A 72,089-nucleotide genomic window follows, 5' to 3' on the forward strand; every position below is an offset into this window, starting at 1 on the left:
TGCAGGGAAACGGATGGCATTAGAGCAGATTATGCTAAGTGAAGCTAGCCAATCCCTAAAAAACAAATGCCAAATGTCTTCTTTGATATAATGAGAGCAACTAAGAACAGAACAGGGAGGAAGAGCAGGAGGAAAAGATTAACATTAAACAGAGACATGAGGTGGGAGGGAAAGGGAGAGAAAAGGGAAATTGCATGGAAATGGAAGGAGACCCTCACTGTTATACAAAATTATATATAAGAGGTTGTGAGGGGAATGGGAAAAAAAAACAAGGATAGAAATGAATTACAGTAGATGGGATACAGAGAGAAGATGGGAGGGGAGGGGAGGGGGGATAGTAGAGGATAGGAAAGGTAGCAGAATACAACAATTACTAATATGGCATTATGTAAAAATGTGGATGTGTAACCGATGTGATTCTGCAATCTGTATTTGGCGTAAAAATGGGAGTTCATAACCCACTTGAATTTAATGTATGAAATATGATATGTCAAGAGCTTTGTAATGTTTTGAACAACCAATTTAAAAAAAAGAGTAGATGGAGGGAAGTTGTGCTTGGGAAGATTTAAGTATGTTTCCTTTGCATTTTTGAAAGTTAAGAATATTGTTATGAAAACTTATTTTTTTGAGACTAGGGACAATTAAGACTTTTAAATAGATGATTAGATGTGTGAAACACTGTTTAGGAAATTCAAGATTTGCAAAGTGAAATACAAAATTACCATTCATAATGTAGATCAAACTGTCTAATTTCCCCACCAAAACCCCTGTGATACTTTCCCACTTCAACTATACTCAAATTGAAACTTCTCCCTAATATATAAGTTCTTACAGAGCTGGTTGTTCTGTATCACCAAATTCTTATTTTTTCTAAATATATTTTTAACTTTTAATTGACATAGTAGTTGCACATATTTAGGGCCACAGTGTGATATTATAATACTTGTTTTTACCATGTAATATGGTCAGGGTAATCAGTAAATTTATCACTTCAGAAATTACCATTTGTGTTGGGAACATTCAAAATCTTCTCTATTAGCTATTTTAAAATATACAATTAATTACTGTCAACCAAAATTATTGTACGTGATCTGGAACAGTAGCAGTTATTCCAACTATTCAACTGAACCCCTGTGACCATTAGCCATCCTATGTATATATTATCTAATTATCTAATTTTATCTGCCTTTAACATCAGTCACTCTCTGCAACATCACTTTGAGATTTTATATTGATTTATTTGTTTGTTTGGGGTCCACCTCCTCTTTGTAAGCTCCATAAGAAATGGGATTTCTATGTAGCTTTATTTGTGGTTTCATACCTAGTGCCTAAATAATGCCTTCCATACATGCTCAATAAATACTGGTTAAGTGAATAAATGAATTGGAATGGATTGAGTTTGGAATTCAACACCTAAAGTTTCCCACATTATAGACAAAGCAGTGCCCTAATATATAAATAAAGACTGGAAATTTACAAAATCCATATTGACAGTGTTTGTAGTACTATAACAAAATTATTTGATGACCCAGACAACCACCTGCCTATTGTGCATACAAATGAAAATAATGGATTTAGTGTGCACAGGCTCCTTTGAGAGAAAATGTATATACAATGAAGGCAGTAGTTTTTGTCATGGAATTATTCATAAACTTATTTACAAGTATTTGAAGTTGGATAAACTGTCTTAAATACTCCCTGATCTTTATAATTGGGGTAACTAAGTGTTTGAAAATCAAAGAGTACTTTGAAGTATAATGGAGGGAAAAGTACATTTTAGAAAAAAATTATAAAATCTTAAGAGGGAATTGGAATACTTTAATTTTTTATACTCTTTTCATTGCTGACACATGTAATTACATAGGTAAAGCCTATCTTTGTACTCTGTGTGAAATACAGTTTAGTGGGATACGAGTCTGAGACTCGATTTGCTGTTATAGCTGCTTTTACCAAACTTGAGAAACAAGACTGATATAATCTGGACTGGTGGTATTTCAAAGCCTATTTTAAGAACGCTTCAGGTAATTCAGAAACTGATTCAAACTCTATAGTAATTTTTGAGATTATCATGAGATTCCCTGGCATTAGAAGAGAAGAAAAAGAGAAGGAGCATTGTTTATTTTGAGTCACTAACCTTTGAGAACTCGCTAAGAATGACTCGTGGGCAGCTGTATGAACATAGACTGTTCTTGCTGCCACAAACACCAACTTGCATGAGATGTGACACAATTGGATCCCACCACGTCTTAGCTTTCAACAGCAGAAAGAAAGCCTACCCACAAGGACAAGCCAGACAGAAATAGGGAAGGGAACAAAACAAAACAAAAGAAAAACAGAAAATCTTACTAAAAAAGGCCACGTCTGGTGTTCTGGCTTTGCCTTTACTTCTCAAAATACCTACCAACAACTGAATGTGCACTCTTATTTCCATGCTGTAAGATTAAATGCAAAGATTGGCATTTTCAAGTGCTAAGGGTCAAATATCATAGTTCTGAATGAGCCATTCCATGAAAACATGTGGGAGTGGTTGTGGTCTTAGTTTTAGTCTTTGATGTGATTCAAAGGAAAACATGAAAAGTACTGATTTGATTTATATTAGTAATCTGTGACATGTGTAAATCAGAATTCATGTGATCTAAAATGAGTCTGGTATCCTCAGACACACTACCCTTCAACCTCAACTCCATTAATGACACTATGCCAGGTAATGCTCACTTGTTTGCAGTTCCTATTACCTTATTGCTTTTCCTCTGATTCTGCAAAGGATGACATTGATTAGAGCACCTCTTGTGTTCACTAGAAGCCTAGTTAAGTCAGGGAGGAGATGGATTCAAAGAACTCTCAGTGTCCCACATTGTGGTGCAACTGCTGGACCAAAGTTCTTGTGGTTGATCGGGTTTTATCATCAGATAGTCAGCTCTGGAGGGAAAAGTCTCAGAACTCTCCATAGTATATTTCAACAATTTATTTTTAAAGTAATTTTGAAATGAGAAATTAATCTATAGAAGTAGGAAATATCAGAAAGCATCTGACCAGGTTTTCTCTTTGTCCTATGCATAAGCAGCACAATTTACCTCATGATGTTTTTTTAGTTACTGGGGCCTGAAGTGTTGACACATCTCATGTGGTATATTTGACTCTAAAATATTAGTCTGACATTAAAAACAACAAAAACCAAAATAAAGTAATTCCATAAGGTACACTCAGGGAGAGACTTTATTATATAGGTGAGTGAAGACTTCAGCGTCCTTCAATGCTCTGATAACCAAATATATATAATTCAGAATTTCATTTAAGTCTTTGTCTTGATTGATAATATGTTAATAATTCCAGTAACCTCAAGAAAGAAAGGAAAACATTAATACTCTGTTATATCTCAACATTTTCACTGTATGTGATTACTAGTCCTGTTTTGTCACAAAATTCCATAAGTACAAATAAGATATCCTAAAATATCAGGGGGAGTGACACCCAATTTTTTTACCAGCATCTCAGTGTCACTTCAAATTGTTGCTGTGTTTCATGAAATAATAACTACTTAGTGTCTCATTAGTTCAATACCAATTACACTGAAATTTAAAATTAGAGCATGGAGAGTAAGTGAACGTGCTTATAAGTGTGAGAAAAGTTTTGTTGAACTGATGTACAAATTTATGCATATTGCACTTTGCACAAGAGCCCTGGACTGAACAGGGGGGTAGAAAATAAATCAGTCTTACTTCTCTGATCAGTCCATGTCTCTTGCATAGGGTTTCATTCAACAAAGATAAGATGGTTTGTTCCAATATATCCAGTACCTTTTGGCCAGTTGTGGTCCTGCATTTAGGTTGTGGTATTAGAATCATTTCTAAGAACAAGCATTCTGGAAGATTCAGGTCAAAAAATTTTTAAAATCTTTGTTTAAGTCAGTCATACGGATGATTTGAATTTGTCAGATAATAATAATGATTTTGAAAATTTCTTTTTAGATTATGAAATTAATTCCTTCCAAAGGATGCTGAGATGACAATTTATCACACTTTTTATAAAAAATAATAGCACCAGACATTTTTCACTTTTTATTCTAATAGCTTTTACAATAGTAGTACACAATGTATGTCAAAGTTTACTTCGTGATTTGCATATTTCTAATGTTCACCTAAATCTACAAGTATAAAAGATAATGTATTCTTTTATTCTTAAAATAGATAAAACTCTTGTTTTCAGGTTATAGAGATACATGAACAATGAATACTTTCAATTTACCATTGGAGATGCTTCATTCATAGTTTATGAGATATATAAAATAGAAAAAAATATTTCTATTTTACTTTGATATTATGAAATTTTGCAAGTAGTTTTTTATATATACATAGAATGAAATTAACTTTAACAAAACTATACCACTTCTATTACTAAATAATTTTAAACTTTTATAATTTCATCCTTATATTTATTTCAGAATTATTGAGTATACTTGTGTACTTGCAATGAATATTTTTGTTATAGCATGATAGAAGGTAAAAAAACACAAATGTGATAGACCTTTACAATGTATTTAACAAATCTCTAAATATGTCTTTGAGTTTGGACTTGCAAAGGAAAGGATATATAAACATTTAGACACACATACATAAATGCATAAATACAGGCATATAGAAATCATAATAACTTTATATGGCTTTTAATTGGAATTAATTTTGGAGTAGGAGAGTTGAATATGTAAAAACTTCCTGATTCCCAAAGCAATTAAAAAATATTTTCAAGTTTCATGGAGGCATCTTGTGTAGAAGAAATATTCTAAAAATCATCAATAAATTTTAAAAATTAGGTAGAAAATATTTTTGTATGAAACAAAAATCATGTCATAAAATTTAACAGCCAGATAAGCTTTGGCAGGACTTACTGTAGAATGGCACTGTAGGGAAATTGAACTGACACCACAAATATGTTTGCAGGGTATTATTTTGTTCCAGTGTTATGTAAATTCTGCAAATCTAAAACAGAAAGTTTATGTAACTGATGCCAAGTCAATCTCCATGTGCTCCATTCCTGTTACTTGGGAAATGATGTACTTTCTGCCTAATGATGCTGAAAATCGCTCCAAGGACACAAAGCCAAATATGCAAGAGACTGGTTGCTTGGTGTAATTTGGAAAGCATTAGTTACTTCTGATGTGTGGCATGAACTTTGTTTAAAGGGCTAGTAACTGTGTATGACTTGTGGAGTATAATCTTAAAATTTTTTAGCACAAGAATACAGCTCTCATCAGTGCTTTGGAATGTAAGCAACTTTTAAACAAACTCTAGTTGGTATGGTTGTGAAATAAGTACTACTTAAATAAGTCCTATAACAAGCATTTGACAGGTATAACAGGTGACTTAGGACGATAAACAAGCCAGTGTTATTTTTAATCTATGCACTGGAGAACTTGTTTTTAAGTTTTAACACAAAAAGAAACACTTCACAGTAGTAACTTAAGAGTGTTCTTTCAAATTTAATATATAGCTTCACTTCATAAGCCTTAATTTAATCCTTACATTGTATTTAAGAGTGTCATTTTTGCCTTAGAGTAGAAAAGCTGATTTAGAGATTTTAACCATGTTACTAATCAATATACACACTGCGTCAGAAATCATCCAAATCATCACACTGAAATTTTGGCAGATTTTCTAAGAGAATGGTTTTTCCTTTCTAGAAAGATGCAAAACTAAAAATTACTCAATAATCCTTTTAGCAATCCAAGCAACTTCTTAATGGTTTAGCCATTACTGTATATTATAGACATTGACTGAAGAATTTATGCAATTAAATTTATTGGTTATACTGATGATGGACTTGGTATTAGCATATTTATCCTGTCATTAGGTGTCTCTTAAGAAGGGAGAAATAACCAATTTTGTTAATCTTAACAATATTGGGTTTAATCTTTATGAGGTTTTTTACTTTCTAACAATAGGAAATTTGACTACCTGTTGTTATAAATATGGACATCTATCTTTTCCGGTAATTGTAGAATGAAAACACATATCAGATGTGTCGAATTGTAGACATTTTTAAGCAAAAGGAAGATTTTTTTTCTGTAGATTAATAAGAAACTGATGGAGAATGTATGCATACTTTTACATCTTATAGTTTAGTTTTCTATTAATTACTTCCATAAGGTAGTATATTTCTGTCTTTATTGTTTCTATTTTTCACATTTTGTATATGAAGGCCTAAGTCATTTTTATATTTACCAATTACAATGTTAGAATAATCCCAGATTATTTTCTGATGCAATTTATGTGGGTATACTTATTTAATATATTCTGTAGAGAATTAAATAGTGATTTGTTCAGGTGCAATCAATTTATCCTCTTAATTAAAAAGTAAACTCATGTCTTTTTATATCTTATCAAACTTCACATTAAACCTCAAGGACAGTAAATCTGTACTTAATTAAAACCATAAAAACTTTATGCTGCTGCAGAAATCTTAACAAAAGTTTGACAACACTTATGGAGTATTGCTTGTAAGATACAAAAATATCTTACAGGACATTTTAAAAATGTTAAATATTCTTGAATTAAACTTGTTCACCAGAGAACCAGAAAATCAAGCTCTTATACTAGTGCTTTGGCTCCTAATCAAGAAAGTTTTTTTTTCTTTTTAACACAAAATTTCACATTGCTATTGTACCACACAAAATTATTAAACAAGTGAAGATTTACAGAGATGGTAGAAGACCAATTAGAAAAGTTGGCAGAGATCAATATAAAAAAGAAATCTTTTGATTGGTATAACATACAAATGGTTACAAAATTCCCTAATAAAATATTGTTGAATCCATATCAGAAATTAAGATTAATGAAGTAAGATTTATTTTAAATTCCTTAAAAGTATAATTTTAGGGTGCCTAGTAATAGAAGCTAATAACTATGGAATAATTTTTTAAAGATACAGAATGAAAGGAGTCATTATTAAAGAGAAGGAAAAGATATACATTATTAAAGATATTAGAAAAAAAGGAGATAGGTCTTAGAATTAAGAAGATGTTCAGTAAAGAGGCTAGGTGCAAAATTTATATACCTAAATAAGCAGTTATTTTGAATTCCAGAAAATGATGAATTTTTTTTTCTCACTACAAAATATAAAATACATGAAAATTAAGTAATAAGTCTCTTAAATTTTAATATAAGCACCATTATTCTAGTTTATTGACTACACAGAATACTATAGTTCTTCATGAGAAAATTAAGTATTCAAAAGACATAAACTCCAATGAATCAAATGTATGAATTGCCAAGATCATTGTAATGTCATGGTTAGCTAATAAAAAAATAAAATAAAAAAGAAAAATAAAGTAAAAAAAAGACATAAACCCATAACCTTCTGATTTTATAGTATTAAACCATTAAATAAATTAATATGCATTAAAATGAAGACAAATATAATTCTGTTTTCTGAAGACACTACTGTTTTCTCAAATGAAGAGGGTTTAATTTTTTTTTTCCATTGAGACTTCATTTTATTGCCAATTGATCTTGGCCTAAAGAGTTACGTTCACATTTTCCTGGCTAGATTGTGAAGATTTAATGTCAGTATTCTATTATCATTCCAGTTTCATGATCCCATTTTGTAAAGAAATAATTTTAATCATTTAACATTTAAATATTAACTCTTGGGGAAAATCTGCTATAACTTATATTATTCAAAAATGGAAGGTCTAATTTTTTCATCCATTTTTAATGTATTTGCATAGGAGGAATATGATAAGTATGTGTATGTGTGTGGGTGAGAGGTAGTTGTAGGATTTCAATTTTATAAATAATATCAGCATATAGAATATGATTTCTGCTAATGTTGTATTAGATTCTTTGTTTTTAGCACAATAAAACATTACCCCCAAATTTTGTCTATTCCTCTATCTACTAATATAATCTACACATACAAAAAAAAGGAAAAAACAATATAGAAGTAGCTGTTTCAAATTCTTCTTCCTGATATAAACCTTCTACTGACCTTGTGAAGTAAAGATATGTGCAAACAGGATGCAATATATGAATCTGTGGGGTAAGGATTTTTTTAGTAATTTTATCAATTAATATTTACTCATTATGGCTGATATGTGATTTTAAGAACTCACTAATTTGCTTAGGACTTCACTAAATTGCAGAGTATGTCTTTGAACTTGAAAACTTATAGCCTCAGCCCTCTGAGCCTCTAAGATTATAGGCATATGCTCCCATTTCTGGCTTGTTACTTTATTTTAATGCTGTTTATTTTCTTGAATTAGGATCAGCTTGTTATTCATGATACAAAATCATAAGTATATTGAACTATTTTATATTGAAACAGTTGTTACTAATACACAATCCATTGTACTGTATAGATAATAAATCATATTTAATCCTTGCACTGTAATTATTGAAAAATATATAGAAAATTTCAAGTGAGTAGAAGTCAAATAATGTATTTACTTAAGGTAGGAATTTCTCTCTTTTTTTTGCCAAAGTTTTGAAATTAACAGTGAATTCTAATTTTGAATTACTTTTCCTTTGTTCCTATAGGAATTACTTTATATAGTAATATTAATATGACATATATCTAAGATTTAAAACTTGAAAAATCCCATATGGGGGTTGTGGCACACATCTGTGAACCCAGCAACTCAGGAGACCTAGGGAGGAGGATCATAAGTCTGAGGTCAACCTTTGGAAACCCAGTGAGGAAGCAAGTTAGACCTTGGCTCAAAATAAAAGGGGGCTGGGTATGTGGTTCTATGCTTAACCATTCCTGGGTTCACTCACTGCTTTAAAAAAATGAAAAAATGCATTTCTGATGTCCTGATGTATATCTACATTATTACCAGAATGAAGAATATAATTTTATTCTGTTACATAATACAAACTTGCTTGTTACTTCTGGGTTTTGTTCATGATACTGAACTTTCCATGATAGTATATATCTGTATTTTCACTCTAGCTGGGTAAAAGTCTATGGAAATATTGATTAGTTGATTAATTAATCTACTAAGTAATTAATTTTGTAGTCCTGGAGATCAATTCAGGGCCTCATGCATACTAGACAAGTACTCTTCCACTGAACTATATCCTCAGTCCCTTATGTATGTTTTTTTAGAGATAACACTATCCTTCTTGCTTAATCCCCTCCACCAGTGGGGCAGACACCCGCCAGAGCCTAGCCTCTGGTGCAGGACTGCCCCTTCCAACCAGCAGATTACCACAAACCCAGTGGCCCAGATCCACCCACACCTGCCTGTGTGGGACGCAGGCTCACAGTAGGCCCAGATCCACCCCTCCACCAGCAGGCACCTGCCAGAGCCTGGCCTCCAGCACAGGACTGCCTCTTCTGACCAGCAGACTACCATGGGAGTCCAGGCCTGGCCCAGATCTGTCCAGACCAAAGTACAGAGGACCCAGGTCCAGGGTATGTCTGAGTTTGCCCTTCCCCTACCTGGGAGCCTAAGCCTAACCCACTTCCATCTTGGGACACTGCAGTCATGGTCATAGTCTTCCCCACACAGTAGCCCCTAACTTTTTGACAACAGACAGGACCTAGAACAGCTGCATCTCAGAGCAGGCAACCCAAAGGGAGTGTGAGGCCTACTCTTTTAGTCCCATCTCTGTAAGACATTGCTTCCATCTTGGGGAACCTTAACTATTATCTCAAGTTACCTCTGCTTTTGCCACTACCAACTTTAGATGCAGTAGCATACATTGAGGGACACGAGTAGGGCCTGGAAGCCCGACATCAAGGTGAGGGACAACATGGGTACTACAAGAATATAGGGAAGAAATTGTAATATCTCAGATGCACACTGCAAGAAAGGAAGACACATAGACAACATGAAAAAACAAGGAAGGAAAGTGCCCCAAACAAACCAGGATAGTATAATAGCAGAACCCATGGACAGCGAAGTTGAGGAAATATCAGAGAATGAGTTCAGAAGGTTCATAATTAAAATGATCTGTGAATTAAAGAATGACTTAAATGAACAAATACAGGCAAAATTTGATTGCTCCGACAAAGATAAGAGAGCAAATACAGGTAGCAAAAAATTACTTCAAAAGAGAGAGATTGAAAAAAAAGTCAGAAATCCTTGAAATGAAGGATACAATAAATCAAGTAAAAGTTCCACCAGAAAACTTCTAGGACTAGTAAATGAATTCAGCAAAGTAGCAGATATAAAACAAAACCCATAAATCAAAGGCATTTCTGTATATCAGTGACAAATCCTCAGAAAGGGAAATAAAGAAAACTACCCCATTTACAACAGCCTCAAAAAAAAAAAACAAAAACAAAACAAAACAAAAAAAACCTTGGGAATCAACAAAAGAGGTGAAAGATCTATATAATGAAAATAGCAGAACCCTAAAGAAAGAAGTCAAAAAAAGACCTTAGAAGATGGAAATACCTACCATGCTCTTGGATAGGCAGAATTAATATTATCAAAATGACCATACTACCAAAAGCACTATACAGATTCAATGCAATTTTGATCAAAATCCCAATGACATTCTCATAGAAATAGAAAAAGCACTCATGAAATTCATCTGGGAAACTAAGAGACCCAGAATAGCTAAAGCAATCCTTAGCAGGAAGAATGAAGCAGGTGGCATCAGTACACCAGAACTTAAACTATATTACAGAGCAAAAGTAACAAAAAACAGCATGGTATTGGCATCAAAACAGAAAGGTAGACCAGTGGTACAGAATAGAGGACACAGAGACTAACCCACAGAATTATAATTATCTTATGTTAGACAAAGGTACCAAAAATATGAATTGGAGAAAAGATATTTTTTTAAACAAATGATGCTGGGAAAACTGGAAATTTATATGCAACAAAGTTAAATTAAACTCCTATCTCTCACCATGCACAAATCCCAACTCAAAATGGATCAAGGACTTAGGAATACAACCAGATACTTTTTTGTCTGTTTTTAATGCCAGTGCCATTACATTTTTGTTGTTGTTATTATAGTGCTGTAGTATAATTTGAAGTCAGGTATTGTGATGCCTCCAGCCTTGCTTTTTTGGCTTAGAATTACTTTGGTTATCCTAGGTTTTTTATTGTTAAGAAATGAATTTTAGGACTCTTTTTTGTTGTTGTTGTCCAAACTATAACACAATTTGATATGAGTTTTGTGCAGAGAGAGAGAGATAGAGTTTAAATTTTATTCTACTACATATGGATTTCCAGTTTTCCCATAACATTTGTTGAAGAGGCTATGTTTCTCCAATGTATGTTTTTGGCACCTCTGTGGGTTTCTCTCTGTGTCCATTGGTCTTCATGGCAATACCATACTGGTTTTGTTACTATATCTCTATAATGGACTTTGAGAATTATACCAAATATGTACTTAGCTGTTCACAGTGGTCAAACACAAAATTCAAATGTTCACAATTAGAATAAGAGCAAAGTGATTTTCATTTCTATCAGTGAGTCATGCATTCTTCTTGCTAACATTGAATGACAATCACATAATATAAAGCCCTGGGCTAGACGAATTGATATGAGCAATGCAAAAGACATTCTATCTTTGGCTAGCTAAGCCTTGGCCTGTTTCTGTATAGGACACATAAAACTATTCCTTTAATGAGGCAGAGCCTAAGTTACTGCCTGGATGCAAATCTCTGCCTTCACAGTTGACTAGAAGGCTATTTGCAGGCCACTCTCTATTTTGTATACATTAATGAACAATTTAGATGCAATTCATTACTTAGCCACTGTTATGACAAAATTAAAAATCTGAAAGTTCAACTCAGAATATTTATGTGGATTAACCATACTATAGTATGTGGATGACCATATGACCATACTACCAATTTTAGTGCATTGCTATCACATAATACCTTTTATAGTCCATAATTTCCCTCTTGCTTATCCCAGTCCTTGAAACTAATATAAAGGGTGTTCTTAAAAATTTATTTACATGAATTTTTAAAAACTTAACTGATACATATATTATACACACATGTGTTACAACTGATACACATATATTAATGGGGTACCATGTGATGTCTTGATATATGTACATACTGTATAATATTTAAATAAGATTAAACTTATCTATATCCTCATTTATCATTTCTTTATGTTGAAAATACTTGAAGCCCTTTCTTCTATTTTTTTGAAATATATAAGACATAATTGTAATCTATAGTCACTTCTCTGTACAATAGAGCTTCTTATTTTTACCTAACTGTAACTTAGTACCTGTTGATACAAAATCATTTTTTTAAAACAAAAGGAAAGAAATAGTGTTTCGTAGTAGTTTGATAAATACATTCACGTTTCAATGTATCTTATTAGTTGTATAAATTGTTACTAATAGTGATACCTATATACTGTCCATTCTTTTAGCAATATTGAGTATTTTAAATTGTCATGTATTAATAGGTATTTCAATAGAGAATAGATAATGTCAGTTGGAAATGAAATAGAAGAACTGAGACTTAAGACAATCAGTCAAATAGGATGACTATATAAATTCTTAGGTTTTCTTCATTCTGTATATTTCATCTTTCAAAACAAATGCACATAAATATACACATTAAATATATAAAACTCAAAAACTAAATAATGAAAGTTTCCCAACTCCGTTGAAGACATAGAATCCTGAACATGGAGAAGAAACATGTAAAGTGCCAAAGTAAATCCTTATATAATTTTTGAGAATTAGCAATCATATTGTGTCACTTAAAAAAATCTATGGTCATTTTGCATGTTACAACAGTTGAGGTTGTAATAATTTTTACATGTATCAAGTAAAACATATATCAGATGTTTTAATTTTTGCTGATGTAGATATATCAAGATTTACATGTAAAATGTAATATGTAGTCAGCAACCTAATATGAAGAAAGGGAAGACCATGGAAGCATTTCACATTTTATTGATAATGTAGAGCAACAGGAGACATATTTTTGACAAGTTGGAGCTTGGGATATAAAAATTACATAATATTCATTTTTAAATAAAAACAAGTATTTGGCTCAAAAACTTTAAAATGAAATCTACATTGAGTTTAAACCTGACAAATAATGGATGAAGGCAAATTTTCTAAATTGGATAATCCAGCTTGTGTGTGTAAATAAATACACAATTCAAGTTAACATTTTCAGAAGTTAATGTCCTAATGTAAATATGTATCTTATTCTCTCTTTCCTAAGATATGTAATGATTACTTTTCCCAATCAGTTTTTCAAGTGGGTAGAATTAGTTCTGAGCAATGGTTCATAGGTTGAAGTAAATTGTAATATATCAAAGCTGTAGTATTTACCATTTCATACCTCATTCTCTGTCACCATTATCAGCAAAACATCAAGATAATCCCCCTATCATCTTATATTAGTAAATGGTCAAGATAAAGTAAACCCCTCTAATGACTCATGTTAGACATATATAATAAGAAATAAAAATAGGACTGTGTTATTTTAATCTAATAAGATTTGGTGGTGTCTTCTTAGCATAGCAAACCCTAGCCCGTACTGCCTGATCTAGCAAACGAAATTATGTACAGTACCTATTAATTTTAAATTGGTAATGTAAATACTTTTAGGAAAGAATATAAAAATACTTATCTTTTAGGAATATTTTCAATAATTTTGATCTATCAAGAGTAGGCAAATGTTAATAGATATCTAAATGCCTAAAATTAGATAGCTATGAGTTATTACTAAATTAGTAATTTATATTACATATTTTCTTATTGATGAGACTATAAATGTAGTCTTTGATAAGACTATCATATTACTTCCTTTTTATCTGCTGGGTGATAGCCATGACATTTATTAATGGATAATCAAAATGGATTATTTTGAAGAACTAAATGGAACCACCTATACTCACCATCCTTTAGAGGGCAGCATGTTAAGAACTGTCTCAGTTGCAGAATCACATAGGTTACACATCCACATTTTTACATAATACCATATTAGTGACTGTTGTATTCTGCTACCTTTCCTATCCCCTACTATCCCCCCTCCCCTTCCCTCTCATCTTCCCTCTCTACCCCATCTGCTGTTGTTTAATTCTCTCCCTTGTTTTGATTCTGCAACTTGTATTTGGGGTAAAAAATGGGAGTTCATAACCCACTTGAATCAAATGTATGGAAGATGATATGTCATGAGCTGTGTAATGTTTTGAACAACCAATAAAAAAAAAAAAAAAGAACTGTCTCAGAAGTAACATTACTAACTGCAGAAGAAATAACAACTGAAGAAAGTAAGGCAAGCACCTTAATAACTTATTATTACTAAAGCTCATGAAATAGAAAACCATATAGAATTAAATCATATTCAAATTTTCTTGTATTTACATATTAAACTTATTTTAATTTTCAAGTATGAATTTATTAATTTATACGCTTTTATTAAAACAAAGCAGCACAAAGTACTGTGCTAATTTGGGAACTATATGCCACATATAGCAAAGGTTATGAATTTAAGTAAAAATGTTTATTAAAAATAAGTATTCTTTTTTATTTGGGCTGAAATATGAAGTGATTATAATTATCTCTAAAAACCAACAAAGTCTAAGAGAATTGACTCAGGATGAAGTTTCTTTCATTTCATATTCTCCATATTTTAAACTCTTACTGATGGTTATTTTCCAAAAGCCCATTAGTATCCTAGAGAACATTTTGCAAATGGATTTTATAATTTAGGTCTGTGTTTCAGAAATGGACTATTTAATGGAGAAATGAAGTATTTAAGATCATTACATGAACTATGAGCTGTTGTCCTCCAGATTACTGAATATTAAAAGTTTTAGGTTAGAGGTGGACTCTGGTATTCACAACAGGGCATTTTTTGTTTGAATATTAAATTATACAGCTCCATTCAAATGAAAGGATAAGCCAGAAAAATTGGATAGATTATTATTATTATTATTATTATTATTATTATTATTATTCATTGTCTTTTATGTACCACAGAACTAATGAATTCATTCAGTGACAAGTTCACTCATACTTTCTTCTATTTATTATTATTTATTCAATAAGCAAGTATCACCTGACTAAGTAGTAAAAACCAGATAATATCCCAGGTACAAGTGATGCAGAAAAAATAATGCAGTTCTTGTCCTGAAGGCACTTACTCTTTGGAAAGTCTGTAAATAAATAGTAAATGTCAATGTGGATGAGAGCAAGGACTCTGGATTCATATGGACATGTGGCATTTAAATTCTTCTTTGATTGACCAACTACCAGTTATATGACTTTAGGGTAAAAATGTCCCTTGTCAATAAAATGTAGATTTCAAGATAGCCTTTTGTTTGTACTTATCATAATTGATGTTTATCAGAATTATTGAGTACTTGAATTTGATATGTAGTCATTATTATATTTGTACTTTGTAAAAGGGAATTGTTACAAAAAAGGGACTGATGAGGGACAATTGATGTAGCTTGAAGCTAGGGATACATACACCAGGTGCATACAAAACCAACAGCTGGGTGAAAGCTCAAAGCACAAGGAAAATTAAGATAACTAAGCTGTGAAGAGGAGCCAGAAGAAATGGCATATGCAAAGGTAAAGAATAGAAAGCTTGTGGGTGTTTAATGAGCTGAAAGTAATTGGTATGTTCAGTTGGATGTTCTTGGGAAACTAGTGGGAAATAAGGCTGGAGAAATGATAACCAGTTGGATTTTATTGTGAGTTCATTGGATTCCATGTGATTTATTATTTATTCTGAAGGTGAGAGCCTTTCAACTAATATAGGGAAGTAATTCAATGTGCAATCTTTGCTACATACTGCTAGTAGGATAAAACCCTCTTAGTGGACCACAGGTGTTGAAATAATTTAGTTTTTATTTAAATAGTACTTCAGTATCAGACAGGGTATTCACACATGGAGAACCTGTATTAATATATGCATAATTAAGAATATTCTATTTACTCTAGGAAAAAAGGAGTGTTTATAATATACTTTAAAATATGCACTATGTATTCAGTCAATATTTATTGAAGACTTGTTATATGGCAGGGGTTAGTCTCTTTCTTTTTTTGCAAAAACTTAGAATCTGAGGGGTAAAACAGAAGAATGTAATAAATGTTTCATGTTAGGTATGCTCTTATAAAAGTTTATGAAAAAATTTGTAGCTTAGGAGAAAGAGTGAGTAAAATCTCTTAGGAAAAACCAGTGACAGGAAGACTAATGTTATAGTTTGGATACAGTGTTCACCCAAGACTAATGTGTTGAATATTTGATCCCCAATGCAGCAATATTCAGAGGTTGAGATGTGAGGAAGTGAGATGGTGAGGGTTCAGATCTCATCTGTGGATTAATCCATTGACAGCCGAATGGACTACTAGGAGAATAGAAACTGTAGGTTTTGGGACCAGGTTGAAAAAAGTAGGTCCAAAGAGCATGACCTGAAAATATATTTCTTGTCCTTGGCCCCTTCTGTCTCTGTTTCCCAGCTGCCATGAACTGAACAACTTTCCTCTGTTATGCCCTTTTCACCATGATGTTTTGCTTCCCCTTAGGCCAAAAGCAATGAAACCAGCCAACTATGGACTGCAACCTCTGAAACCGTGAACAAAAATAAATGTTCCCTCCTTTAAGCTGTTTATTTTAGGTATTTTGGTTACATCCATAGAAAGCTCACTAACACAACCAGTAAGGAGTTAATAACAATAATTTGGGCTGGATGAGGACACTTGAATCGTAACAATGGTAATGTACATGTGGATAAGGTACAGATACAAGATATATTCAGGGTGGACCTGGTGACTTACTGGAGATGAGAACAGAAGAAGGACTCCAAAATTAATCAGAGGATTTCAGTATGAGCAACTGGAAATGAATATTTAAAACTAGAGAACTAAACAAAAAACTCATTTAATACTTCAAATGATTCAGTCACTTGGTGTCATACCCACCATTGATCCCTCTTTTCTCTTCATTCTAAATTATATAATTGGGCTTTACTTTGGAACCTGATGTACATATGAGAGGTTTTCACCTCAGCATCTGCATTACCCTTGATTTGAGAAATCTGTGTAGTCTGAAGACCACAATTCCCATAAGGGTTAATATAATAATATGTTAGGTGATTTAAGTATTTGTTCCCAAAGTTTTCTTTGTCATCTATAGGACATTTAATTACTATGAAACTCAATAAAATGTCAGATTTACTGAGCAACTTATCAAGGCCCTAAGCAATAAAATATAAATAAATAATTAATTAAAGTAAAATAAAATACCAGATTTATCTATAAAAATGGTATTGAATGCACACACAGAATACACACACACACACACACACACACACACGATCCACACAACTATTAGAAAGGACCAAAAGTGTTTTGATAGTTTAAGGGTCTAGGACCAGAGATGTAAGATAACTTTCTCTCATGAATGTGGAAAGTGCCTTCAAGTGGATGTTCTCCACTAGAGATTTTGATGATTCTGTCTGCCATCAGAGTTACCACTGTTGCTGCTGAATGGTCACTTTATATGGCAATTTCTCTTTTTATGTGGAAAGTTTATCCCAAAGATGAATGGGCAATGACATCTCTTCCCAACTGTAAGTGTATAAGCTCAGTGTGAACAGCTGTTAGAACATTGTGGGTGAAAATTTTGCTCTATAGAAAACAACCTTGATGAACATACATGGTCACATTGCTTTCAGGACTAATTCCCATCTGTTGGACTGGCTGAGTGCCTGGATGGTCAGATTTTAGGACATATAATGCCTCAGTCAACAAGTTCTACTTCCTTTCCCATGATGGCACTGCCCCCTGGATGTTGTATGTTCCTTTACCACAGATAAGCTGCAAATAGCTGCATGAGATTTAAATCCTATATGTCAAATTCATCCAAAAAAATTCAAAATTTTGTGGAATTTGTATATTGAAAGCCTGAGTATATTAAGTCTGCTATTGGTTTGTGTGTTTCTGTTTATTATCTCAATAGATAGAGGGTCAGCATAGAATGTCATGATCACATACATGAATTGCTGCATGTTGATGTATATTTGGTTTTCATAAAGAATACTTTCATTTCAGTTTTCCTTTCTGCACAAAGAAAACCAAGTAAAATGCAATATGAGTTTGAAAAAAATCTGATTTTAATTTATTTTATTTTTAATTTCTGTCTCTTTATTCCTTTATTTCTCCCTTTCCTCAGCCTTTCTTGGCTTTCTGATTGACTTTTTCATATTATTTTAGTTTACTTTTTCCCATACATGATGCTGAATTTGGCCATTCTTTGTAGGTCCCTGACCTTTTTCAATTTGCCCTCAAGTCTGAAATCTCTCCAAATAATATATTTATATAATTATTTCCTTCTTTCTTAGTTTAGCTTTCCAGTTTGCCCTGTCACCAATCCCCATTCATCTTCCAGATTTTGAATGCTTTACATTCTTTACCCCAAAGAAGTCTCTTTGTAGTTGATCACTTTCTACTAACTATGAGGCACCATGGTATATTATCCTCTAATTCTTTCTTTTACTCTTCCAAAGAGCAGGTTTTCATTTGACACTCAGAGAGAGAAAGGGGCTCAAAGGAAACATACTATTAAGCAGGTAAATTCCTTTTGAAGACATAGAAACACATCAAAATCCTTTCTATAAACCTGTGTAGCCGGGAGGGTAGTCTGTAAGTCATTGTCATCTAAGGACTGTGAACACTCACAGGAACCTCCAGGCCAGAGAAGCTCCTGCTTAAAAGATAATGTAACATGCATGACAGTGTGACTGTAGGTTGGGTTTTCTTCCTGTTCTTTCCTTCTTCCTGGTCTTCCTGCTCTTGAAGCCCATAACCAGAGCAATTAAATTAATACAGAGGGAGCATTCAAGGGACAGTGAAGGAAAATATGGACCAAAATATATTATCTTCCTACCTTGCCCAAGTAGTAGGTTTCAATCATTCTGGCTCCATGGGAGTGTTTGTAGGATGTATGATTCTTTATTTTGTGTGTGTGTGTGTGTGTTTATTTTAATTAAAGAAATAAGTATTAAATAGTTTATTATATTTTTTGTTTTAATAAGTATTTATTGAGTGATATACTTGTGACAGATAATGTTCCAACCATTGGGAAAATATGAATAAAATTAGAGAATAGGTAACAGAAAATGTGACTAAAGTTATACCTCTACTTATCCAGTATATTGGGTTTAATAAAACCCATAATCCCTAAGTATTGGACATGTTATTATATTCAGAAATAATCAAAGTCTTTTAAAAATAAAGATACTTGTCACATATAACAAATTAGAATAAAAAATTAGAAAAACATAAAATTCACACCTTTTAACCTCAAAAAAATATAGATACTTAATATTTGTGAGGATTATTGGTAATGCTCTGTGTTAAGTGATTTACAAAACTAATCTGAGAACAGCACAGTGAAATAGACTGCTATTTAAAAATGCCATTTTTAATGAAGCTGAAGCTCAGGAGCAAGTAGTGGCTTACTCAAAGCTAGGAAGAGGAAATGAGAGGTCAGTTGAGAAATCAGTCTTGACATTGCAGCCACATAAACACCTATACTTTTGTTTTGATAATAAGGAGAACATTTAGACTGTCAAACCAGGTACAGAAAAATACTAGTTCTTGCAATTGTGCATATATTGTGAAAAGTTCAGTGTCAATCATTATCACATTAGGGCTTGGGAATGTGATTGAATGGTAGAACATTCGCCTAGTATGCATGAGGCCCTGGGTTTAATCCCAGTACTGCTAAAAACAAACAAAAAATCAAATAAACCATTATTATTTTAATGTGGAATGGTCTTTTGAGTACACTCTTCAAAATGCTGACTTCTTTAATCCTTAACTTGGAAATTATTGCAGAGGTCTTTCCTCCCATTAGAAGTGCTCTCTCTGAAAACAATCTAAACCAAACCAAACCAAAACAAATCCTTATATTGTTTCTCCCATCAGCATTCTGTGATTATACATTTTATGGAAAAGTCAGAAGCATTTTATTTTATTATACTTTCTTTAATTTAGTCTAATTTAATTTAAAGTTGTAGTGCTAGGGATGGAACTCAAGGCCTTGTGCATGGTAGGCAAGTACTCTACCACTGAGCTACACCCCCAGCCTATTAGAATAATTTAAAACGTTTTTGGAGAAGAATTTCTTCAAGAAATCTTCAACTCAGAGCTGAGTTCCTACTAGCTAAGAAAGATTTAGAATTCTATCCAGAACCTACCAGCATAAAGCTGAACCCTGTGATAATTCTTGTAAAATTGCATTAAATGCTATATCTGAGATTTTTTTCTAGAATCTATTTCCTAAATTTCTTCTTCATTCCTTATTGTCTAACCTAATGACCTAATACCTTTTCATTGATTTAAAGCAATCCATACCTATACATTACCAAAGCAAATTCTTGCTTAAAATTCCCAAGATTTATGCTTTATTGATGAAAACTAAGACAAGTTAGACAAATTTGTTTTTAATCATCAGCAATTTGTCATTATTTTATTGACAATGAGCACACCAACTCGATCAAAGTTAAAAAAATATTAGATAGTATCATTAACTTGGCCCAGATAATACAAAACATTTTGTATTTTGTCCACACTTAAGAGAATTTATAGTTTTCCATTCAGGAGCATCATTTAGCCCATCTTGAAATTAATTTTAACTTAGCATTTGATTTTTATTTATTTTCATAAAATCTTGATGTATAGAATACTTAGAGTAATTCATTTAGTCATCATCACACATACCAATTTTATTAAATATATTAAAGAGAGACTTATTTCAAGGACTATGGATTATGTTTAGAATCCCAGAATTTGTTGAGAGGCCTATTGTAGAGGCTATAAGTTAGAGAACTTTGATCTACAGGGACCAATCTGCCTATATTATTTATTATTCAAAATAAGTCATATAAGTCTTACATCAACTATTTTATAGAACATGGTAAAACACAAATATATAGTTATTAATTTATATAGATTTACATAAAAGCCCAAACTTTCATATTTTTTAAAGTTAGTGTCAAAGAACTTAGGTCTAAATATTTTACATATAAGAGAATAACACATTACTTGAAATGCCTTGTAAAACTCTCTATATAAAGTGTACTCAAATGTAGAGCAATATCCTTCTGCTTCTATTATGAAGATCTCAAAATATGTTATAATTTTATTTTTATTAAAGGAAATCTAATAATTTCCTTTATTATAATTATATAAATTTTAACATGAGCATATGTGTGCATTCACAATATATGATAATAAATGCATATAATATATGTGCAATAAGTATGAAATTATGTTATTTTCATTCTGTGTCTTAATATTGATGTGAATTCACTGGTCTTTGATAATTCTGAAAGTTATAATAACTGGAAAAACTATTTTCAGAGTATTAGTACTTGTAAAGTGGTATAAAATTTGATGTATGTTAATTTACTCTTCTCAGAGGTCTAATGATTTAAATAACATCTCTTTAGCTTTCAAATAAAGTTAACTTTTAAAACAATATTTTTTTACCTTATGACCCCCATCCCTTCAAATTTACAATGTTTATATAGTGTTTTCTCTATTTTTGATAAATCAGAAGTTAGTTGGTTTGCTTTAACATATGCCACATAAAACTGGTTAGCCCCATGTACACAGGCTATAAGTTTCTTAGACAGTAGCTTATAAAAAGAACAAAATTAGTTTGAAAGGAGGGGTCACTTAGAGAATATGAGAATATTAAAAAGCCCCTCTTAAAGGGTGAATGATGGATTATATTGTTACTATGTGGGTGACAGCTGGGGGAGGTTGACAATGTGAAGATGAGAAGTAGGATCAAGCCAAGAGGTAATGTTGTTTATTTGGAATGTAAAATTGGAAGCTGTCTCTAAACACCTGATAGATAAATCAACATGGAAAGTTTCTTTCTAAGAATATAAAAGTTAGAGCAAGGAACTTTAATGAGAGGAAATGCCAGTGGTTTTTCCAGATAATAAAACCTTCTGTTAAATTTCACTACACTTACTTTAGTCTAATTACAGAATTTAGGACACAAGATACACTCTCATTCTGAGTTACTTCTGAAAACAGATTTATGAAAGTGTTCTAAAAAACTATTAAGCATAAGTTGATATAAAAATGTAACAGTCTTCTATCAAACTTGATATTAAAGAAATTTGTAATATAGTAGGTAATGCTATTATTAAAAAATATTTAAAAGCATTATATCATTGTTGTCTGCACTTTAAAATCAGCTTAAGAGGTAGTAAGCAAAAGAAATTCCATCTTTCACATGCTTTTATGACTAAAGCTTTATTTTGGAGAATTTATTTATCATATCAGAGGTTTCTAGACAAGGTACATTTTTAAAAATTTCAAAACATTGTTGTGAAAATAGGTAGATTATTAAGGTATTTGATATTTATAAACTTTTAAGCAAACATCAACTGGACCTTTTAAGTTTTTTTTTTACTTCCAAGAGCTCAAACCAAAATAACAACAATAATAATCTAGAGAAGGGCTGGGGATGTGGCTCAAGTGGTAGCGCGCTTGCCTGGCATGCATCCGGGTTCGATCCTCAGCACCACATACAAACAAAGATGTTGTGTCTGCTGAAAACTAAAAAATAAATATTAAAAAATTCTCTCTCTAGCTCGCTCTCTCTCTTTAAAAAAATAATAATCTAGAGAAATAATCCACCATTACCACCATGAGAAAGTAGGATGTATCTAACCTGTTGTTATGGTTTAGATAATGAGGTGTCCCTGAAGAGCTTGTGTGTAAGACAATGAGAGGTGAAATGATTGGGCTATATGCCTTAACCTAATCATTACATTAATTCCTTCCTAGGAATTAAAAGAGTGGTGACTGCAGGCAGGTAGGGTGTGGCTGGAGGAGGTGGGTCAATGGGGCATACCCTTGGGATTTATGTTTTTTCCATGAAGGGCTCTCTCTCCACCCCCTTCCCCTACACCGTCCCAGTGCCATGTTCTCAGTTGCTTGCCTCCAGCACGCTTTTTAACCATGACTTTCTGCCTCACCTCAAGCCCCAAGGAATATCTATGGACCGAGACTTCTGAAACCATAAGACCCCATAATAAATTTCCTCCTCTGATTGTTCTTGTCAGGTTTTTTGGTCACAACAGAAAAAAAAATCTGTATAAAACACCTGGGCATAAGCTCAGTAAGTTACAAAGTTAGTTTGTGAAATGTTTCAACATCTGTGTTAATATTTTGGAGATTGCCTCATTCTGCCCCTAAATCATTTGTTTCAAATGTGTGATACACTCAGAGGAGCTTTGTGATGTCCATGGAATTTTGAGTGTATTTTATTATACAATTTAGCATTGGGGGAATTAAGGAATATCTCATGTATGTGCCTTACCAATTGTTTTAATAAGAAAATATTTTCCTCTATAATTTTTATTTGAGGTCTTATTTATTTGTTTTATAAGCAATAATAGGTTGGCAGAAGTCTATAAAATATCCTGTAAATAAATCCAATTAAATTATCCATGTTATCTCTAACACATTGCTTCCATAAGTAGAGGAAGAGTGTGGCATTGAGGAAAGTGTACGGACTTTGCTTTGGATTTAGAAAATTCTCAGCTTGAAAGCAGACAAATTAATGTGTATAGAGGTTCAATGTTTTCAAATGTAAAATGTGTATATGAGTACTTTCTTCATGGTTTGTTTTACATGAATTAAGTGAGATAACATATTATAATCCTTAGCATACAAAATGTGCTTAAAAATTAGTAGTGAACACTATTACTTTTTAAACCTATATCATTCAAGATAAAGCAGAGCTTGATTTTTGATTATATATTGCTGCCTGTCTTTGTAATCCTGGAGGCTAAGCATTTTTGTAAAATATTAACTATCCCCAAAACCTAAGCCATAAAATCTGGATTTATTTTATGTAGGAGTCTTTTATGTACTCAAGCATGAAAGTGAAAAGTGCTTTGATGGCCTTTTTCCATTTAATGCCTTAGATGTAGAAAACCAAAAAGATTCACAACTGTATTATGTTAATGATCATAGTTTCAAAATGCCCTAGACCCGCGATAAATATCCTGTGATGTCCATAACCATTTTGTGATTCATTATTCATAACCAAAGGACTTCCCTGGCATTTATGTACTCTGTTAAACCACCCATATCTGTGCCAAAATATATTTAAAATTTTTTTAAAAGCATTGACAGGTATGATTTAAACCAATCAGAACAAAGCCTTTCAAACTTACGACCCAAAGCATGTCAGAAAACTCAGTTCTCAGCACAGGCTGTTATTCAATAATGCAGAAACTAACCTCTTATTGCACATTAATTAGGTCTAAAATTATGAACCAAGCCTCCATGTATATCTTTATCTTAACAATGCAAAGTAATGTTAGTTGAAAAATTATTTTAATATGCGTAACAGTTCAATATATTTAAGCATGGCATAAATGTCCCTTAGCTGTCTTTTATTCTGATAGACATTATCATATAGTTACATGTAGCAGGTGATGAACTGTAATAACCTGATGCTTTAACCTGGAAAGGATTGCATTGTAAGCATCTATAAAGGGAAACATACCTTACTTTAGGTTTCTGGAGAGGCAGGAGATTTTGATGCTCTCTGTCAAGGCCTTCTTTTGAAGGAGAGAGAAGAGGCCAGTGTACACAAGAGTTTTGGAAGGAAGCACACAAGGAGACATTTTTAGGATATTAGCCTTTTAGTTCTTGAAGTCATGTGATCCTTTGAATTATTAAAATACAAATAATACCAGAGGGCTAGCACATAAATCTATTTTCAGACTAAAAGTGGATATGACACTGAAGCAGCAAGCTGATCAGAAATGTGCATTGCCAAACAGTAAGAGTAAGACAGATGTATTACTAATTGACTTCTCAAATTTTTTATCTGCCCAATTTTGTCCCAACTCTCCCTCTGTTAGATAAAAGAAAAGGAAAAATTTCAGCTCATATATGATGACTGTATAGCAGCCTCACCACCACTGAAGTGGATTGAAAATAGTGTCAACATTGTGATATTATCAGAACTATGATTAATTTCTAATTTTTCTTGGAAAATATTGTAGAATCACTACACATGGGGCTATAAAAAGTTTGTGTATTATCAAAACTAAACTTGACTAGAATCTTATCCAGCTAAATATCTTAGATAAATCCTAACCATTTAATAACAACAGCCTGTCTCCTACAGAAGTACCTCTAGAAGTGTGAGAAACATTTCAAACTGAAAACAATGGACTGTCCTCCATATGATAAGGACAAACTACAATTAAGTATTAATTACCAGGATATGAAATATGCAGATATTAATATCTTACAAGCAAAATATATAAAAGCTTTAAACAGAATTAAAGTTTAAGGGACATATATCGTCATGACAGAACATTGCTGGTTCATAAAAGTATAAAGGAAGTGATGCCTGGAGAAGTTGTCTGAGATTATGAAATGAAACTGAGGAGGTTTTTGCAGGAAACATGCTTTCTTATCCTTTGTAACAGAGAATTGTCATGGCTTTAAACCAGTACAGGTACAATTTGTAAGATAATAGTTATGACTTCTGTTAACACGAGAGTCATAACAGAACTTCAGTATGCTTAAGTATACAAGCTTTTGGCATGTTCATATATACATTTACACCTTGAAAATTTGCTTTACTTACATCTCTGAAATATGCAGAAACTAAGAACTATTGAACCACAGGTCTATAAAGCTCAAGCTCCCAAATAGTAAGATAAGCCTAGCTACCTGCCAAAATTATCTAAAGAGTTTGTTAATGAAACATGATTATTTTGCAATTCAAAGAAAGGACCCACTAATTTGTTTCCCAAGAGTTTTGATGCAACCAGGATTTGGGACTACTAAATTGGTTTTTTCAAAAATGGCTGGCTAGAGTGAGCTTTAGGGGCAGTTAGGTCTCTACCATTCTCTGGCTGGTTTGCCCAATTTGGCAGATGAGTCTTGCCATCCTTTGAAGGTGTGTATTGAAATGCAGAAGTGACTCAGAAGCACCAAAGACCACCTCAAATTTTTCCCATTGAGTGTTCCTTTGGAAATTATTATGGTTTGGATATGAGGTGTACCCCAAAAGAACCTGTGTTTATGTTCAGAGATGAAATTATTAAATTAATAAAGAAAGGATTAATGCATTTAATAAATTAATAATTTGAAATGCTAGTATTGTGGGTGGAAACTGTAGGCAGGTGTGGTAAGATTGTTGGAGGTGGTCTCTGGGTATACCCTTGAGGATTATACCTTCTCCTTCCTGGCCACCATGAGGTGAGTGGTTTGCCTCTGCAGCTGCCCTTGTGCCATGATGTTCTGCCTCACCTTGGGTCAATGGAATTGAGTGACCACAGACTGAAGCTTCTGAAACCATGAGCACAAAATAAATTTTCTTCCTATGAGATGTTCTTGTCAGCTATTATGGTCACAGTGATGAAAAGCTAACACAGAAATTGTTACCAGATAAATGGGATAGTTGCTGTGCCTAAGCTGATCATATGGTTCAGAAGATTTTAGAATTTCTTTTCAGGATAAGTTTGGAAAAGTTTGTAAATATAGGATAGTTAAGGCTTAGAAAATTTTAAGCAGAGTTTTATGAGTAATTCTTGTGGGAGATCAGTAGGCCAGAATGCCAGCAAAAATGTTGACAGTAAAGAAGGTGTTCATGAAGCCTCTGTTAGAAATTGGACTATAGGCCACTCATGTTACATTCTGGCAAAGAATTGTCTACATTTTCCCAAGTCCTGAGACTTTCTGTGAGGTTGAATTTTAAAATGATGGACTAATTAATCCTGTAGAAATAATTTCAAGGCATCATAGCATTCAGGCAGTGGCATGGATATTTCAAGAAGCTGTTAGCCAAATCAGGAAAAGATAGCAGAGAATAAGGGTTTTAAAACCTTGTAGTTTAGCCAGAAATGTAAAACTGGGGCCAAGGAAGGTATGATTGTTGAAGAGAACGTAGCCACTAACAAGATGTTATGGACTTCATAGACAGTAGAAAAGATGATTTAAGGACATCTCCGTAATCAGCAAGACCACATTCATCACAGACTCAGGGTATAGAAGTGAAAACTTATTTAAAAGACTTTGAGGTACACACTGTTTGCACAAGGGTATTCTAGAAAGCATTATATATTTGTTTAAGAATGCTCAGCTATCCTGGCACTTAGGACACTGCATCCATGGCCCAAGTGGTCCCTGATACTGCTCAGGCTGGTACAGTCTTTGATGTCATCTATATGGTGCTGGTTTTGCAGAAATGCAGGATGCTGGAATTAAGGGTTCATGGGGGTTTCCACCACAATTTCAAAGAAAGGCCTGGGAAGCTAGGCAAAGTGTGGCAGAGTTGGAAGCAGGCAGCTCCTAAGAGGGTGTTGTGTGAAGTTGTGAGAAGGAAGCCAAAACTGCAGTGGAGATCCCTAAAATTAAGAGATAATTAGAACATAAGAATAATTGGACTGAAAGTAACATGAAACCTCTGCCAAGGAAAGATGCTGACCATGCATGGAGCAAGGTTGAGAGGCCATGTGAGCTATAACTGGCAAGGCCATAGGGCTGGGGCTGCCCAAGCCCTTTGGAGAACACATTACTTCACGTTATGTCCAAGATGCTGGAAGTAGAGATATAGGACTTGTTTGCCCAAATTTTTTGTCTTGCTTTGTTTCCATCCTTCTTTCCTTCTGTGCTGCTATTTTTCCCCTCTGGAATGTGAATGTAAACAGTATATACATATAGTGTTTGCTTCTAATTTTACTTGAACTCATGACCAAGAGTTTGCCTTGAGTCAGAAAAGACTTTGGGGTTGGACTTTTGGGCGATGCTGAAACTTTTTAGACTATTGGGAATTCTAAAAATGGACTAAATGCATTTTGCATTGTGAGATGGGCATGGAATTTGAGGGGACAGGAAAGAATGCTATTGTTTAGATATAATTTTGAGGTACCCCTAAAAGCTCCTGTGTTAGTGACCAAAGATGAAATTATTAGATTATAGGAGGTGTAATCTAAGTAATGGCTTAATCCATTTGATGGACTAGTAATTTGAAAAGATTACTGTTCTAGGTAGTAACTGAAGGTAGTTGTGGTGAGGTTGTTGGAGGTTGGTCTCTGGGGCATGCTCTTGGGGATTTTACCTTCTTTCTCTCCTTCCTGGCCACCATGAGGTGAGCAGCTTTCTACTAAAGTCACTTTTGTGCTAAGATGTTCTGCCTCATCTTGGATTCAGAACAATGAAGTTGGCTGATCAGAGATTGAAATTTCTAAAACCATGAGCCCCAAATAAATTTTTCCTTTTCAAAGTTGTACTTGTTAGATGTTTTAGTCACGTGATGAAAAGGTGACTAACACAAATGCGCAGAAAACTTCACCCTGATACAATGTCTTTCATTTCCTGGTAGCTAAAGAAGTAGGAAAATCAAGTCCATGTTTGTTTGCTTTTTTTGTTTTGTTTTGTTTTTTTCATATAGTTCTAGGTTCTTTGCTCCTGTTTATAGTTATGTAATATTAACTGCTTGTAAAAATAAAGAAAAGAAGAGAGCTATTTTCAAAGGTACTCCAGGGCTTAGTCAGAGTATAATGATGATTATGAATAAAAGAAGAACCTGTAACTCTTCATTCTTGGTAATAAAATATGATACCATGATGATGGCTTTTCTTTTCTGTGCATTTTAATGGTGACTGAAGAAGTTCATGTGTAAGATAATCATTCTGCATGTTGTATTAATGTTGATAATTCTTAAATAGCTAATCTAAGAAACATGCATATAAAAACTGACTATGTGTACTCCCTCACAGAATTTCTAAGTCCAAGTTTGCATTTTACTATTTTAAAAATAAAAGACTTTTAGAAATATACTGATTGATGTCAATATTACCAGGGTGTAAAAGTTAAGTCAAAATTTTCAGATTGAGTAATACAAGTGATGAAATTATTAAAGGAGGTGATATTTGAAATAAGGAAAGATTGTACCTTCCAGGGTCCTCAATATCAAAAGAAAAGGTGATAATTTAAAAAGAGTGAAAAATTATGTGATGAATAGAAATAACAGATTTTCTCAAGTCTAGTAATCATTCCTTTTGAGTCAATAAATCAGAAAATGGTGGCTCAAAGAAATGATGATTTATTTCTCTTTCATACTACATTTTCATTCTGGGTGAGGTGACGCTCCCCTCAGTACTGTCCTTATTCAGATAATATACCATTTAATTCTATGCAACATTGCTGGTGATCCTGGCAGAGTGAAAGAGAAGGGAAAGCAACTCATGCATTGATTTGTAAAGATATTTATCTTGAAATGAGAAAGAATTCAGCTCATTTTTAATAAAGTAACTTCAAGAAGGTGTAATCTGATCTATGTGCCCCAAAGCAAGTGGTACTGAATATTTGATGACCATCAATAATGACTAGTCAGTCTACCCAAGTATTTGAGTCCCTCTCCCTCTCACAAAGACACAACCATCAATAAAACCTACATGATAGCTTCAATATCCATGCTATCCAAGTGGTGCCATGTGTCTGTTCGTCTAAACATTTCTTGATTTGGAGATCTACATACAAAACAGATTATCACTCAGACCAGCCCCAACATGCCACACCAGAATAGGAATGTGTAATCGTCACCATCAGCAAAGTGGACAAATGGAAACACTGAGCAGCAGATGGCCTTTACACCTTCTAAAATCATTCTAGACAATATGGAGTCTTTAATCTGGGAAAGTGGAGAATGATTCTTGTTCAGACAGAAATTCTAGTTCCTCGAAGTTTTCTCCTCTAACTTTTCTTCATGGCCCTTGGCTACTCTTGATTATTTAGTACTAGATTTTTAAAAATTATTTTCCTTCAATTCCATATCTGAATTGAAATTGAGACTATGATGCTGTGTTCTTACTGGAGGCAAACTTCATTTTTAGTCTGCTCCTTGCTGCCTGAAAGTCAGGGTCCAAGGGTAATTTTAATTCTTGAATAGGCATTTTTTTTTTTTTTTTGCCCATTCCCATGACTCTTTCACCAGTAAACTCTCTTAAAACCTTAGCAGATTTTAAAATGTCCATCTTAGTTATTACGTGTGCTAATAGCCACATCTAGTATTCTTTCTACAAAATATTTCTTAAATTTGCAATGTTTCTTTCCTCCTGTATCATGGTTTCTCTCTCAATTTATAGGACTGAGGCCAGTCAGGCTGAGGTGAGAGATCCACATCTTTAATCTCTTCTCCATGAGCCATTTTATCCAACTGAAAGAATTTGCTATTTGCTATTTTTATCTATTCAAAGGTTTTAATATTTTGGATAAACAGCCTTGATTTGATGTTTACCTCAAAGCTAAGTTTTAATCATCTCTTTTTGCATAAAATAAGTTTTCTTTCAAACCAACAAGGCTTCTCACAAGTCTCTCTGTATTTTGCTTATCACAGTTTTCTATTGACTTTTTAAAAAATATTTTATTTTTAATAAAATGGATGGTAGCATTTAAAAAATTCTATAAGGTTATTTTGAAAGTTTTTTTAAAATTTCTTCTTTTTAGTTATACATTACAGTAGAGTCTATTTTGACATATTTATAAAAACAGGGAGTATATCTTATTCTGATTAGGATCCCAGTCTTGTGGATATACATGATGTTGAAATTTACTGTGGTGTATTCACATGCTCATACAGGAAAGTTATGTTGATTCATTCCACTGTCTTTTCTATTCCAGGATACCCCTCCTTTTCCTTCATTCCCCTTTGTCTAATCCACTGAATTTCTATTCTTTCCCTTCACCCTCCTTGTGTGTTAGTGTTCATATATCAGAGAGACCACTTTTTTGGGATTGGCTTATTTCACTTAGCATGATAGGCTTCAGATCCTCCTATTTACTGGCAAATGCCAAAATTTCATTCTTCTTTATGGCTAATACTCCATTTTGTATATATAGCACATTTTCTTTATCCATTTATCTGTTGAAGGGAAGTTAGGTTTCCATGATCATTGTAATATTAGAAGTTATTTCAAAGTATACCCTGGATTCAAATATAAGACTCCTTACCCATATGGTGTAGTAGTAACCAGATTCCTATTATTAATAAGGATCAATATCTGCTCATTTGTTCAGTGGCAAGAAGAGTTGAAAATGGCCAAGGGCAACTCTTAGCTTCTATGGTAATAGAACTTTCACCTTATGATCTTATGGAAGGCTTTATTCATTAGGACTAGTACAGAGTTGGTTTTTAATATTATAAATTTATTGAGCAAGATGAAAATTGTGGTGCAATTGATGTAGATGCATTTGTGTTTACTATGTTGTCATTGGTCCAGTAGATAGTGTGGATTGTATATGTGTAAGTATGTGTTTTTGTGAGTTTGATCTCATTTTCCTAAGTGATACAATTATTCTGAATTTTATACTATGATTTGAGGACTAATTTTTTTAATATTATCTATCTCTGGTTTGTATTGCAAAATTTTAAAATCACTTTTAATTTATTTTGAAGAGCTTAAAGAAGCTTTTCTACAAGTATATTTTGATCCATTTTGTTGTTGTTTTGTTTTGTTGCTGAGGATTAAACCACAGCCCTTATGCACACTAAGCATATGCTCTACAGCTGAGCTACACCTCCAGCCCCATGACCAACATTTTAATTTGCAAAATCTGGTGATCTAATATAAGCTGTGCTTGAGTATAATTTCTTTTTGGTTATATTTAACTGCTAACTTTTTTGATTAAACTTTTCTTAAGTTTATTCTCTTATAGAAAAGAAAAAGTAACAGCAAAAGCAATAGCCCAGGAATGATTCTTATATTTTTGTCAAACTATCAAACTACTTATTTAATTTGTTTACTTTTTCATTATAGCTAGATATTTTTTCCTCTTAAATCTCTTTTTTTAATATTTCAACTATGCAAGAATAAACTTGAGGTTGCAACATTCTTAAAATAAGGAATATTTTTATTAATATACCCTAATATACATGCTATACTTTTCAGAGATGTTGATGTTTAAAAAGACTGGGAAGTGTGCTTTCTCAACAGATAAAGTATAAAGCAGAATTGTTAACAAATATTCCTATATATGTGAAAGTACTTCCAAGCAATTTATTTTAGCATTAAATCATGTAGGATAATCTTTACATTTTTTGTGAGTTATAAGGCAGGAAAAAGAGGATTATAATGATGTTTTTGGTCAAAGTCAATCTTTGGGATTCTATATCAAGCTGAAAATAAATGTGTTTCTAGCCAAGAAACCTCTTAAATCTATTATGCCATGGGACTCCTCATTCAAGAAATATCTTGAATAAAGATTGATTGGAATTAGAGCAACAGTTTTACTTTGGTCAAAGTGTGAGTCCCATGATACCCAAAAAATAAACTTGATAATGTCTACAGAGCATTTTAAAGAAGTCAGGTGGTTTACTGTGAAGAACTGAGAAAACATTCCAGGATTTTCCCTTGAGTTTGACCAAAGCTTTCTGGGGCATTAGAGAACTCAGCATGCCTTTATTTCTTAGTGAAAAACACATGGGGTAAGAATTTTGAGGAAAGCTTCTGGTGACAGAGTATGTAGCAAAGTGAAAATTGGATTTGAAATCAGAAGAGTCAAGTTTAAGTGAGGTTTTTGCCCTTACCAGCTGTTACTATGACTGTAAGATTTCTTTTCTTTTTTTTTTTTTGTCCTGTGAAAAATGACCTGACAATTTTCTCATCTTTGGTAATGATTAAAAATAGTAATGCATTTTAAAAATACACTATAATCTAAACACTAAATTCACATACTACATATTTTTGTTCATAACCTTTGAGAAATAAAGGGTCATATTTTAGGTAGGCAACACATAGGGTTTATAGATTAAAAAATGGAGATTTGTGGTGTTATAGAACATTGTTTAGGGATACATAGGTGCAAAGAAAATTCTAAAGTTCTCTGAATATCATATTTTAATAAAAACTTGGGAAGATAGGGAGAGGATTGTAGATCAGTGATTTTCAAAACATGGTCTGTGGAAGACCTGACTCAGACTATGTGGCTATTTGTTTAAAATGCAAATTCCTGGGCTTCACCCAAGCAACTAAGTCAGAGCCATTGGGAAAGGGCTCATTTTTTTAAACAAATTCCCAAGTGATTCATTTGCACTCTAAAAATCATGAGTTGCTTTTTTATAGGGAATGTTAAAATGAATGAGTCAGACCATCTGGCCCTGATGACTGAATATTTGTATGTCTTTGGATGTTGCATTGACATCTCAGATCTCATATCTTTAAAGGAAGTGTAAAGGTTTCTGCCATTGACCAATCTGTGATATTACTCAGGAAAAATGTGGAAATAAAGTATGCAAACAAGAACAAAAATAGCTTCTCTGATAAAAGCTTTGCATTGTGAGCAGTGCATTTATGCACACTGTTCAGCAGAGGGCAGTATGCATCCCTCTTACCGCTCCTGCTAAAGCAATGGGACAAAAGTATCCTGGATTGAATTCCCTTGAGATAGAGCTATGCACATTTGCTGCATAGCTCTTTTTATTGTATAAAAGAAATACTGGTTCTACAAAAATTATTTTATTTACTTTCCAGGAAAAAAAGTAAAGCTTTTTCAAGTCTTCTAATATAATAATACTGGTTGATACTTGTAAAAAGTGTGTGTGACTTGGTGTCTGTCAATCCTTCTATGAATTCTGGAGCTTTGTATTAAGATATATATATATATATATATATATATATATATATATATATATATATATATATATATATAAAATATGCTACTGTACACAACAAAACTTTTATGCAATTATGTAATTGTCTCTTTGCCCATCTAAGTGTTCTGTAAAATATGGTGAAAGGAAAAATAAAGAGTGGAAATAAAACACAAATAGTAGTCTGGTGACATCATTTTGGCTTTGCTGGTAATCAAAGTTCAATTCCTAACAAAGACTTACTGCTGTGTGGTTTTGAAAAGCTTCTTAATATTCCCGAATTTCAGTTTACTTATTAGTAAAATCTGAGATGATATCAAACACTTCACTGGGTTAGAGTAAAACTGAAATGAGATAATTTGTATAAATTTGCTTAGCACGAAGCAATTGATAAATGAATGTTTCCTTTCTTCTCCTTGCTAAAGACTGTCATTCTTTTATGCCCTTCACTGTATCCTCCTTATGATTAGATTAACTTAAATGTAACAAATATTTTATGGGGACCTACCATAAACAATCATATATGCACCAATGTCCAATTTATCAGTTCTCCAACAACTACTAAAGAATTTTACCTCGATCTCACAAAGATTTCACTGTCAAGTTAGTAATGACAGCAGCTTTAATTCAGTGAGGCCCTGTTAGGCATCTTGCAATATTGTTAGCAATATGATGCTCCAAGAAAGAAATTATGACCCTCTATTTACAAGTGGAATCATGACTTGGGGATATAAATGAGAATCCCTGGCCACAAATATGCTGTATGCAGAGCTGGGATTTGAACTCAATTCCATCTTCTTTCAATACATGTTTTCATTAGCCCATATCAAAGTCTAGTGTAAAGACAGATTAAAAATTTCTTCCTTGAATCTACTTTTCTTTCCTTCTACTTCCTGTTTTGGAGAATGAAATCATAATTCACCTGGTCACCCACAAAGGAAATTTGTAAATTGTCCTTGAAACTGCCTTTTCTCTTCACTAATCACTAATTTTTGTTTATTTATGCTCCTCATATTTTTAAAAATTTGCTCTCTCATTCTCAAACACGCAACTTCTACCTTAGGAAATTAAGTGTTGTGTTATAAACTTATTTGGCAAAAATAAAGCATTTCTTTGAATTCATCAAGTATATCCTATGATTGTATACATGCCAATGCTTCCAGAATGGTTTCTAAGACCCAGAATTACATTTGATTATATCACTGTTTCCAATATGTCCATGGTTCCTTATGCCAGCCTGAGATTCTTCTTTGTAGTTGTTTTGCAACTTCATGTACCATATTAGATTTCCTGCATATATCATTGCCTTGATGATCCTACTTGAATACTTCCCTTGTTCCCCTGGCAAATGCCAACAGTGACTCAAGACTTGCTCAAGTGCTCTCCTGTATGGACATGTTGCCACCTATCAGAGCTATGCCCCACTGCCCTGAAGAGGCCTGAATCACAGCATCATGATTGTGACTGTTTTTGTTAAGCATTCCTCCTCCTAGTGTGTTGCCTCTTCCTTGAAATCAGGGATGTCTTTGATTTCTAACAGCCAGAACAATGTTAACAATTAGTAGAAGCACTCCTTAAGTGTTTATTAAAAGAGTAAATAAAAGAGCTTATCACTTTGTGCTGGGATAAGATAGGTGAGGGACTAAGGCTTCAGGAAAGGTTTGTAATAAAACAAAGATAGGACAAGGATTCTGATTCAGATGGCCTCTTGAGGCAATGAATAATGTCCAGCTTAATTGATGAGTTAAGTCTTCCTTTCTGTTTTTCTGTGGAAATGAGAGTCTATTTCTGAATCAATTAAATTTACTTTGATTCTCTCTTTGTGTCTGTGAAAATTGTAAGTAGCTAGAAAGGAACCAGACATTCCTACCAATTCATTTGGAGATACATTATATCATCTTTGTAGAAGCCATTGAGGGTGTTACCCTGAATGTTTATCCCACAAAGCTCTGCTTAAAAAAGCCAGCTTAGAAGACTGAGGTGGATAACTTTTTTTTGTTTGTTTTGTTACTTTAAAGGACACTCATTTTACTAGTCAGTAAAAAAAAAAAAAGGAAAAGAAAAAAATAAAAGAAAGAAATAAAAAAGAAAACAGAAAGAAATACTAGAGGGCTTTGTTAAATGGCAAAGAAAGCTGCTGGTTTAGTTATGACTGCTTTCAGCTGAACTTAAAAGAAATGGACTGCTGAGGCTTAATCAAACAAAGGTTTGTTTTTCTCACACAATAGGAACCTCGACAGGGACAGGGAGGCAGACTGGGGCTAGTGTAGCAGTTCTATGGTTTATCAGTTACTTGGTTTCCTTTTATTTCCTTAAGCACTACCCTAAGCACCCATGTTTTGTTTGTTAGTTCCCATGGTCATAGGCAGCTCCTCTGCCTTTAGGTCACTGTCAACCAACACAGACAAGAAGGGATAAGAGCAGAGGAAACAAACCATGTGGCAGTTAAATCAGTCTATTTTTAACTTTTTTTTTTTTTTTAGCTTTACCTAGTAGACTTCACCTCTCACTGGCCACAGTGAGTGCAGGGCATATGCTAGAAATAGCTTTATAGGCACATGACTCCATGAAAATATTATCTTTCTTTTAGTGACAAAGAAGGGATAAAGAAGACTGATCACCAGAGATCTGTGTTCTAGTTGAGCAACTTATAAGATGAAAGGATGACTTAGCTATAATCCAGTGACAGTTTCCTGTGTCAGATGATCCAAGGTAGGGATGCTGAAAGAAAGTATATGGATCTTTATAAAGGTATTTGCAGAGTCTCTGAAGTAAATTTATTCATTGTGCTTTACTCCAATGGAGTCTCATTTTGGCCTCTACAGATTTCAGCCAGAGTTAATGTCTGCAAAATATTCTATACTTTCATTCCTCCTGCTTTTCCTCATTCCATTATCTTTTCTAATCTACTTTAAGAGTCAGCTTTTATAAATACATATTATGTTACTACCCTCCTTGAATCTCTCCTATTAAGTCAATATAATTAGTTTGGCTTGTAAAATTCTTCACTTTCTTTTTTATTTGGGTTTAACTTCCCTCAACAGTTTGATTTATTATGATTGCTAACTTTGCACTTCAGCTCTATGCGTACTGGATAACTTCAGACCCAATAGTTTTCCTGGATCGATCTCTGGTCCCTGGGTCTTTGGGAGTACAGTTCTATTTGCTCAAGCCATACTTTATATCTCCTCCACCTTCTTCACCTAAATATTTGTAGCCAAGATGTGACTTTCTATAGGAAATTTCCTGAACTTCTTTGGTTATATGGTCTGAGGTCTTTTTCAGGATTCTAAACTACTTTCCCTGCACTTACAACAACAAATCATAATTCCACGTTCCTGTGTCTTAATCTCCATTCAGAAGAACATGGTTTTTTTCTGAAACTGAGGAATCATTTGTTCTTTTTTGCAATCTCAATCTCATTTGCACAGCACTGTGACTGACACAGTAATTACTCAGCAAACATTTGTTTCATGAACAGGTAAATCTGGTGTTTTCATTCTCCTCTTTATTTCCTATTGGGAAAAAGGTTGAGGAAAGTTGTGATAACACGGGTCCTGGGGAAAGAGGTAACTCCATTTCGCTATTCATGCAATAATCCCCAAGTCCCTTTTTAATTTATTGGGCAAAGTAAAGACTTATGGATGCTTTTTCCATACCACTTACATCATTGTAGCTTCCTTTCTTTGTTTTTTCTTTTGTTGTTGTTGTTCATCAAGTCTGCCTTTGATATTTATTTAAATCAATTCAGCCTATAAACTAAGTGTTGAAAGATAGATGGAACATAGAATAATATCTTCCCTCGTCTTCACATATCCCTCATGTGGACAGAGTGCTTCTCACTAACGACCTACCTCAGGCTGAGTAATATATCACTGCTCAGAGATGATCTCTGGGAAATATTGATATTTTTGTGATCATATGTAATATTTTCATATACAGAAAGATAATGATTCAGTAATTTGAATGTTTATATGTTATTAGAAGACTTATACATGCAAAATATTTGTGCAAAACTCATTTGAGATACAACTGCTTGAAAGTTACTTGAGAAGTAACTTCATCTTCTTCTAGGCACATAGGTAAAATGTTATACCACATGAAAAAGTTACTCTTTCACTTAAGACATTTACTATCTAAGTGAAGCTTATTCTTTTTAAAAAGAGTATACTATAAACAAAAGTTTTATACTTAAATTTTCTAGAGCTTATCAAAGAAGGAAAGCAAAGGGAGTCAACAGACTGTCCTAAAACCAAATTTTCATTGTAGTTTTGGAATTTTTAATTAAAATAAGGAAATATTATGATTCAGCTCTCTTTTTCCTAGACTTTCATTAAGGATATAACCTGGATATCTTTATTCCCAAATAGACAAAGACTGCCTGAGTAAAACCATCATATCAAAGAAAAAAATCAGAATTGTGAAGATGCCCTTGTTTGAGCTCCTAAATCTCTCAACACCTGAAACTAAAAATATTCCTTCTTGATTTGGTGAGTTGAACTCAAATCAATGACCCAGTTGCCTCATTGACACTTTTTTTTAAAACTTATTCCAGCTTGAGTTAGTTTTATGTTAGTCATAATTAGTCTGGATTAAATGATGACAAAATATGAATTTCTTTCATGTATTTCTGAAAGGATTGTATATTGGTATATCATTTTAAAAGTTCAATTTAGTAATAACTACCAAGAGCTTTCACTATATTCTTATATTTATTTTTTCACATTTAGAAGTCCATCCAAAGTAATCATCCTGGATATGGAAAATTCTATGTGACAAAGAAGACAGTAAACACCTTGGAATCAATCATTATTACTTATCTGTCATTGTACATGCAGCACTTAGCACAGTGTTTAGCATAAATTATTTCTAGATCAAGCAATAAGTAAAATCCACCAACAAGTATTTAAGACATAACTTATGAAAACCTAAATGTAGATAGCATTAGGTAAATTGTTAAATTTCACCTTTACATACTTAATGTATTTTATATGGTCAATAAGATATTAAAGATTTGTAATATCAGGAAAAACTAAATATGACTAACATTGGGCTACAGTCATAAGGTTCTCTTACTTCTTTGTTGTTGTTTTGAATTGTTGTTCCTGGATCTTTCTTGCATTTGGGAAAGCAAACAGAAATTGCCACAGAGACGAGGAAAAGTATCATGTGGTTTTCTTGGATGATATTCTTTTACTTTACTCAAATCATCAGGAATGATGCTCATCATTTTTGTATTCTCTGGTCTAACTATTCTCATAATACTGACTGGGAATTTCTTCTATGTTTCCCCTGGTTGTTTTTCTTCTTTGTAATATCAACTCCTTTTCCCTCACTTACTTAAATGTCTGTGTATGTGTGCATGTGTGTGTGCATGCACACTTGTGTGATACTAGGTATAAAATTCAGGGCTTCATGCATGCACCCTACTACTGAGCTCCTTCCTTAGCTGCTTGTCTAGCATTATGGCATTTATCCAATGCCTACCATATTGTTCCCTTGCTCCCTGATCTCAGGCCAAATATTTGCTCTATAACATCCACATACTGAGTTTCTTTCTGCCCTCTTGCTTTTAGACAGTTCTTTCTATGTCCATGTTTACCTTGCTCATTATTGAATTTTCAAGGAGGACATTGCTTCCAAAGAAAAAGAACAAAGACCTCCCTTGATCCCTAAAATGAGGTTGTCCTGTGTACTTCTCAGGCCCTTTCCCCATAAGAATGTCAGCTCTGTGATCTCAGACATTGTATCCACATCATATCTCCCTGCATAGTCATAGCCACCACATGAATCTATATTCATGAGTATTCCATGCACCCTACTCTTGCACCACAGGCAGTTTAGTAATAAATGTTTTTAAATAATAAAAATACATTTTAAATTAATTAATTTTAATTAAGCATATATTACAACAGAATGCATTTTGATTCATTGTACACAATTGCAGCACGACTTTACATTTCTATGGTTGTATACAATGTAGTGTCACACCATATGTGCAGCCATACATGTACCTACATCTCAGCCATACATGACATACATCTCATTCCACCATCTCTCCTGCCCCCATGCACTCTCCCTACTTTTGCCCAACCTAAGTTCTTCCATTTTTCCCATGCCTCCCCTCTCCCCATTATGGATCAACATGCACTTATTAGAGAGAACTTTCAGCCTTTGGTTTGGGGGGATTGGCTTTCTTCCCTTAGCATGATATTTTCCAATTCCATCCATTTACCTGCAAATGCTATAATTTTATTCTCTTCTAATGCCTAATAATATTCCATTGCGTTATATACCACAGTTTATCCATTCTTCTATTGAAGGACATCTAGGTTGCTTCCAGTTTAGCTATTGTGAATTGATTTGCTATAAACATCGATGTGGCTTTATTCCTATAGTATGCTGATTTTAAGTCCTTTGGGTATAGACCAACAGGTGAGATAGCTGGGTCAAATGGTGGTTCCATTCCCAATTTTCTAAGGAATCTCCATAACTGCTTTCCAGATTGGTTGCACCAACTTGCAGTCCCACCAGCAATGTATGAATGTATCTTTTCCCCCACATTCTCACCAACATTTATTATTGCCTGTATTCTTGATAACTGCCATCCTGCCTGGCGTGAGATGAAATCTTACAGTAGGTTTGATTTGCATTTCTCTGATTACTAGAGATGTTGAAGATTTTTTCATATATTTGTTGATCACATGTATATCTTCTTCTGAAATGTGCCTGTTCAGCTCTTAGACCATTTATTGATTGGGTTATTTGTTTTGGTATTAAGTTTTTTGAGTTCTTTATATATTGGAGATTAGCGCTATATTTGATGTGTTTGGCAAAAATTTGCTCCCAAAATGTAGGCTCTCTCTTCATTTCATTGATTGTTTCTTTTACTGAGAAGAAGCTTTTTAGTTTGAGTCCACCCCATTTTTTAAATTCTTGATTTTATTTCTTGCGCTTTAGGAGTCTTGTTAAGGAAGTCGAGACCTAATCGGACATGATGAAGATTTTGGCCTACTTTTTCCGCCATTAGGTGCAGGGTCGCTGGACTAATTCCTAGGTCCTTGATCCACTTTGAGTTGAATTTTGTGCATGGTGAGAGGTAAGAGCCAATACATTTTTAAAAACTTCACATAATGATTTTATCCCACTTTTTGAAAAAAAAAATAAAATAAAATCTGACAATTATGCAGTGAAATACTGCATCTATCTAACATTTAGTCACAGCATACATGAATTATAGCATTTAGAAAAATCAGAAAATATGGATGAATATCACATACTTGTTTAATATCACAAGATATTGGTAGATTGATCATCTAGTTTCTGAACTCCTGGGTCAATTCCACTCACTATTACATTCTAAAATTAAATCCTTGATCAAGTGGACTTTCTCTTTTCAACTCTTAAAACAATATGAGAGTGTTATGTAATTTTATTTCTACCAAAAACTTCTGGAATGGATTTTCATATATTTCTTTTTATTTAAATATTATTTTAGTTGTTGATGGACCTTTATTTTTTATTTATTCATTTATATGTGGTTTGAGAATTGAACCCAGTGCCTCATGCTGGATAAGCACTACCACTGGATAAGTTTACCACTGAGCTACAATCCCAGCCAAGATTTTTATTTATTTCTATAAGTGGAAAATAAGAGGGAGGGGAACAAAAAGCATAAATGTAAAACAGAGGAAACAATATGTACAAAGATATCAGATTTTTAGAAAATCAGTATTTAATAGATGATAAATACTTATTTTGTAGTAGTTGCCTCTTTGATAGCAGAAGACTATGGAGAACACATTCCTTAAGTTTAGAAAAGTCTATAATAAACAAATATACTTATTAATGGCTTAAAATTCCAGGATCAGAAGTTCCAGACAGGAATTTATAAAAATATTATTTGAAAATAATTTTTGTTATAATGTTGGTAAATTTTGGCCTCTTATGAACTTTTATGAAAAATTCAATATTCAGAAAGTAAAAATAAATAAACACAAAAGCATCGATATAACTAAGAACTAGAGCTAATTTATGCTTATCCATTTGATGCCCTTCATATACCAGGGTGACAAGAGCTAGATTGAGAAGGCAGCTGTCTTGAAATTTAACTGGAGATTCATGAAAAATATCAGAAAACAGGTGATATTCAACAACTCCATAATGAGCCAGGATTGTAGTATAACAGATGCTAACTCCCCATGAAATTGTAGACTAAAAATAGGAAAGACAAAATAACCTTGGAAGAGTTAAAGAAAAACTAGCAGTCTTCAGACAAAGTATTCTCTAAAACAAACAAACACAAAAACCCCAAATGTACACATTAACCTAATGGGAGCTTATTTACATGAAATTCAGTTACCAAACTGCATGCATTAGGACTTTTTTTTTTTAAAGAGAAAGAGAGAGAGAGAGAGAGAGAGAGAGAGAGAGAGAGAGAGAGAGAGAGAAGAGAAAAGGAGAATTTTTTAATATTTATTTTTCAGTTTTTGATGGACACAACATTTTATTTTTACGTGGTTCTGAGGATTGAACCCAGAGCCCCGTGCATGCCAGGCGAGTGTGTTACCTCAAGAGCCACATGCCGAGCCTAAGACTTTTTATGAGATACTTTTGAGTAGATCTGTGGTACAGTGTTTGTATTTTAGGGCAAGGAAAAATATAGAGCCTGCAAGATGTGATGAAATTATTTAACATTTCTCTTTCAAGTAACTTTTTAAAATATTGATAAATTTTGATTTATGAATTTCTTTTTTTTTCTTTAATTTTTTATTCTTGGTTGTTCAAAACATTACATAGTTCTTGATATATCATATTTCACACTTTGATTCAAGTGGGTTATGAACTCCCATTTTTACCCCATATACAGATTGCAGAATCACATCAGTTACACATCCATTGATTTACATATTGCCATACTAGTGTCTGTTGTGTTCTGCTGCCTTTCCTATCCTCTACTATCCCCCCTCCCCTCCCCTCCCCTCCCCTCTTCTCTCTCTACCCCCTCTACTGTATTTCATTTCTCCCCCTTGTATTATTTTTCCCTTTCCCCTCACTTCCTCTTGTATGTACTTTTGTATAACACGGAGGGTCTCCTTCCATTTCCATGCAATTTCCCTTCTCTCTCCCTTTCCCTCCCACCTCTCATCCCTGTTTAATGTTAATCTTCTTCTCATGCTCTTCGTCCCTACTCTGTTCTTAGTTACTCTCCTTATATCAAAGAAGACATTTGGCATTTGTTTTTTAGGGATTGGCTAGCTTCACTTAGCATAATCTGCTCTAATGCCATCCATTTCCCTGCAAATTCTATGATTTTGTCATTAATACTCCATTGTGTATAAATGCCACATTTTTTTATCCATTTGTCTATTGAAGGGCATCTAGGTTGGTTCCACAGTCTTGCTATTGTGAATTGTGCCGCTATGAACATCGATGTAGCAGTGTCCCTGTAGCATGCTCTTTTTAGGTCTTTAGGGAATAGACCGAGAAGGGGAATAGCTGGGTCAAATGGTAGCTCCATTCCCAGCTTTCCAAGAAATCTCCATACTGCTTTCCAAATTGGCTGCACCAATTTGCAGTCCCACCAGCAATGTAAAAGTGTACCCTTTTCCCCACATCCTCGCCAGCACTTGTTGTTTGACTTCATAATGGCTGCCAATCTTACTGGAGTGAGATGGTATCTTAGGGTGGTTTTGATTTGCATTTCTCTGACTGCTAGAGATGGTGAGCATTTTTTCATGTACTTGTTGATTGACTGTATGTCCTCCTCTGAGAAGTGTCTGTTCAGGTCCTTGGTCCATTTGTTGATTGGGTTGTTTGTTATCTTATTGTCTAATTTTTTGAGTTCTTTGTATACTCTGGATATTAGGGCTCTATCTGAAGTGTGAGGAGTAAAGATTTGTTCCCAGGGTGTAGGCTCCCTATTTACCTCTCTTATTGTTTCTTTTGCTGAGAAAAAACTTTTTAGTTTGAGTAAGTCCCATTTGTTGATTCTAGTTATTAACTTTTGTGCTATGGGTGTCCTATTGAGGAATTTGGAACCCAACCCCACCGAATGTAGATCGTAGCCAACTTTTTCTTGTATCAGACAGCGTGTCTCTGATTTGATATCAAGCTCCTTGATCCATTTTGAATTAACTTTGGTGCATGGCGAGAGAAAGGGATTCAGTTTCATTTTGTTGCATATGGATTTCCAGTTTTCCCAGCACCATTTGTTGAAGATGCTATCCTTCCTCCATTGCATGCTTTTAGCCCCTTTATCAAATATAAGATAGTTGTAGTTTTGTGGATTGGTTTCTGTGTCCTCTATTCTGTACCATTGGTCCACCCGCCTGTTTTGGTACCAGTACCATGCTGTTTTTGTTACTATTGCTCTGTAGTATAGTTTGAAGTCTGGTATCGCTATACCGCCTGATTCACATTTCCTGCTTAGCATTGTTTTTGCTATTCTGGGTCTTTTATTTTTCCATATGAATTTCATTGCCGCAGTCTGGCTGGGCACAATCAGGAGCCACTTGTCAAAAGAAACTAACTTTATTTTTAGAACCACACACGCCAAACAAAACAGCCTCTCAGGAAAAACCCTCAGAGCCTCAACTGCCACCACTGGCTTTCCACAAGCCTCTCTCTCCCTCACAAGCTTCTCTCCACCTCCCACAATCCTCCTGCTCTTGAGGCCGATTGGCTGGGTCACGTGGGCGGAGCCAAAAAAGTCCCCCAATGAGCAGCTCCGTGGTCTGAAAGGGCAGGGAAACAGCCCAATGAGCATCACCGCAGAGGAGCCAATCAGCTAGATGTTGCTGGGGCCGAGGAGCCAATCAGCTAGATGTTGCTGGGGCCGCTGTGAGCCAATCATCAGCCGGCAGCTGGAAGTTTGCTGGCAGCTGGAAGTTTGCTGGGGCCCCTTGGGCTGTGGCTCTCAACATCTCCCCCTCTCTGTTTAAACAACAAGCATGTGGCTTAGGGACCGTGTCTGTTAGGCAGTCCAATTCAACATATGGTCCTTACCCGTCATCGGATGAACTGACCTCTAGGTGTCAGCCTCCTGTCTTAGGTTGGTACCACTGCAATTGGATCATACCTGTCACTGACTACCGGTCCAGCATACAGCTATACTTGTGGATAGGCCTTTGCACCAGTGGGGGGGTGAGGTTCTTTGCCTCACCTCTGTTGGCCCCCAAATTTTAACATAACTAGTAGAGGAGGATGCAAAATGCCATGACATTAAGCCAATTGAGGGCTCCTTTGAAAAATTGTACCACCGGTGACATCATCAGCAAAAATACCCCAACACTACCACAAGTCGCTGCACCAACAGATAGTTCACAATGCATACAGGTGAGCTCACAATGTGTCCAGGCAAGTTCTGCAAGCAGTTCAGTGATGGCTATTGTAGAAGCTGTAGATTGGTTTTATCTTTGACTTCACCAGCACTGGGATGAAGATAGGAATTCTGGCAATAATGGCTAAAGAAAAAATTATGTAACATTCCAGAAGGCACTAAAAGAAAACAATTTTCTTAACAATTTACATTGTCTTCACCGGCACTGGGATGAAGATAGGAATTCTGGCAATAATGGCTAAAGAAAAAATTATGTAACATTCCAGAAGGCACTAAAAGAAAACAATTTTCTTAACAATTTACATTGTCTTCACCGGCACTGGAATGAAGATAGGAATTCTGGCAATATTGGCTAAAGAAAAAATTATGTAACATTACAGAAGGCACTAAAAGAAAACAATTTTCTTAACAGTTTACATTATCTTTAAGAGAATTATTAAATATAATGAAAAGGAAAGGTGAAAGTAAACAAACAGATCTGTTAACCTTCTTTTTTGTTTACATATTAAAACAATCCTCAACAGTTGTTTACCCAATTTAAATTAAACCATATAAATCACGTGAAAAAAAAATATTTGGATCCATTTTATCATGAGCGCTCATCATATATGATATATGGACATACATACATTCAAACATATAACACAAAACACAAGTGTGCACACATAATATAATACATACAACACATAACATTATAGTAAAGGCCTTATAACTTTTTACAGGTGAAATCTCCATTGCAATGTTTAAAAACTCTATAGTCAAAAAATAGAACTGATCAGCAAAACATTAACCTAGGTCTGTATGAGCTCAAAAAACAAAATAGAACTTCATGATATGGCAAAGGGCAATAATAAAATAGATATTGAAAAAAGCATCCTGGTTCTCTTGCAGATGTAAGAATAGCCAAACTGGAGTTTTGGATATCAGTTGTTATGGATTTGAGCCAAATCATCTTCCTTTTGGTCTGTAGAAATCGCTTTAGTTAATCTTTCTGGAATCCAAATCGGCTGCTGTTCTCCCTGTGGAAACACATAAACAGACCCCCGACTCCAGACAATCACTGGGTCAGGACCTTGGTTAATCTCTCTGGAATCCAAATCGGCTGCTGTTCTCCCTGTGGAAACACACAAACAGACCCCCGACTCCAGACAATTACTGGGTCAGGACCTTTCCATTGTCCTGTTAGAATATCCTTCCAAAGTACCTTGGGCTTATGTACATTTTTTGGACACATATGCCTTTCTGCAGCACTAAGTCCTGATGAATCCAAATTTAAAAAGTTTAGAGTAAAAAGGGTTATTTTAAGTTTATCTTTGGGGAATATATACCCCTTCCCAATTCCTTCTTTTTGCTTTAATAAGTACATTTTAATAGTTTGATGAGCTCTTTCAACTATGCCTTGTCCCTGTGGATTGTATGGGATTCCTGTTATATGAGTAATGCCAAATGTTGAGCAAAATTGTTTAAAAGAGGTAGAAGTATAACCAGGGGCATTATCTGTTTTTAACTGTTTTGGAACACCCACAGTGGCAAAATTTTGTAAGCAATGAGCTATAACATCTTTAGTTTTTTCTCCGGCATGAAGGGAGCCCATCAAAAATCCAGAAGAAGTATCAACTGTAACATGCAAATATTTTAATTTTCCAAATTCTGGCAAGTGTGTGACATCCGTCTGCCAAATATGGTTAGGTATCAGTCCTCTAGGATTGACTCCAAGATTAACTTGTGGTAAAAAGGTCACACAATTTTGACATTGTTTTATTATTTGTCTAGCTTGTTCCTTAGTTATTTTAAAACGCTTTTGTAAAGTATTAGCATTGACATGGAACTTTTTATGAAAATTTATAGCTTCTTCTAGTGTAGAGAAAATATGTATGTCATGTGTAGTTTTATCTGCTAAATCATTGCCCAAACTAAGGGCTCCAGGCAATCCTGTATGTGCCCTGATATGTCCTATAAAGAATGGATCTTTTCTGTCCCAGATTAGACTTTGTATAGTGGAAAGCAAAGAGAAAACAGTAGAAAAAGGGGAAATCCTACCAGCATCTTCAAGAGATACTATAGCATTAACTACATACTGACTATCAGAAAATAAATTAAATACAGAATCTTTAAACATCACAAAAGCTTGTAAAACTGCATTAAGCTCTACCTTTTGAGCTGATTGTTTGGGTACTAAAAATGTAAAAGTTTGATCAGGGGTAACTACTGCTGCTGTACCATTATTTGACCCATCAGTGAATATATTTGGAGCATTCATGATAGGTGTTTTTCTTGTCATTTTTGGAAAAATTACAGGATGCAATGACCAAAAAGACAATAAAGGATTAGATGGTAAGTGGTTATCAAATGAAACATTAGATTTGCACATGATTATTACCCAAGTATTTAACTCATTAGCTAACTCATCAATTTGATTCATAGTATATGGAGTAATAATTTTATTGGGAGAAATTCCAAACACTCCCTTTGCTGCTTTTATCCCTTTGAGTATTAATTGTCCTACAGCCTCAGGATACCTAGTAAGAATAGTGTTAGGAGAATAAGATAAATGTATCCATAATAATGGACCTTCTTGCCAAAATACTCCTGTGGGAATATTTTTTGTTGGTGGTACAATAAATAATAAAGGCAAACTTATATCAATTCTATCCAAATGCATATTTTCCATATATGTTTCAATGATTTTTAATGCCTTTCTTGCTTCAGGCGTTAACATTCGGGGTGAATTTGGATCTGATGGACCTTTTAGGATATCAAATAAAGGTCCCAAATCTCCTGTTGGTATACCTAAATAAGGCCTTATCCAATTGATGTCTCCTAATAACTTTTGAAAGTCATTAAGTGATTTGAGTTGATCTACTCGTATTTGAATTTTTGGTGGACGGACCATGGTTGAGGATAATAGAACTCCTAAATAATTAATTGGAAAATTTAATTGTACTTTATCTATTGCTATCTCTAGATTATAATTTTTTAATAAGTTTGTAAGTGTGGCATAACATTCTAGCAATGTGTTTTTATCTTTGTGTGCTAATAATACATCATCCATATAGTGAAATATTTGTAGTTCAGGATTTTGATTTCTAAGTGGCTGGATTACTTTGTTAACATAAATTTGACACATAGTTGGGCTGTTAGCCATCCCTTGAGGGAGTACTTTCCATTCATATCTCTGATCAGGACCTTCATGATTCAGTGCAGGGATAGTAAATGCAAAACGTGGACTATCCTCAGGATGAAATGGAATTGAAAAAAAACAATCTTTAATATCTATAACTAAAACATACCAGGTTTTTGGCAAAGCAGACAACTGAGGAATCCCTGATTGAGCAGGTCCCATAATAACCATCTCATTATTAATGGCTCTTAAATCTTGCAATAATCTCCATTTACCAGATTTCTTTTTGATGACAAAAATGGGAGTATTATGGGGAGATACAGAAGGTTGTATATGTCCTTCTGCTAATTGTTGTTTGACCAGGTCATGGGCTGCTTGTATCTTTTCTTTAGTCAGGGGCCACTGAGGAACCCATACTGGTCTTTCTGATTTCCAAGTAATTTTTATTGTCTCAGTGGCCCTTTCTGAAAATCCAACCCATGTCTTTCTGTTCCTTGATCTATTTGTATTGGTGCTGCTATACCTTGTTCTTGTTTTTCTAATCTTTTTCCTTTCCTAAAACCTTGTCTAGTCATAATAGTGGGTGCATTTTGGTTGATGTTATTTGTTTTTTTTTTTTTTTTTTTTTTTTTTTAATTTTTTATTGTGGGTTGTTCAAAACATTACAAATTTCTTGACATATCATATTCCACACTTTGATTCTAGTGGGTTATGAACTCCCACCTTCACCCCATACACAGATTGCAGATTCACATCAGTTACACATCCATTGATTTACAAATTGCCATACTAGTGTCTGTTGTGCTCCGCTGCCTTTCCCATCATCCACCCTCCCCCCTCCCCACCTCTCCCCTCCCCTCCCCTCCTCTCTCTCTACCCCCTCCACTGTATAACCCTGAGGGTCTCCTTCCATTACCGTGCAATTTACCTTCTCTCTCCCTTTCCCTCCCACCTCTCATCCCTGTTAAATGTTAATCTTCTTCTCCTGTTCTTCGTCCCTACTCTGTTCTTAGTTACTTTCCTTATATCAAAGAAGACATTTGGCATTTGTTTTTTAGGGATTGGCTAGCTTCACTTAGCATAATCTGCTCTAATGCCATCCATTTCCCTGTAAATTCTATGATTTTGTCATTTTTTAATGCAGAGTAATACTCCATTGTGTATAAATGCCACATTTTTTTTATCCATTCGTCTATTGAAGGGCATCTAGGTTGGTTCCACAGTCTTGCTATTGTGAACTGTGCTGCTATGAACATCGATGTAGCAGTGTCCCTGTAGCATGCTCTTTTTAGGTCTTTAGGGAATAGACCGAGAAGGGGAATAGCTGGGTCAAATGGTGGCTCCATTCCCAGCTTTCCAAGAAATCTCCATACTGCTTTCCAAATTGGCTGCACCAATCTGCAGTCCCCCCAGCAATGTACAAGTGTACCCTTTTCCCCACATCCTCGCCAGCACTTGTTGTTGTTTGACTTCCTAATGGCTGCCAATCTTACTGGAGTGAGATGGTATCTTAGGGTGGTTTTGATTTGCATTTCTCTGACAGCTAGAGATGTTGAGCATTTTTTCATGTACTTGTTGATTGACTGTATGTCCTCCTCTGTGAAGTGTCTGTTCAGGTCCTTGGCCCATTTGTTGATTGGGTTGTTTGTTCTCTTATTGTCTAATTTTTTGAGTTCTTTGTATACTCTGGATATTAGGGCTCTATCTGAAGTGTGAGGAGTAAAGATTTGTTCCCAGGATGTAGGCTCCCTATTTACCTCTCTTATTGTTTCTTTTGCTGAGAAAAAACTTCTTAGTTTGAGTAAGTCCCATTTGTTGATTCTAGTTATTAACTTTTGTGCTATGGGTGTCCTATTGAGGAATTTGGAGCCCGACCCCACCGACTGTAGATCGTAGCCAACTTTTTCTTCTATCAGACGGCGCGTCTCTGATTTGATATCAAGTTCCTTGATCCATTTTGAATTCACTTTTGTGCATGGCGAGAGAAAGGGATTCAGTTTCATTTTGTTGCATATGGATTTCCAGTTTTCCCAGCACCATTTGTTGAAGATGCTATCCTTCCTCCATTGCATGCTTTTAGCCCCTTTATCAAATATAAGATAGTTGTAGTTTTGTGGATTGGTTTCTGTGTCCTCTATTCTGTACCATTGGTCCACACGCCTGTTTTGGTACCAGTACCATGCTGTTTTTGTTACTATTGCTCTGTAGTATAGTTTGAAGTCTGGTATCGCTATACCGCCTGATTCACACTTCTTGCTTAGCATTGTTTTTGCTATTCTGGGTCTTTTATTTTTCCATATGAATTTCATGATTGCTTTCTCTATTTCTACAAGAAATGCCATTGGGATTTTGATTGGCATTGCATTAAACCTATAGAGAACTTTTGGTAATATCGCCATTTTGATGATGTTAGTTCTGCCTATCCATGAACAGGGTATATTTTTCCATCTTCTAAGATCTTCTTCTATTTCTCTCTTTAGGGTTCTGTAGTTTTCATTGTATAAGTCTTTCACCTCTTTTGTTAGGTTGATTCCCAAGTATTTTATTTTTTTTGAAGATATTTTGAATGGAGTGGTTGTCCTCATTTCCATTTCAGAGGATTTGTCGCTGATATACAGGAATGCCTTTGATTTATGCGTGTTGATTTTAAATCCTGCCACTTTGCTGAATTCATTTATTAGCTCTAATAGTTTCTTTGTAGAGCCTTTTGGGTCTGCTAGATATAGAATCATATCATCTGCAAATAGTGATAATTTAATTTCTTCTTTTCCTATTTTTATGCCTTTAATTTCTTTCGTCTGTCTAATTGCTCTGGCCAGTGTTTCGAGAACTATGTTGAAGAGAAGTGGAGAGAGAGGGCATCCCTGTCTTGTTCCAGATTTTAGAGGGAATGCCTTCAGTTTTTCTCCATTCAGAATAATGCTAGCCTGAGGCTTAGCATAGATTGCTTTTACAATATTGAGGTATGTTCCTGTTATCCCTAGTTTTTCTAGAGTTTTGAACATAAAGGGATGCTGTACTTTGTCAAATGCTTTTTCCGCATCTATCGAGATGATCATATGGTTCTTATTTTTAAGTCTATTGATGTGGTGAATAACATTTATTGATTTCCGTATATTGAACCAGCCTTGCATCCCAGGGATGAATCCTACTTGATCATGGTGTACAATTTTTTTTATATGTTTTTGTATCCGATTCGCCAGAATTTTACTGAGGATTTTTGCATCTAGGTTCATTAGAGATATTGGTCTGTAGTTTTCTTTCTTTGAAGTGTCTTTGTCTGGTTTAGGTATCAGGGTGATGTTGGCCTCATAGAATGAATTTGGAAGTTCTCCCTCCTTTTCTATTTCCTGAAGTAGCTTGAAAAGTATTGGTATTAGTTCTTCTTTAAAGGTTTTGTAAAATTCTGCTGTATACCCATCGGGACCTGGGCTTTTCTTAGTTGGTAGTCTTTTGATGGTTTCTTCTATCTCCTCAATTGATATTGGTCTGTTTAGGTTTTCTATATCCTCCTGACTCAATCTGGGCAGATCATATGACTTAAGAAATTTATCTATGCCTTCACTATCTTCTAATTTATTGGAGTATAAGGATTCAAAATAGTTTTTGATTATCTTCTGTATTTCTGAAGTGTCTGTTGTGATATTGCCTTTTTCATCCCGTATGCTAGTAATTTGAGTTCTCTCTCTTCTTCTCTTCACTAGCATCGCTAAGGGTCTGTCGATTTTGTTTATTTTTTCAAAGAACCAACTTTTAGTTTTGTCAATTTTTTCAATTGTTTCTTTTGTTTCGATTTCATTAATTTCAGCTCTGATTTTAATTATTTCTTGCCTTCTACTTCTTTTGCTGTTGTTTTGCTCTTCTTTTTCAAGGATTTTGAGATGAAGTATGAGATCATTTATTTGTTGTTTTTTTCTTTTTTTAAGGAATGAACTCCAAGCAATGAATTTTCCTCTTAGAACTGCTTTCAATGTGTCCCATAGATTCCGATATGTTGTGTCTGTGTTTTCATTTATCTCTAAGAATTTTTTAATTTCCTCCTTGATGTCTTCTATAACCCATTGATCATTCAGTAACCTATTGTTCATTCTCCAATTGATGTATGCTTTTTCCTTCCTTCTTTTATCGTTGATTTTCAGTTTCATTCCATTATGATCAGATAAGATGCATGGTAATATCTCTACTCCTTTATATTGTCTAAGAGTTGCCCTGTGACATAATATATGATCTATTTTTGAGAAGGATCCATGTGCTGCTGAGAAAAAAGTGTAACTGCTTGATGTTGGGTGGTATACTCTATATATGTCAATTAGGTCTAGGTTATTAATAGTGTTATTGAGTTCTATAGTTTCCTTATTCAACTTTTGTTTGGAAGATCTGTCCAGTGGCGAGAGAGGTGTGTTGAAGTCTCCCATGATTATGGTGTGGTGGTCTATTAGACTCTTGAACTTGAGAAGAGTTTGTTTGACGAACATAGCTGCACCATTGTTTGGGGCATAAATATTTATGATTGTTATGTCTTGTTGGTGTATGGTTCCCTTAAGCAGTATGTAGTGTCCCTCTTTATCTCTTTTGATTAACTTTGGCTTGAAATCTATTTTATTTGATATGAGTATGGACACGCCTGCTTGTTTCCGAAGTCCATATGAGTGATATGATTTTTCCCAACCTTTCACCTTCAGCCTATGTATGTCTTTTCCTATCAAATGCGTCTCCTGTAGGCAGCATATTGTTGGGTCTTGTTTTGTGATCCATTCTACTAGCCTGTGTCTCTTAATTGGTGAGTTTAAGCCATTAACATTTAGGGTTATTATTGAGATATGGGTTGTTCTTCCAGCCATATTTGTTTATTTCTGTTACTAAACATTGTTTGTTTTCCTCTTTGATTGTTTCCCCCCCCCCTTTACTGTCCTACCTCCCACTGTTGGTTTTCATTGTTGTTTTCCATTTCCTCTTCCTGTAATACTTTGGCTAGGATGTTTTGAAGAGATGGTTTTCTAGCTGCGAATTCTTTAAACTTTTGTTTATCGTGGAAGGTTTTAATTTCATTCTCCATCCTGAAGCTTAATTTCGCTGGATACACAATTCTTGGTTGGAACCCATTATCTTTCAGTGTTTGAAATATGTTATTCCAGGATCTTCTAGCTTTCAGAGTCTGTGTTGAAAGATCAGCTGTTATCCTGATTGGCTTGCCCCTAAATGTAATCTGCTTCCTTTCTCTTGTAGCTTTTAAAATTCTCTCCTTATTCTGTATGTTGGGCATCTTCATTATAATGTGTCTAGGTGTGGATCTCTTATGATTTTGCACATTCGGCGTCCTGTAGGCTTCTAGGATTTGGGATTCTGTCTCATTCTTCAAGTCTGGGAAGTTTTCTTGTATTATTTCATTGAATAGACTGCTCATTCCTTTGGTTTGGAGCTCTGTACCTTCCTGTATCCCAATGACTCTTAAGTTTGGTCTCTTAATGTTATCCCATATTTCTTGGATGTTCTGCTCATGGTTTCTTAACAGTCTTGCTGAGCTGTCTATGTTCTTTTCCAGTTGAAATACTTTGTCTTCATTGTCTGATGTTCTATCTTCTAAGTGTTCTACTCTGTTGGTAGTATTCTCCATTGAGTTTTTAAGTTGGTTTATTGCTTCCTGCATTTCTAGGATTTCTGATTGCTTGTTTTTTATAACCTCTATCTCCCTGTATAGTTGATCCTTTGCTTCCTGGATTTGTTTGCGTAATTCGTTGTCGAAGTGATCTTTCATTGTCTGATTTTGCTGTTTAATGTCTTCCTTGATACTCCAGATCATCTGAAGCATGTATATCCTGAATTCTTTATCTGACATTCCATCTGCTGCAGCTGTTACCTCTTCTAAAGTTGCGTTGACCTGCATTGCTTGTGGTCCTTTCTTTCCTTGTCTTTTCATACTGCTTGCGTATCTTTCCTGCAGGTGCGGGCGGCGGCTCTGCTCTCTCCTTATTCCAATTGGGGTGTCGTGGCTACCACGCCGGCAGGTCACTGGGCCTGTTCTGGGAGCTGGTGGCGGCTCTGTTCTGCCCCTACTCCAATTGGGGGGTCATGTCTGTCGTACCAGCAGGCCACTGGGCCTGTCCTGCTGGTCGGTCGCAGATCTGCCCACCTTTCGGGCACGAGTGGAGGCTCTGCTTTGCCCCTACTCCAATTGGGGTGTCGTGACTACCCCGCCTGCAGGATGCTGGGTCTGTTCCTGGCAAGGGAGGCGACTCTGCTCTGTCCCTACTCCAATTAGGGTGGTGTTTGTACCCCGCCGGCAGGCTCCTGGGCCTGATCCGCCGGTCTGTTGTAGGTCTGCCTACCTTGAAGGCGCGGGCGGCGGATCTGCCCTGCCCCTCCTACCACGCCTGCGGACCCCTGGGCCTGATCTGCAGGTTGATCACTGGTCTGCTCACCCTGCGGGCACGGGTGGCGGTTCCGCTCCACCCCCACTCCAATTGGGGTCACGTGACCACCACACCGGCAGGGCCTGATCCGGGCGTGGGATAAGGATCTGCTCTGCCCCTACTCGAGTTGGGGTGACGTGTGTACCACACTGGCAGGCCACTGGGCCTGACCCGCCAGGCTGTCACAGGTCTGTTTACCTTGCAAGCGCGAAGGGCGGCTCTGCCCTGCCCCTCCTACCACGCCCATGTACTACTGGGTCGTGGGTCTGCCCACCTGGCGGGTGTGGGTGGCGGCTCCGCTCCGCCCCCCCTCCAATTGGGGTCACGCGGTCACCACGCTGGCGAGCCGCTGGGCCTGCTCCGGGGGCTGGCGGCGGCCCGGCTCCTTCCCTCCGGCTCGAGGACAAATTGAGGAGACTCGGGTGACTGAGCCTCACCCCCCTTACCAGAAGACCAACTGCTTATGTCACCGCTGGTATTGATGAAGATCTCTCCTCCACCGCTTTCTGCTGACATCAGATCTCTGCCATGTTGGTATCCTATGCGAATGGCAGCATTTCGTTCCCCTTGCCAGGCAACCCAAGCAATGGGTGAGTCCTGACCTGCCCTCAGCAGGACCCGGACCGAGACACAGTTTCCGCGGGCTCCTAGCCCCGGTCCAGGGAAGTTCCGGGAGCCGGAACTCGGCCGCTCCGTGCTCGGTGTAAGCTCCTATAAGTGTAGGCTCCAAGAAGCAGCCCCCGCGGGCTCAGTTCCGGGAGCCGGAATTCGGCCGCTTAGTGTTTGGTGTATGCTCTGATAGTAGCAGGGTCCAAGAAGCAGCCTCCGCGGGCTCCGCAGCCCTGAGCCAGGGCGGTTCCGGGACGGTTCCGGGAGCCGGAACTCGGCCGCTCTGTGCTCGGTGTAGGCTCCTATAAGTGTAAGCTCCAAGAAGCAGTCCCCGTGGGCTCAGTTCCGGGAGCTGGAATTCGGCTTCTTGGTGTTTCGTGTTTGCTCTGATATTAGCAGGGTCCAAGAAGCAGCCTCCGCAGGCTCCGCAGCCCGGAGCCAGGGCGGTTCCGGGACGGTTCCGGGAGCCGGGACTCGGCCGCCCCGCGCTCCGTGTTCACTCCGATAAGATCAGATTTTAAGAAGCCCCCAGGCGCTGAACCCTAGCAATCTGTCTGCAAGCCGCAGGCGAATTGCAGCCTGAAATTACCTGTTCTATGGCTGAATGAGCTGCGGTCAGTCAAAAACAGGTGTGGTGACGTCAGTTTACCAACATGGTGGCTGCTGGCCTCCTCTGTGGTCTGACCGGTGTGGAGAACCGAGATGGGCCGCTTCCTTCCCCGTCTCGAACCCAGAATTCAGCCCTGAGTGCGGTGCTTGCGCGTCTGGCAGAAACTGCAGCGCTGTAACCCTGCGTCTCTATCCCAGCGCGCCTTGCAGACTCTAGCCGCGGGGCGATTTGCTGAATAAGCAGTATTACCCTCCGTGCGACAAACCTCTCGTGTTTGAGTCCCCGTAGCCGATCCTCATGCGATGGAAATCCTTCCTCCAGGTTCCGGCGCACCCCACTATTGCTGGAAATTCCTAACAAGATATCCTTTAGCCGTCCTGACTTGTCATACTCCCACACAGTGAAGCAGCACACGGGGGTAATGCACTCCCCTCGCCGCCATCTTCCCTCCCTTGATGTTATTTGTTAATGTCAAACCTAATTGATCTAGGACATCTCGTCCCCATAAATTTACGGGAAGATGATCCAATACATATGGCTGTATAGTTCCTTCACATCCTTCAGGATCCTTCCAATCTAATACCATTGCACTTCTATGGGGATTAGTTGCCACTCCTAGGCCTCGAAGCGTTTGAGTGGCTTGTTGTAATGGCCAATGTTTTGGCCATTCTTGACGAGAGATGATGCTAAGGTCTGCACCTGTATCCAGTAGCCCATTAAATTCATGTCCTTGAATATTTAGTTTTAGCATGGGGCGAGAATCTAAATTTAAAGAAAGCATAGCCCAATCTACACCTGTGGAGCCTAATCCCTTGGAACCTCTTTCTACAGTACGACTGGAAAATTTATCATGTAGGCTGGGTATTATTGGTAACTGTGCTATTCTATCTCCTGGTGAAATTACTGATATACCCTTTGGAGAACTGGCTATAATTTTTATTTCACCTGCATAATCAGGATCAATTACCCCAGGACTTATCATAAGTCCTTTTAGAGTAGAAGAGCTGCGTCCCAATAATAAGCCTACTGTTCCTTTGGGAAGAGGTCCTTTCACCCCTGTGGGAATGATTTGAACTCCCATCTCTGGAGTTAGTACTGCTCTGGCGGAGGCGCAGATGTCCAACCCTGCACTCCCTCTGGTTTGTCTGATGAGGGATCTGATGGACAATGTGTCCTGGGCACTACCCTGATGGGGTTGCTGGGTTCCTCCAGTGCTCCGTATATTTGTGGTTTTGGGCCCCGGAGCATTGGGCCCCCCTGTCCATTTTTTGGCAATGGAGCCTGATGCCTTTCTCCATGATATCGTGGATAAACACCTGGTCCTTGTTCATTTTTTGATAAAGGAGTACCCTCTATGGTGGTTTGAGAACGGCATTCATTAGCCCAATGTCTCCCTCTACGGCATCGTGGGCAAATACCTGGTATTCTACTCCTTTGATACCTAGTTTTGTTAAACCCTCCTCCAATGGGGCAATTCCTTTTAAAATGTCCTGTTTGTTCACAATTGTAGCATGTTCTTGGCCTGGCATCTAAAGCCTGTTTTACTGCAGCTGCCACAATTTGCCCTTGTTCATTAATGTCTCTGGCATCTAAAGCCTGTTTTACTGCAGCTGCCACGACTTGCTCTTGTTCATTAATGTCTCTACATAATTTAATATATGTGTTTAAATCTTCATGTTTCCATGGTCTAATGATATCTCTGCACCAACGATTCGCTTGCTCATAAGCCAGGTGTTTTAGTAATGGCATTGCTTGTTCTGTATTCCCAAAAACTCTGGTAGCTGTTTGAATAAGCCTATCTACAAATTCAGCATAAGGTTCATTAGCTCCTTGTATTACCTTAGATAATTGACCTTGTAAACCTCCATGTCCTTGTAAAGTCTTCCATGCCTTAATTGCATCTGCAGCAATTTGTGCATATACGCCAGGATCATATGCAATTTGTTGCTGCTGATCCTCATAAGGTCCCTTTCCTAACAACATATCTAGATTTCTCTGAGGATAACCAGCTGCTGCATTTCGCCTAGCCGTCTCCTTGCAAAATTCCTCATTGGCAACCTTCCATAACAGGTATTGTCCTCCATTTAGCACAGCTTTACACATATTAGCCCAATCTGCTGGCGTCATGTTCAAGTTGTTAATGGATTCGACCATGCTTACAGTGAAGGGTGCTTGAGGACCATAGGTTGTTACAGCCTCTTTTAGCTGCTTCACTGTTTTGAAATTTAAAACTTGATAAAATCGCTGCCCTCCTGCCTCAAATACAGGGCATGTTAATATTTGAGATCTTGTCTCAGGATCCCAACTATCAACTGCGGGGGTTGGGGACCTCCCAGCATATGGAGGTGGCCTTGTTAGTTGGACACTTATGTCCTCTGGTGATAGAAAGGTGTTAGTAGCAGTCTCCTGTTGTAACTTTCCCCCTGATGGCTTTTTCTGTTTTACACTTTCTTTCTCTGTCTGACTAGCTTGAGAGACCTTCTCTTTTACTTGAATCTTTTCCTCTGTCTGACTAACTTGAGAGACCTTCTCTTTTACTTGAATCATTATGTCTTCTTCTTCCTCTACCATTGTCTGAACTGAAGGCTTTGGACTAAGCAAACAAGATATGAACGTCCACAATGGCAATGTGCCAACTGGCAGAGTCCCTGGGCTTTTCTTTTCTATTCTTTTTAAATCTTCACCATGATGGTTCCATTGTGATATATTTAACAACTCCTCCTTAAAAAGCCATGGGCTACATTTTTGTATTGTATCAACGTATGCCCTGATTGTTCTGGATTTTACTGAGATGCCTCCTTCCTCTAACAATTTACTTAACACTCTTTCAGTTTGTTTTGTACTAATTTCTGATCCCGTATTTCTACTATAATACAACCCAACAAGATAACGCCTAACAAAACTGAAACTGAGTGAAACAAAATTGGAACAACACAAAATCATTATAATAGCCTCCTGAAATGTCCATCCGTCCTTTCTCCCTATCTGTTCCTCAGATGTGAGCGGTTTTTCTTCCATCTTACACATCTCCAGGGACAGGCAACTTAAAACAAAAGTGAAACAAAATAACAAAAGAAGAATCTTAAAATGGCTACCCATCCTCTCGCCCTGCCCTCAGGGGCGAGCAGTTTCACTTACCCTCAGTCGCTCCCCGTGCGAGCCACCAAATGCCACAGTCTGGCTGGGCACAATCAGGAGCCACTTGTCAAAAGAAACTAACTTTATTTTTAGAACCACACACGCCAAACAAAACAGCCTCTCAGGAAAAACCCTCAGAGCCTCAACTGCCACCACTGGCTTTCCACAAGCCTCTCTCTCCCTCACAAGCTTCTCTCCACCTCCCACAATCCTCCTGCTCTTGAGGCCGATTGGCTGGGTCACGTGGGCGGAGCCAAAAAAGTCCCCCAATGAGCAGCTCCGTGGTCTGAAAGGGCAGGGAAACAGCCCAATGAGCATCACCGCAGAGGAGCCAATCAGCTAGATGTTGCTGGGGCCGAGGAGCCAATCAGCTAGATGTTGCTGGGGCCGCTGTGAGCCAATCATCAGCCGGCAGCTGGAAGTTTGCTGGCAGCTGGAAGTTTGCTGGGGCCCCTTCGGCTGTGGCTCTCAACATCTCATGATTGCTTTCTCTATTTCTACAAGAAATGCCGTTGGGATTTTGATTGGCATTGCATTAAACCTATAGAGAACTTTTGGTAATATTGCCATTTTGATGATGTTAGTTCTGCCTATCCATGAACAGGGTATATTTTTCTATCTTCTAAGATCTTCTTCTATTTCTCTCTTTAGGGTTCTGTAGTTTTCATTGTATAAGTCTTTCACCTCTTTTGTTAGGTTGATTCCCAAGTATTTTTTTTTTTGAAGATATTGTGAATGGAGTGGTTGTCCTCATTTCCATTTCAGAGGATTTGTCGCTGATATACAGGAATGCCTTTGATTTATGCGTGTTGATTTTATATCCTGCCACTTTGCTGAATTCATTTATTAGCTCTAATAGTTTCTTTGTAGACCCTTTTGGGTCTGCTAGGTATAGAATCATGTCACCTGCAAATAGTGATAATTTAAGTTCTTCTTTTCCTATTTTGATGCCTTTAATTTCTTTCGTCTGTCTAATTGCTCTGGCCAGTGTTTCGAGAACTATGTTGAACAGAAGTGGTGAGAAAGGGCATCCCTGTCTTGTCCCAGATTTTAGAGGGAATGCCTTCAATTTTTCTCCATTCAGAATGATGCTAGCCTGAGGCTTAGCATGGATTGCTTTTACAATATTGAGGTATGTTCCTGTTATCCCTAGTTTTTATAGAGTTTTGAACATAAAGGGATGCTGTACTTTGTCGAATGCTTTTTCCGCATCTATCGAGATGATCATATGGTTCTTATTTTTAAGTCTATTGATGTGGTGAATAACATTTATTGATTTCCGTATATTGAACCAGCCTTGCATCCCAGGGATGAATCCTACTTGATCATGGTGCACAATTTTTTGATATGTTTTTGTATCCGAGTGGCCAGAATTTTATTGAGGATTTTTGCATCTAGGTTCATTAGAGATATTGGTCTGTAGTTTTCTTTCTTTGAAGTGTCTTTGTCTGGTTTAGGTATCAGGGTGATGTTGGCGTCGTAGAATGAATTTGGAAGTTCTCCCTCTTTTTCTATATCCTAAAGTAGCTTGAAAAGTATTGGTATTAGTTCCTCTTTAAAGGTTTTGTAAAACTCTGCTGTATACCCATCTGGTCCTGGGCTTTTCTTAGTTGGTAGTCTTTTGATGGTTTCTTCTATTTCCTCAATTGATATTGGTCTGTTTAGGTTTTCTATATCCTCCTGACTCAATCTGGGCAGATCATATGACTTAAGAAATTTATTGATACCTTCACTATCTTCTAATTTATTGGAGTATAAGGATTCAAAATAATTTTTGATTATCTTCTGTATTTCTGAAGTGTCTGTTGTGATATTGCCTTTTTCATCCCGTATGCTAGTAATTTGAGTTCTCTCTCTTCTTCTCTTCGCTAGCATGGCTAAGTGATCTTTCATTGTCTGATTTTGCTGTCTAATGTCTTCCTTGTTACTCCAGATCATCTGAAGCATGTATATCCTGAATTCTTTATCTGACCTTCCATCTGCTGCAGCTGTTACCTCTTCTAAAGTTGAGTTGACCTGCATTGCTTGTGGTCCTTTCTTTCCTTGTCTTTTCATACTGCTTGTGTTTCTTTCTGCTTGGTGAAACTGTTGTGTTTTTGAAAAATTTTTTCCCCCTATATATTTATATTGCTCTTGTATAGTTGAAAAGTCTCCCTTGCAGGATCGGGCGGCGGTCTGCCTACCTTGCAGGCGCGGGCGGTGGCTCTGCTCTGCCCTTACTCCAATTGGGGTGTCTACCACGCTGGCGGGTCGCTGGGCTTATTCCGGGCACGGGAGGCGGCTCTTTTCTGCCCTTACTCCAATTGGGGTGACGTGACTACCTCGCCAGCGGGCTGCTGTGCCTCTCCCGGGCGCGGGCGAAAGCTCTGCTCTGCCTCTACTCCAATTGGGGTGACGTGTGTACCATGCCGGCAGGCCACCGGGCCTGATCCACGGGTCGGTTGCAGGTCTGCCAACCTTGCAGGCGCGGGCGGTTGCTCTGCTCTGCCCCTCCTCCAATTGGTGTGACTTGTCTACCACACCCGTGGACCGCTGGGCCTGTTCCGGGCGCGGGCGAAGGCTCTGCTCTGCTCCTACTCCAACTGGGGTGACATGCCTACCACCCCGGCCGGCCGCTGGGCCTGTTCCACAGGTCGGTCGCAGGTCTGCCTACCTTGCGGGCATGGGTGGCGGCTCTGCTCTGCCCCTACTCCAATTGGGTGTCGTGACTACCACGCCGGCAGGTCGCTGGGCCTGTTCCTGGCACGGGCGGCGGCTCTGCTCTGCCCCTACTCCAATTGGGGTGACGTGTGTACCATGCTGGCAGGCCAGTGGGCCTGATCCGCCGGTCTTTCGCAGGTCTGCCTACCTTGCAGGCGAGGGCGGCGGCTCTGCCCTGCCCCTCCTACCATGCCAGCGGACCGCTAGGCCTGATCTGCAGGATGGTCGCAGGTCTGCCCACCCTGCGGGCACGGGTGGCAGTTCCACTCTGCCTCATCAAATTGGGGTCACGTGACCACCACACCGGAGGGCCGCTGGGCCTGTTCCGCGCGTGGGCGAAGGCTCTGCTCTGCTCCTACTCCAGTTGGGGTGACGTGTGTACCACGCTGGCAGGCCACTGGGCCTGAACTGCGGGTCTGTCGCAGGTCTGCTTACCTTGCAGGCGCGGGCTGTGGCTCTGCCCTGCCCCTCCTACCACACCCGCGGACCACTGGGCCTGTTCTGCCGGTCGTTCGCAGGTCTGCCCACCTTGCGGGCGCGGGTGGCGGGTCCGCTCTGCCCCCACTCCAATTGGGGTCACGTGACCACCACGCCGTCGAGCCGCTGGACCTGCTCCGGGCGTGGGTGGCGGCCCTGCTCCTCCCCTCTGGCTCCATGAAAAAGCGAGAGAGACTCGGGTGTCTGTGACTCACCCTCCCTACCAGGAGACCAACTGTTTCTGTCGCCGCTGGTATTGATGAAGTTTTCTCCTCTGCCGCTTTCTGATGACATCAGATCTCTGCCATGTTGGTATCCTATGTGAATGGCAGCATTTCGTTCCCTTTGCCGGATGACCAAAGCAACGGGTGAGTCCTGACCGGCCCTCACAAGCCCCGTCTCAGTCCCTTTGCCACTGCCCATGAAGGCTCGGTTGGTATTTACTTCCACAGTACTCAGCAGGACCCAGACCAAGAAGCAGTTTCTGCGGGCTCCTTAGCCCTGGGCCAGAGCAGTTCCGGGAGCCGGAACTCGGCCGCTCCATGCTCGGTGTATGCTCTGTTAAGAGCAGGCTCCAAGAAGCAGTTTCCAAGGGTTAATTAGCACTGAGCCTGAGTAAGTTGTCTGCGAGCTGCAGGCGAATGGCAGCCTGAAATTACCTGTTCTATGGCTGGATGAGCTGCGATCAGTCGAAAACAGGGATGGTGACGTCAGCTCTCCAAAATGGTGGCCGCTGGCCTCCTCTGTGGTCTGACCGGTGTGGAGAACCGAATTGGACCGCTTCCTTCCCCCATCTCGAACCCAGAATTTAGCACTGAGTATGGTGCTTGCACAGCTGGCAGAAGCCTGCAGAAACTGCAGCGCTGTATCCCTGCGTCGCAATCTCCTCATTTCCCAGCGCGTGCCGCAGACTCTAGCCGCGGGGCGATTTGCTGAATAAGCAGTGTGACCCTCCGTGCAGACAAATCTCTCGCGTTTGAGCCCCCGTAGCTGATCCTCATGTGATGGAAATCCTTCCTCCAGGTTCCGGCCCGGAGCACCACTATTGCTGGAAATTCCTAACAAGATAGCCTTTAGCCGTCCTGACTCGTCATTCTCCCGCACAGTGACGTGGCACACGGGGGCAATGCACTCCCCTCGCCGCCGTCTTCCCCACACTTCTCAAATAAAGCTTAATGATGTTCAAAGTGTAAGCAAAATTAACCAGTATGGTTTTGGCACCATTATGAAAACACAAATAACTGGGACAGATGCAGACCTGATTTATGAATTTCTGAAGAGCAGTTATGAGGTTGAGCTGAATCAAATGGTTTGCAATTGGTTCAAGACTCTATATGCTCTTGTTCACGGGAGGAAGCAAACACAAACTTAAAATCAATATTTATACATAGAGAAAATTCCCTAAATATTTTTTAAATAGTTAATTTGACCACACAATGCATTTTTCATATTCTGCAGTCCTAAATGGAAAATGCATTTTAAAGAATACATTTTAATTCAAAGTGATTTCAAAGAAACAGATCAAGTTTAAAAGACTCTCTTTTTTTAGAGAGAGAGAGAGAGATAGAGAGAGAGAGAGAGAGAGAATTTTTTAATATTTATTTTTTAGTTTTTGATGGACACAACATCTTTATTTTATTTTTATGTGGTGCTGAGGATCAAACCCAGTGCCCCACGCATGCCAGGCGAGCACGTTACCACTTGAGCCACATCCCCAACCCCAAGACTCTCTTTTTTTAACTTGTTAAAATTATTTTTTTTCTGTTTTATGTATTATATATGATAGCACAATGCATTACAATCATATTACACATATAGAACATAATTTTTCATATCTCTGATTGTATAGAAAGTATGTCCACAACAATTTATGTCTTCATATGTGTACTTTGGATAATGATGTCCAACAACATTTCTAACCCCCTCACCCCTCCCTTCCTCTCCCTATCCTCAGCCCTATCTAGAGTTCGTCTATTCCTCCCATGCTCTCCCTCTCTACTCCACTATGAATCAGCATCTTTAAATCAGAGAAAACATTTGGCATTTGTTTTTGGAGGATTGGCTAATTTCACTTACAATTATTTTCTCTAACTCCATTCATTTGCCTACAAATGCCATAATTTTGTTCTCTTTTATTGATGAGTAATATTCCATTGTAGCCACATTTTTTGTATCCATTCATCTACTGAAGGGCATCTAGGTTGGTTCCACAGTTTAGCTATTGTTAATTGTGCTGCTATAAACATTGATGTGGCTGTTTCCCTGTAGTATGCTGTTTTAAAGTCCTTTGGGTATAGACCCAGGAGAGGGATAGCTAGGTCAAATGGTGCTTCCATTCCCAATTTTCCAAGAAATCTCCATACCACTTTCCATATTGGCTGCACCAATTTGCAGTCCCACTAGCAGTGTATGAGTGTACCTTTTTTTCTCCATATCCTTCCCAACACTTATTATTGTTTGTCTTCATAATAGCTGCCATTCTGACTAGAGTGAGATGAAATCTTAGAGTAGTTTTGATTTGCATTTCTCTAATTGCTAGAGATGATGAACATTTTCTCATATATTTGTTGATTGATTGTATATCATCTTCTGATAACTGTCTGTTCAGGTCCTTGGCCCACTTATTCATTGGCCCACTTATTATTTGGATTTTTGGTGTTTAGATTTTTGAGTTCTTTATATACCCTAGAGATTAGTGCTCTAGCTAATGTGTGAGGGGTAAAAATTTACTCCCCAAATGTAGGCTCTCTATTCACCTCACTGATTGTTTCTTCTGCTGAGAAGAAGCTTTTTAGTTTAAATCCATCCCAATTGTTGATTCTTGATTTTAATTCTTGCAATATAGGAGTCTTATTAAGGAAATCATTGCCTAATCTGACATGAAGAAGATTTGGGCCTACTTTTTCTTCTATTAGATGCAGGGTCTCTGGTTCCTAGGTTCTTGATCCACTTTTTGTTGAGTTTTGTGCATGGTGAGAACTATGGGTTTAATTTCATTTTGTTGCATATGGATTTCCAGTTTTCCCAGTACCATTTGTTGAAGAGGCTGTCTTTTCTCCAATGTATGTTTTTGGCACCTTTGTCTAATGTAAGGTAGCTGTAGTTATGTGGGTTAGTCTCTGTGTTCTCTATTCTATACCATTGGTCTACCATTCTATTTTGGTGCCAGTACCATGCTGTTTTTGTTACTGTTGCTCTGTAGTATAATTTTAGGTCTGATTTACTGATGCCACCTGCTTCACTCTTCCTGCTTAGGATTGCTTTAGCTATTCTGAGTCTCTTATTTTTTCCAGATGAATTTTAAGGTTGCTTTTTTTCTATGAGGAATGTCATTGGGATTTTGATCAGAATCGCATTAAATCTGTATAGTGCTTTTGGTAGCATGGTCATTTTGATAATATTAATTCTACATATCCAAGAGCAAGGTATATCTTTCTATCTTCTAAGGTATTCTTTGTTTTCTTTCTTTAGGGTTATGTATTTTTCATTGCATAGATCTTTCACGTCTTTCGTTAAGTTGATTCCCAAGTATTTTATTTTTTGAGGCTATTGTAAATGGGGTAGTTTTCCTAATTTATCTTTCAGAGGATTTGTCACTGATATACAAAAATGCCTTTGAATTATGGGTATTAATTTTGTATCCTGCTACATTGCTGAATTCATTTACTAGTTTTAGAAATTTTCTGGTGGAATTTTTTGGATTTTCTAGGTATAGAATCATATCATTGCCCAAATAGTGCCAATTTGAGTTCCTCTTTTCCTATGTGTTTCCCTTTAATTTCTTTCATCTGTCTAATTGCTCTGGCCAGTGTTTCAAGAACTGTGTTAAATAGAAGTGGTGAAAGAGTGCATCCCTTACTTGTTCCAGATTTTAGAGGGATTGCCTTCAATTTTTCTTCATTTGGAATCATGTTGGCCTGGAGCTAAGTGTAGATAACCTTTATCATGCCGAAATACATTCCTATTATCCCTAATTTTTCTAGTGTTTTGAACATGAAGGGGTGCTGTATTTTGTCAAATGCTTTTTATGTGTTTATTGAGATTATCATATGATTCTTTAAGTGTATTGATGTGATTAATTACATTTTTAAATTTAATTTTTAATTTTTTTAAAGAGAGAGAGAGAATTTTTTAACATTTATTTTTCAGTTTTTGATAGACACAATATCTTTTTTTTAGTTTTTATTTTTGTATGGTGCTGAGGATCGAACCCAGCGTTCCGCCCATGCCAGGCGAGCATGTATCGCTTGAGCCACATCCCCACATTTTCTGATTTATGTATGTTGAACCAACCTTGCATCCCTGGGATGAATCCCAATTAATCTTAGTGCACAATCTTTTTGATATGTTTTTGTATTCAATTTTCCAGAATTTTATTGAGAATTTTTGCATCTGTGTTCATTGAGATATTGGTCTGAAGTTTTCTTTCTTTAATGTGTCTTTGCCTGGTTTTTAAAATCAGGGTGATACTGGCATCATAGAATGTGTTTGAAAGTGCTCCCTCTTTTTCTATTTCATGAAATAAATTGAAGAGTATTGGTATTAATTCTTCTTTAAAGGTCTTGTACAACTTGGCTATGTATCCATTTGGTCCTGGGCTTTTTTTGGTTGGTAGGCTTCTGATGGCATCTTCTATTTCATTGCTTGATATTGGTCTGTTTAAATTGTGTATATTATCCTGATTCAATTTAGGCAAATCATATGACTTAAGAAATTTGTTGATGCCTTCGATATTTTCTATTTTATGGAAGTATAAGTTTTCAAAATAATTTCTAATTATCCTCTATATTCTGAAGTATCTGTTGTGATATTACCTTTTTCATCGCAAATGTTAGTAATTTGAGTTTTCTCTCTCCTTCTCTTTATTAACGTAGCTAAGGGTCTGTCAATTTTATTTTCTTTTTTCAAAGAACCAACTTCTTGTTTTGTCAATTTTTTTCAATTGTTTTAATTTCATTGATTTCACCTCTAATTTTAATTATTTCCTGCCTTCTACTGCTTTTGGTGTTGATTTGCTCTTCTTTTTCTTGGCTTTGAGATGTAATGTTAGGTCATTTGTTTGTTGACTTCTTTTCTTTTAAGGAATGAACTCCATTCAATGAATTTCTTCTTAGTATTGATTTCATAGTGTCCCAGAGATTTTGATATGTTGTGTCCATGTTCTCATTTACCTTTAAGAGTTTTTTAATCTCCTTCTTGATGTCTTTTGTAACCCATTGTTCAATCAGTAGCATATTGTTTAGTCTACAGGTGTTAGAGTAATTTTTATTTTTTAATTTGTCATTGATTTCTAATTTCATTCCATTATGATCTGATAAAATGCAGGGGAGTATCTCTACTTTTTTGTAATTGCTAAGAGTTTCTCTGTGGCATATTTCATTGTCTACTTTAGAGAAGGATCCATATGCTGCTGTGAAGAACGTGTATTCACTTGATGAAGGATGAAATATTCTATGTATGTCATTTAAGTCAAAGTTATTGATGTACTAATGAGATCTATAGTGTCTTTATTTAACCTTTGTTTAGAAGATCTATCCAGTAGTGAGAGAGTTGTGTTAAAGTCACCCAGGATTATTGTGTTGTGGTCAATTTAACTCTTGAACTTGAGAAGAATTTGTTTGATGAACATAGATGCTCCAATTTTTTTTGGCATATATACTTATAATTGTTATGTTTTGTTGGTGGATGGTTCCCTTGAGCAGTATGAAATGTCCTTCTTTATCGCTTTTGTTTAACTTTGGCTTGAAGTCTACTTTATTTGATGTGAGAAAGGAAACCTCTGCTTGCTTCTGCAGTCCATGCGGGTGATACAATATTTACCAACCTTTCACCTTCAGTATGTGTATGTCTTTTTCTATGAGATGAGTCTCCTGGAGGCAGCATGTTGTTGTTGTTGTTTTAATCGATTCTGCTAGCCTATGTCTTTTGATTGGTGAGTTTAGGCTATTAACTTTCAGGCTTATTATTGAGACATGGTTTGTATTCCCAGCCATTTGTTTATTTTTGTTATTTAACTTGACTTATTTTCTTTTTTTATTAGCTTTTTCTTTAGGGTACTATCTCCCTGTGCTGATTTTCATTATAGTTTCTTTTTTCTTCTTCATGGAATATTTTGCCAGAGATGTTTTGTAGTGCTGGTTTTCTAGCTGTAAATTCTTTTAACTTTTATTTATCATGGAAGATTTTTATTTCATCATCAAATCTAAAGCTTAATTTTGCTGGATACAAGATTCTTGGTTGGCATCCATTTTCTTACAGAGCTTGATATATGTTGTTCCAGGATCTTCTAGCTTCCAGGGTCTGTGTTGAAAAATCTGCCATTATCCTAACTGGTTTCCCCCTATATGTAATCTGATTCCTTTCTCTCAGGGCTTTTAATATCCTCTCCTTATGCTGTATTTTGGGCATTTTCATTATAATGTGCCTTGGTATGAATATGTTGTGATTTTGTATATTTGGCATCCTATAGGCTTCTTGAATTTGGTTTTCCAATTCTTTCTTCATTTTTGGAAAGTTTTAAAAAGTCTCTATCTTAAATGGCTGACTTTTGTTGTACATTTTTCATATAATACCTATTGTCAGTAAATGAATACCTCAAAATCTGCTCATAAAAAAGATTCAACAAGATAGTGAGGCAAGTCCTTAAGGAATTTATCTGAAGATGGTGTCTATTCAGAAGCAGGTCACCTTATAAAACTGGCCAGGGAATCTATGCAATTTGAAATATGCCCCTTTTAGTCATATATTAACCACTATTTGACTAAAAAAAAGATTATTTTCCAAATTATTTTTAGATGAATTCATAACATCTAAAACCAGATTATATTAGAAACCAAACTTAAATAGTTACATTAGATACCTTGATGATCCAGTTTATAGATATTCATATGGCATTAATATGTGTTATGCAATATGCTAGGAATAGAAATATAAGACATAAACTCTGTCCTTAAGGAATTTAAACTTATTTGGGAAAAAAATGGAAGAAACATAAAAAAATGTGTTTAGTATTAATATAAGCAATTATAACCATTGTGACTTTTTCTCTAATACTTCACACAAAACTGAATTTAGTGTAGAAAATAAGTTAATTGATTAGATCACATAATGGAAGATAATAAAGCTTCCAATATAAATTATCTTCTTCCTTCCTCATATTCCAACATGATCTCAGTTTCTTAACTTATGTCTTATTGCTTAGCACATTACCCAAAAGCACTGACTTCTACTGGCTCTGCCAGAAAAGCGAGGACCCTTCGAGTCCAGAAGATACAGGTATGAATTAGGTCAAGTTATTTCTGAGAAAATCACTTTGCCCAGAGTGATATTATACTATTGACGTAGTTGTGGATTTCCTCAGTTCATAACTCTGACAACAGGTTTGAATCAACCTAGAACTAGCTAGGCTGAAATGTTCAGAGTATCTGAAAACAGAGATCCTTTGTTTATAGTTATAGGAATTTTCTGGGACAGGAACAGAATTCCAGTGTAGAAAGGTTTGGATCTTTACGCTGTTGAGGCTGGAGAACCTGCATAGGCTGCTCAGTGCTCCTGATAGGAAGGAACTTCTCATGTTCCCAAAGTGCCATGAAATAGGAAAAAATCACCCATCTCTCATGCCAAATAGACGATGAGGAGTTCAGGAAGCCTTTGCTTGCATGAATGATCAGATGAAACCCTGAATTGAAGAAAAGAAAAGATCTTTGGAAGGGGGAAGAAGTGATAATTTAAAAAATATATTTTGGAAGGGTAGGGAAGGATAATGTGACTGAGAGTCAGTTTCTAACCCTTAAGATTAAATCTGGATATAATCACGTTGAAATTCCTTAAAGGTGAGTTTGTGGGCTAAGATATTTCCCTGTTACAAAACTGATGTGAGAAAAAGATTAGAGAAGAAAATCAGTGTGTTTAGAAGATAAGAAATAAACCAACTTGGTTGGAATAGAGTGATTATGTTGACAGATAGGAAATTATGCCAGAAAGACAGGTTCCAATGAAGCTAGAGACTAATCACGTCTTGAGAAAGACTGTAAAAGAGAGATAGAGTAGGCATATAGTTAGCTAAGAGATTAGTAACTGTACATGAAGAATAAATGAGCACGAGAGAATGAAAACATTATTGTCAGGTCAATCCTTCAATTTATCGATTTTACAAATTTGACATTTGCAATGGAAAAGGTAGTTTCTCATTTATTCTTCAGGATACATTTTTGCAACAGATATTACTCTTATTCTACAGTTAAGCAACTTATAGCTGAGAGAAACTTAATCCAGGATTACATAGTGAGTGTCAAGAATAACTGGAAGTTGAACCCCTACTTTTAATTGCAACTATAACATTGTTTCCACATAACTATTAGCATATCTAAACCAATATCCCAGTAACCTCAAGATCATTTTGAGGCAAATCAATGGAAGTTATCTTCTGATCTTTGAAACCCAATATTTCCTCCAAGGACAGTCTTGTGTATAGGATCTCCCCATCCTGTGCCTTGGTTTCTCATATTTAGGTTGCTGACTTCCTGTCAGATCTGTCTATGATTGCTCTTATCGCAACATCTCCAATGTCTTGTTGCCTAGGGCCAAGTTAATTATTTTTTCTTCTGTGCTAAGGTAGGGCTTGTGGTATGTATATTTCTTATCTTTAAAATATGGGAAAAAAACAATGCAGTGAAACATTAAGGAAATAACATGATTTTCTTGAGATGGATGGATTTGAATCCCTTCTCTACTGTTTAGCAGCTGTCTTAAAAACATATTGCATTCGAATTTGAATCTCTTCTTCCAGAGAGCTACTTGCCTTGTTTTCTCACCACCTGAGGCTGCTATTTTATCTATCCCATGATTACTTTCTGGAAACAATACATTTAGACCATGTCTTTTGAGTAAAAGAAACACTGATGACAACTAATTATACCATGATGTTTGAGATATCAAGATATCTTTTTCTTTTTTTTCTAAACAAATGTGTAAGCTCCTGTAATTACCTGTGTTTGTCTCTATATTGTAATAAGAAGTTTTCCCTTGACAGCAGTGTCCTCCACTGCTTTCGTACTCAGCCTTTCACTATGGCTGCTGACACCCCAATGTAATCCAATGAAAGAAAAAAAAATCTCCTCAACATTATCTATCTCACAGCTGAACATACCCCTCAGTGGAAACCTGGCTTACCCTAGGGACAGAATTTCCCCTACAGCTCTTATAAACATTGACTGCTCATTCCTCCATGTCACAAGGATCAGGACCAGGAGGTGAGTTGAGTGCCTTCAGTGTGCTTAACAATCTTCTCTCTCCCCAGTATATTTTTTAGAACATTACCAATCCATTTGGGGGAGTAAGAAGAGCACATACAGTTTTTAGTACCTACCCCCAAAATGTGCTCTTCTACAATCCTCCAATATGTCTATAATATGTTTCCCTCATCTTATAATATGTACCCACTGACTTTCCCAAAATTCTGCTCAGTGGCTGAAAACTTACGGCCTGAGTGATACCATAACCTCTCAGTGACTTTATTTGGATTCCAGTTGTTTTTCATATCAGCTCTGTCAGCAGTCCTTCCTGTGGCAATGCCCTGAAACTTGTCATCACCAAGAGCAGTTGCACTCTTGAAATGTAAAGTTCCAACTTATTCTTTTATCACAATCTCATTCTTAGTTCATTCCCCATGCTCATTGAGATTTCCATTCTCTTGACCTTTCCACTCTTTCTGTTCCTCTTATCTCTGCTTCCTCCCCTCTTTATTCTAAAACCCATGAGCATTGCTTCCAATATTGTTAGAATCTCATCTCTGCACACCTCTGTGTTTTGTCCTGGCTGCCTTGGCTACACCTGTATTTCTCATATCATAACTTGCTCAAGGTAGAAAACTAGTAGCTACTTTTTTACTTTCTTCTTGACCTAAGACCTAATTGATTCAAAGACCTATAGGACCCATTTCTTTGATACCTCAGGTATAGCCATTTCTAACTCTACTTCCACAAGAGTTCAGGACATTTTGTCACCCACTTGCATTACTATAAATATTTTCTAGCCAGCTAGTTCACTCTGGTCACAGCTCAAAGCGAGTTAACC

Source organism: Marmota monax, unplaced genomic scaffold, assembly GCF_021218885.2.
Source record: "Marmota monax isolate L192 unplaced genomic scaffold, Marmota_monax_Labrador192_F-V1.1 WCK01_AAM20220418_F8-fsc00159, whole genome shotgun sequence".
In the NCBI taxonomy this organism is placed as follows: Eukaryota; Metazoa; Chordata; class Mammalia; order Rodentia; family Sciuridae; genus Marmota; species Marmota monax.